The sequence below is a fragment of the Rhinopithecus roxellana genome, chromosome 3, assembly GCF_007565055.1.
Source record: "Rhinopithecus roxellana isolate Shanxi Qingling chromosome 3, ASM756505v1, whole genome shotgun sequence".
Lineage (NCBI taxonomy): Eukaryota > Metazoa > Chordata > Mammalia > Primates > Cercopithecidae > Rhinopithecus > Rhinopithecus roxellana.
This window is the reverse complement of record NC_044551.1, coordinates 165,170,761-165,241,196: the sequence shown is the minus strand read 5'-3', so window position 1 is coordinate 165,241,196 and position 70,436 is coordinate 165,170,761. Positions and strand designations below refer to the sequence as shown.

Genomic DNA, 70,436 nt, shown 5'->3' with positions numbered 1-70,436 from the left:
AGTCTTTGTCCTGTGAACCATTGTCACACCAATTGTGAACCAACGTTCCTGTGAACCAGTGTATGAGCACTGGACCTATTCATTCCCCCGTTTCTCCTTCCCCTACGAAATGGACATTGAAGTCTCAACCATCTGCCCCCCCCTTTGAGTTCACAGTTTGTGTGGATCCCATGGGCACGTGTGCATGTAACAAATTTACTATGCTTTTCTCTTGTTAACCAGTTTTGTGTCAGCTGTGATCCTTTACATCGGCGAGGAAAGGGCTCACCCCCTTTCTGGCACTACACTGGTCTTCTACCTAAAATTACCAGGCATGCAACGAAACAGAACTAGAATTCACCTCTAGCAGAGAGAATAAGAAAGACTCAGATTGATGCAAATGGTGGAATTAGTGAAGAAAAGCTTTAAAACAGCTATTACAATTAGATTGCCTATGGTCAAGCGTGTAGAGGAAGCAGGAGTGTAAGATCATCGACGGAAGAGAACCGCAAAATACAGTGACTGAAAAAAAAATCGGTGAGGTCACACTATCCCGTTAAACCCAGGAATTCGAAAGCAATAGCACATCAAGCACTTCAGTATATTTCTCAGAGTGAAATGAGAAAGGTCACAGGTGAAGTCTCACCTATTTCCCCACATGAAGTATAAATGCTCATGTGTATACAGTTTACACACATCACTAGTAAGACTAGGATGACATTTCATGTCAAACAGGATTAAAATCAAAGCAACAGTCCCCAAACAGTTGACGTTCAAACACCAGAGCCACTCCCAAACCATCTGTACAAAATAAGGCAGTTTTTTTGTTTTTTTTTTTGTTGTTGTTGTTGTTGTTTTGTTTTTTGAGACGGAGTCTCGCTCTGTCGCCCAGGCTGGAGTGCAGTGGCCGGATCTCAGCTCACTGCAAGCTCCGCCTCCCGGGTTCACGCCATTCTCCTGCCTCAGCCTCCCGAGTAGCTGGGACTACAGGTGCCCACCACCTCGCCCGGCTAGTTTTTTGTATTTTTTAGTAGAGACGGGGTTTCACCGGGTTAGCCAGGATGGTCTCAATCTCCTGACCTCGTGATCTGCCCTCCTCGGCCTCCCAAAGTGCTGGGATTACAGGCTTGAGCCAGCACGCCTGGCCAATAAGGCAGTTTTTAATGCCACTATGCCACCTTGTTCAAGAAGCATTAGACAGCCAGGCGCGGTGGCTCATGCCTATAATCTCAGCATTTTGGGATGCCAAGGCAGGCAGATCATCTGAGATCAGGAGTTCAAGACCAGCCTGGCCAACATTGTGAAATCCCGTCTCTACTAAAAATACAAAAAAATTAACCGGGCGTGGTGGCGAGGCTACTCCACCCCAGGTCCCTCTGTGGTTGTGCAGTAATCACTGAGTGTGCAGAAAATTCACTCAAAGGGTGTTGAAAAAAAGTAAAACGTGTGCTTCCGTTGCGGGAAGTCAGGGACCCTGAACAGAGGGACCGGCTGAAGCCACGGCAGAAGAACATAAATTGTGAAGATTTCATGGACATTTATTTGTTCTCCAAATTAATATTTTTATAATTTCTTATGCCTGTATTTACTTTAATCTCTTAATCCCATCATCGTCATCTTCTTCATAAGCTAAGGAGGATGAATGTCACTTCAGGACCCTGTGATGATTGTGTCAACTGCACAGATTGTTTGTAGAGCATCTGTGTTTGAACAATATGAAATCTGGGCATCTTAAAAAAAGAACAGGATAACAGCAATGTTCAGGGAACAAGAGAGGTAACTTTGAACTGGCTGCCGGTGAGCTGGATAGAACAGAGCTATATTTCTCCTCTTTCAAAAGCAAACAGGAGAAATATCACTGAATTCTTTTTCTCAGCAAGGAACATCCCTGAGAAAGAGAATGTGCCCTGAAGGTAGGCTTATAGACGGCCCCTTTAAGGCGTGCCGCCTTTCACGGTTGAAGCCGAAGGGATGAAATAAGCCCTGGTCTCCTGTAGCACTCCCAGGCTTATTAGGTTGAGGAAAATTCCCGCCTAATAAATTTTGGTCAGGGCTGGGCGCAGTGGCTCAAGCCTGTAATCCCAGCACTTTGGGAGGCCAAGACGGGTGGATCACGAGGTCAGGAGATCGAGACCTTCCTGGTAACACGGTGAAACCCCGTCTCTACTAAAAAATGCAAAAAAACTAGCCGGGCGAGGTGGCGGGCGCCTGTAGTCCCAGCTACTCAGGAGGCTGAGGCAGGAGAATGCTGTGAACCCAGAAGGCGGAGCTTGCAGTGAGCCGAGATCCGGCCACTGAATTCCAGCCTGGGCGACAGAGCGAGACTCTGTCTCAAAAACAAAAATAAAAATAAAATAAAAAAATTTTGGTCAGACCAGTTGTCTGGTATCAAACCCTGTTTCCTGATAAGATGTTATCAATGACAATGCGTGCCTGGAACTTCATTAGCAATTTTAATTTCACCTCATCCTGTGGTCCTGTGATCTCGCCCTGCCTCCATTTGCTTTGTGATATTTTATTACCTTGTGAAGTATGTGATCTCTGTGACCCACACCCTATTCGTGCCCTCCCTCCCCTTTTGAAAATTGCTAATAAAAACTTGCTGGTTTTACGGCTCAGGGAACATCATGGATCCTGCCGACATGTGTTGTCTCCTCCGACACCCAGCTTTAAATTTCTCTCTCTTGAGCTCTTTCCCTGTATTTCTCAACCCCGCCGAGACATCTAGGAAATAGAAAACAACCCACGTTAAACATCAGTAGTGGGTCAATCCTTTACTTTCCTAGGGCCAGTGTATCAAAGTGTTGGTTTACAGATTTTATATCAGCTTTTCAATATCTGCACAAATTCCCTGGCATTTTTATTGGGACTGCCTTGCATTAATAGAGAAATTGGGGGAAATCAACATCTTAGCAATATCAACCTTCTGATCCATAAAAAGCTGTTGGCTTAAGTGTTACTTGATCTTCAGAGTTTTGTAGTTTCCAGCATATGGATTTTGCACATTATTTTGTTAAATTTATGCCTGTGTACTTTATGCCTGTGTACTTTATTTTGTCTTTTTTTTTTTTTTTTTTTTTTTTTTTTTTTTTTTTTGGCTATTGTAAATGGCATTCTTATAATTTAAAATTCTAGTTGTGGCCAGGTGCAGTGGCTCACGCCTATAATCCCAGCACTTTGGGAGGCCAAGGTGGGCAGATCACAAGGTCAGGAGATCAAGACCATCCTGGCTAACACGGTGAAACTCTGTCTCTACTGAAAATACAAAAAAATTAGCTGGAGGTGGTGGTGGGAGCCTGTAGTCCCAGCTACTCGGGAGGCTGAGGCAGGAGAATGGGGTGAACCTGGGAGGCAGAGCTTGCAGTGAGCCAAGATTGCGCCACTGCGCTCCAGCCTGGGCGACAGAGTGAGACTCCACCTCAAAAAAAAAAAAGAAAAAAAAAAATCCAGTTGTTATATAACAAAGGTCTGCAAATAATGACCCATGAGGCAAATCTGATTCCCCACCTGTTGCTTTTGTTTGGCTAAGAATCATTTTTCACATTATTGAACAGTTGAAAAATTCAAAAGACTAGCATTTTTGTGATCCAAGAAAACTGCATGAAATTCAGATATGAGTGGCCACAAATAAAGTGTTGCCAGGACACAGCCATGCTCCCTTATCATTTACGTGTTGTCTATGGGTGCTTCCCATTACAAGAGCAGAGTTACTTGCAACAGGGATCACGTGGTTTACAGAAATAAAATATTTACTATTTTGCTCTTCAGAAAAAAAGTTGCCAGCCGGGCGCAGTGGCTTACGCCTGTAATCCCAACATTTTGGGAAGCCAAGGCAGGCAGATCATGAGGTCAGGAGATTGAGACCATCCTGGCCAACATGGTGAAACCCCGTCTCTACTAAAAATACAAAATTTAGCTGGGAGTGGTGGTGCACACCTGTAACCCGAGATACTTGGGAGGCTGAGGCAGGAGAATCACTTGTACCTGCGAGATGGAGATTGCAGTGAGCTGAGATCACACCACTGCATTCCAGCCTAGGCAACAAGAGCAAAACTCCATCTCAAAAAAAAAAAAAAAAGAAAGAAAGAAAAAGAAAAAAAACTTGCCCATTCCTGGTAAAAAGGAATATCATTTATTTAGGTATATTGACTATGTATGGTTGCTACAGTTATTCGTTACAGTTCCAGGAATTTTTTTCTTGTCGTAAAGTCTTTGAGATTTTTCACATAGCTGTAACAGTACCGATTCCATGTTAAAGAAAAAAAATTGCTTGATTGAATGTAATTACTGCTTTGCTTAAGTTTATAGACTATTCACCACTCTTAAGGTTTGTATTCTTTCTTAGAATATGATCTGTCCAGATCAATGTTCTATGTACATTTTTTTTTTCTTTGAGACGGAGTCTCACTCTGTTGCCCAGGCTGGAGTGCAGTGGTGCAATCTCAGCTCACTGCAACCTCCACCTCCTGGACTCAAGCGATTCTCCTGCCTCAGCCTCCTGAGTACCTGGGACCACAAGAGTGCACCACCACGCCTGGCTAATTTTTTTTGTATTTTAGTAGAGATGAGATTTCACCATGTTGGCCAGGTTGGTCTCAAACTCCTGATCTCAGACGATCTACCACCTCGGCCTCCCAAAGTGCTGGGATTACAGGCATGACCCGTTGCACCTGGCCCCATGTACATTTGAAAATAATGTGTGTCCTGCTATTTTTGGGTGGAGAGTTCTAAAAATACCAGGCAAGTTGGTTGCCAAGCTCTGTTCAGGTTGCCTTTATTTTTATTGAATTCTGGCTAGTCTCTCATTTAGTTAGTAAGAGAAGAATGTTGAAATGCCAGCTATAATTGTGAATTTGTCTATTTTTCTTTTCAGTTCTTTCAAGTTTTGCCTCAAGCATTTTGAAGCTCTGTGTACGAAGGTGTGTACACATTCAGGATTATTAAGTCTTCTGGGAGAATTGATCACCTTTTCACTTGTAATGGCTCTCTTTATCCCTGATTATTGTCCTTGTTCTGAAGTCTAATTTGTTGGAAGTAAGTATAGTGACATTAACTTTTTTGGGGTTGCTGTGCATATGTACAGGGGAGTAAACAATAATTTTCCCTTTACCCTTCTAGTTCCTAGCTAGGATCCCTGTAAACAAAAGACAAATTAACAAGAAAAAGACAAACAGAAGTGTACTAACATGTATACCTCTTACATACATGGGATATCCAGGGAATGAGTAATTCTCATGAGGTGGTCTAGGACCCCAGCTTATTTATATAGATGCTTCTTTTTCTTTTTTTGAAATAAAGTCTCTCTGTTGCCTGGTTCAAGTGGTTCTCCTGCCTCAGCCTCCCAAGTAGATGGGATTACAGGCATAAGCCACCACACCTGGCTAATTTTTATATTTTTAGTAGAGAGGGCATTTCATCGTGTTGTCCAAGCTGGTCTCAAAATCCTGGCCTCAAGCGATCTGCCCGCCTCAGCCTCCCAAAGTGCTGGGATTATAGGCGTGAGCCACCATGCCTGGTATACAGATTTTTGTTTTTGTTTTTTTTTTTTTTTTTAGATAGGACCTTCCTCTGTTGCCCAGGCTGGTCTTGAACTCCTGGCCTCAATTTATCCTCCTGCCGTGTCCTCCCAAAGTGCTGGGATTACAGGTATGAGCCACCGTGCTAGGCCTGGATTCTTCAACTAAAACAAAGAAAAAAGGGTGTGAAGGAGGCAAGTTAGGGGGCACGAGTGGAAGATAGAGGCTGGTTAATCAAACATGTTATGCAAACTCCTCTGGTTCAGTCTCCAGGCTGGTAAGGGTCTAAAGTCATCTCCAGTGACCAACCTTTGTCCTTCTTGGTATAGCGGGGAGGGATCTCTTTGTAAATTTATGTCTTGCTTTCTGGCAGATGGCGGGAGGTGAGAGAGCTTTCCTTACACTTACACTCATTTCTTCTCAATTGCCTTCAGCTCACAATAATCCTTACGTCAAAGCAGCATATTTTGGGGGTGGCATGTTCTGCTACCCTTCACATGGTAACTGCAACCATGAATGTAATGGCTTTTCTGAGTTCTCTGGGTCCTTGTACTGGATCACTGAACATGCAGGTGGCCTTGGGGGGTCCCCAGTGACACCTGCCCCTTCCAGTCATTGACTGCCTACACAAGCTATATTCAGAGCTTTTATATTCTTCCCTAGAAACAAGAAAGACAGAAATGAGATGTCTGCATGGATGTCTGGCTGGCTGACAGACTCAAATACAAAACACACACCCTCCCCGCCATAGCTCCACCAAGAGCAGAGAAAATCAGCTTCCAGAAAGATTTAAATGCCGTGAATATAAAGGTGCTTCAGGAACCCAAAGGCATAAACTTCAGGGAACAAAACTTCCTCCTCTTCTTCTTCTTCTTCTTTTTTTTTTTTTTTTTTGAGACAGAGTCTTGCCCTGTTACCCAGGCTGGAGTGCCGTGGCGCAATCTCGGCTCACCGCAATCTCCGCCTCCTGGGTTCAAGCGATTCTCCTGCCTCAGCCTCCTGAGCAGCTGGGATTACAGGCACATGCCACCACGCCCAGCTACTTTTTTGTATCTTTAGTAGAGACGGGGTTTCACCATGTTGGCCAGGCTGGTCTCGAACTCCTGACCCTATATTTTATTCTAAGAGTTGCACAGTTTTAAAACACTTATATTTAGATAACTGATCTACTTTGAGTTACTTGTCATATACACTGTTAGGTAGAGTCCTAATTTCCTTCTCTGAACATGTTTGAAGATAGGGTTGACAGGATATGATGGATTGAATGTCTATGTGTGAGAGACGGAGTCAGGGATGTCTCCATGGTGTTTGAGCACTGGGAAGGATGTGACTGACTGATAGGGAAGATAACAAGATCAGTCTGAATCTTTGAGAAGAAGATCATTGCTATCAAGGAGACATTTAGCTATGAGTCTGGGGTCCTGTGTAAAAGACTGGGCTGCAGAGTAGGGAGCAGTAAGTGTACAATCAATAAATAAAGCCATGATACAGGGCGAAATCACTACAAAGCTGAGAGCGAGGAGGAGAAACCAAAGGAAAAATGAACAGTTTAAATATCAAGACTTTAAGAACTCTAGCATTAGGAAGTCACAATTAAGGGAAGAAAAAGTGATCAGTGAGGTAGGAGAGATGTAGGGAGACCCCCTGAAACTATTGCTACGGAATAAAAGATGAAATGCTCCTGATTATTGTAAATACAAAGTTGCATGCAGGATTGTGTAAAGACAATGTCAGGTTGGACTGCCAGAATGAGCCAACAGCACGTGATGTGCTTCCCCCTGCAGGGAGCCTATGAACGGACGTGCAGTCAGGGAGGTTTCACATCACCTAGATTCCTATCCCAGAAAAGCAGATGTTCATAGTTCTGGGAATGGAATGCGACCCTCGTGGAGAGCCTATACACGGATGCATGGGGGGCGCCTGTCCATATGGATAAGATAGGGCTATAAACGCCCTCATCTTGCCACGGCTCTTCTAGGCCTCTTTAGGGTTAAGGCATACTCCCTTCTGAGAATTTCTGGTCTAACCAGTTGTCTGGCTTCATATCCTGTTTCTATGAATTGTTTGTAACCAGCTTTTGCTGCAACTGTTCCTGCTGATTAATACATTGCTAATCATAGGTTTTGGGAAGACTGTTTCTGTTTTAAGGCTCTGTTAGAAATTACTGATGCACACACTACATTGTAAATTCTTATCTCTGTGTACTGTACTTCTGCATACAGATGTTATGTTAAAGAATTACTTCATCCCCATGTGACCATCTCACCTCATAATCAAATGACCCTAAATCCCTCACTAACCTACCCCCGCCCTCACTAAACTTAATAATAAATGCTGGCATATCCAGTGCAATGGCAGCATCACGGGTCCAGAAGGCGGTGACCCCCCCAGACCCAGCCTTCACTATCTTGTGTGTGTCTATTATTTCTTGTCCTGCCGATCCGCCTGGGAACAGAGAGCTCCGCTGTGTTGTGGGCTGCTGGCCAGCTCCCGCAATAGAGAGGAATCAGTAGGGTGTGATGCTTGGAAAGCAAGTGCAGGAGTGTTTCAAAGGGAGGGAGAGATCATCTGTGCCACATGCTATGGAAGGATCAACTCAGACGAGGACTGAGAATTCACCATGGATTTAGCAACATGGAAGCAACTGGTGTTTTAGATTAAAACTCTTGGGGACAAGGATCAGAAGCTTGATTTGAGTGTGTTCAACAGTCAGGTGGTGGAGGAACGCTGGATGCACACTGAGATTTTTGTAAAAGAAAAAAGACACTGGGTGGTAGTTGATGAGAAAAGTGGGTAAACTGAGGTTATTTCTTTAAAAAGATGGGAGTTAATGTTTGTATAATGAGGTGGAAGAATCCAGTGGGAAGGGAAAGAGTGATGGTACAGAAGACAGGAGACAGTGGCTGAGACAGTATCATAGAGTAAGCTAGAAAAACGAGGCCAATGAGGACTCAGAAACCTGCTTTTTTACACGTCCCACAGATGTTTTCACGCATCAGCATTTTGGAACCACCTGTAAACCAAAAACAAAATTCTAAGGCCCCCCAACCATCTTAAGACCCTCAGCCAGGGCTCTTAAAATGTAACCCAAGAGACTGGTTCAGGTCATCATGGGGAGTGGGAGTCAGACATACCTCATTACACCTCTCCAGCATTAACATCAACACACATTAAGTACGATAAGAAATATTTTGCAACCTATTCTCTCTGAAGGCTGCTACCTGAAAGCTTCATCTGCATGGTAGAACTTTGGTCTCCACAACCTCTCATCTTAACCCAGACATTTCTTTCTGTTTGATTCCAGGTCTTTAGACAAACTCAACCGATTGTCAACCTCGACCTCCTGGATTCAAGTGGTTCTCCTGCCTCAGCCTCCAGAGTAGGTGGGATTACAGGCTCCTGCCACCACCCTTGGCTAATTTTTTGTATTTTTTTAGGAGAGAAGGGGTTTCACTACGTTGGCCAGGCTGTTCTCAAACTCCTGACTTCGTGATCTGCTTGCCTCGGCCTCCCAAAGTGCTGGGATTACAGGCGTGAATCACCACGCCCAGCCTATTTCAGGAATTTAAATATTTATTTACTCCAACCATTTTCTTACATTTCTAATTATCTTATAAATACACCTACGGATTCCATATACTTATTTTTTATTGCATAGATAGGTGCAATTTATCTTCTGAAAACAAATACTACTAGCACCAGCAAAATGTGGAGGATGCAGAGACGTACTGCCTGGATCCTCCTTGGAGAGGACTTGCTGTCCAGTTGTGGGAGTTTGTTTAGGGCCTGGCTGGCTGCTTCAGGGTATGCCTGAGCCAAAGAGAGCACCCCCAGCATTCAGGGCCTTCCCTGGGGAGCCCCCTCAGGTGCCTGAGGCCTGGGTATAAAGATCTGGCCACCTCTTCTTGGCCCAGCCAACTCTGAGGGGGCAATGCTTGTTCTGGCATCTTGGCTGGCTGACTGAGGTTTGGCTGAGCCTGCATCCCATTTTGATGACTTCTGCCCAAGCCTGTTTCTGCTTGCTTTTTTCGTAGGTTTATACCTGCCAGGTCCCTTGTACACCTCGGGCCCTCCACTACGCACTCTGGATCACCTGGCCTGTGACACAGAGTGCACTTATTGTTTCAAATCCTCATTTTACTTAATTTACGAATATTTTGTAAAGCCATTTCAATGACAAAATAGTCGTTTTACTACTTGAATATGGATCTTATTAATGTGTTTAAACAGTTGCGTATTTTCTTAATTTTGCTATAGCAACAAATGTTTCTGTTTAATTCTTTAACTTACTGTTCCCCCCTTTTTTTTTTGAGACGGACTCTTGCTCTGTGGCCCAGGCTGGAGCGCAGTGGCACGATCTTGGCTCACTGCAAGCTCCGCCTCCCGGGTTCACGCCATTCTCCTGCCTCAGCCTCCCAAGTAGCTGGGACTACAGGCATCCACCACCACGCCTGGCTAATTTTTTTTTTTTTTGTATTTTTAGTAGAGACGGGGTTTCATCATGTTCGCCAGGATGGTCTCGATCTCCTGACCTCGTGATCCACCCGCCTCAGCCTCCCAAAGTGCTGGGATTGCAGGCTTCAGCCATCGCACCCGCCTATTTTTTATACTTTATACAGAATCAGAAGTCTTTCTCTGGGGTTGGCGGCAGCGGGGAGGGAGGGACGCGTCGTACGTGTGCGGGGGGTTTGGAAACTTTGTGGCTTGGCCATGGATCTCATGGCCCGAGAACCTCACCTCACGTTTCATGGGCAAGATTGGCCCTTGTGGAGTTTGAGTCCAATCCAGAAGAAACAAGGAAGCCTGGGTCTCCTCCAAGTGTTACAGCAAGCTGGCCTGGGGTCCCCCCAAAGGCAGCCAGAGACAAGCCCAGAATCACCCAGTCTGCAGCAGTGTGCAAAGGTTTGGGGTCCCCCCAAAAGGCAGCCAGAGCCAAGCTCAGGGTCCCCCTAGCATCAGCAAGATCTACACCTTATACTATAAGACTCTGCGTATGCTTTATACAGAGTCTTACAAACAAACTCCTACAAGTGGAATAACTAGATCAAAGTGGATGCATTTGGAAAAAGCCTTTTTTTTTTTTGAACACATGACACATTTTGCTTGTTTACTATGTTTTCTCTCCATCAGAATGAAAGCTCTTTGAGGGGAGGGACTTCTGTCTATTGTCTGTATTCCCTGGTGACTCGAATTGTACCTGTATGCAACAGACACTCAGTAATATTTTTGTTGTAGACTGGCTAGACATGAGTTAGATCTTTGGTAATTCTGAGGAGTCTGGTTTGGGCAAGAGGGTACTAGGGAGAAACTGCTCCCTGCAGTCTCCCCATTTTCATCTTTCAGTGTTGGAAAGTCGGGAGGAGCTGGATTCCGTTTGCTCAGTGACCGAGCCAGTGGGGCGCAGAGGTGCCCAGAGCAGCTCTGAAAAAGTGTAGGGGAAGCTGGACTCCTGAGTGCCTGTCTTTGGGCCTGGGTTGGACCTAGCACACTGAGACAGGACATACACATCTTGGGGAGTCACCCACTAGTCGCCAGCTCCCTGAAGAACTGAAGAATATACTGTTCTTGGTCTGAAGGCACTTGGAGAAGGAGAGGAAGAAGGGAGGGGGCTGAATCTCTTCTCACCCCCATCTCTGCCAGATCCCAGGCCCCCTCTGGGCCTCTGTCCCACACAGACCTGCCTAAAAGACGTCAAAGGCCCAGGAGCCCTGGCCAGGGTGGGGTCACCATTTTGCAGCCATATGTTTGGAGTGCTGGCTCCAGCAGAGGCATCTGGCCAGTGACTTGAGGTGCTGTGTCTGGCCATGGAGGGCCTCTGGGCCGTCCTGAGCTCAGACCTTGGCTGCTGGCTGCTGAGACGGCTGCTTCTGCAGCAGGGTCAGGGTGTCCTGCTTCTCTGTGGAGCGCAGCTGCTGTGTCTTTGCCAGCTTGAGCTTGGTGGGGTTTTGGATCACTTGGACAATCTCTGCCTTCCATTGTTCTCCAGGTGATGTTTCAGGTTCTCGGCCCGGCGCTGTTTCTTCTCCTGGCAGTGCTTTTCCTTCTCCTCCTCCAGGTTAGGGGCAGAATCCTTGGCAAGCTTCCTTTCCTGCTGTTCCTTCATCTTCCACTGCCAGGACGTGTGCAGGGGCCTGTACTGAACCATCTGGGATAACTTTTTCTTGGAGTGGTCCTTCCACACCCACCCCAATTTGGGCTTCCCCTTCTGGATTACAGGAAACTCCTCCCCCTCCTCCTTCAACTTCTTGGATACTGGAGCCTGGGCTGAAGAATCTTTTCCCTTCTTTGCCCCATGGCCGCCCGTTACCTCTCTCCAGCCAGAGGCAGCTTGCTTGGCTCGTGCTGACCCCGGCAGGGAGCCAGGTGCCTTGGGTGTCAGCTCCTGTACTGGCCGTGAGGGCTCTGAACGTGGCACGTGCTGACTGGGGTAAGGCCCTGGTGATTCTGGGCCCGGGTATAGCTGCTGATGCCACCCACACCCCCTGAGGCAGCTCCTCTGGACTCTGGGCCTGCTCCAAGGCTAGTTCTCCCTGGCCCTGGGAACACTGTGGTGCCTCCTCACTTGGCTTTGGCTGACATGTGGGGGTTCAGGACTAGACTCCGGCTCTTTGAGGTGACTCCAGGTGTAGATCTTGCTGATGCTGAGGGGACCCTGAGCTTGGCTCTGGCTGCCTTTTGGGGGGACCCCAAACCTTTGCACACTGCTGCAGACTGGGTGATCCTGGGCTTGTCTCTGGCTGCCTTTGGGGGGACCTGAGGCCAGCTTGCTGCACACTTGGAGGAGACCCAGGCTTCCTTGTTTCTTCTGGGTTGGACTCGAACTCCACAAGGGCCAATCTCGCCCATGAAACTGAGGTGATGCTCTCCGGCCATGAGATCCATGGCCAAGCCACAAAGTTTCCAAACCCCTGCACACATACACTGTCCCCCTCCCTCCCCCAACCCCAGAGAAAGACTTCTGATTCCTAGTTCCAAAAGGCTCTCAGGGACTGAGCCTGGTGGCTCACGCCTGTAACCCAGCACTTTGGGAACTCAAGGTACGTGGATTGCTTGAGGATAGGAGTTCGAGACCAACCTAAGCAACATAGGGAGACCCTGCCTTTGCAAAAAAACAAATCCCCACCCCTCGAAAAACAAAACAAAACAAGATAAGAAACCTCTCCCAGGGCCACTACCCACTATCCTTCCTCCTCTGGCAGTTTATGGCAGTGCCAGTTTCCATGTGCCCCTGCCAGCCCTAGTGTTACCTATTTTTAAAACGTTTCGCTGTCTGAGAGGAAAGACATTATTCCATTGCTCTCGTTTGCCCATTAGCCCTGCGCACCCCCAGCCACCTCTGTGATTTGCCTGCTTGGGGACTGAATGTCACCAGCCTTAAGGTTCTCCTGTCACTGAGGCCAGCACGCACTGACCACAAGGAGGCACTGCTCCCCTGCCAACAACCTCTGGTCGCACCTGCTCTAGGACACTCAGCTGCGTTTCTGAGCCAAGGCTGCAAAGTTCCACGCCGGCTTTACAATTAGTAAAGGGCATCAGTACCCTGAGGCGGGAACTCAGGTTTTTAAGGCGTTTTTGTCGCTTCCAGCTCGGTTTCACCTGTGGTCACTTGGAGCCGGGGCGGGGAATCTGCAGCTTGCAGAGGGGACCACTGCGCCTCCTGCCTGAGGCGGGCTGGGGGGTCACGGTCCTCGCAGCGTTTAAGGTGAGTCTGGGACAGGACCCTACCACCCCCTCCAGATCTGCGGCATCCTCCAGGACCCCAGCGCAGGACGCGCTCCAGGAGCCTCGGTACTTCAGGGCCTCCAGCGGGCGCAGTCGGGGTGCCCGCCCGGCTCCTTTATCAGAAAGGGCAGCTGCGGAGCCCCCGCGTCTGCGGGATGTGGAGCGGGGTGGGATGTGGAGCGGGGAGGCTCCTGGATCACGTCATCCCTTGCTCCTCTGTTTGGCTCTACTGTTTGCCACCAGGCCTCAGACTTGGCCTATGGAGACTTGAACAAACACTAACAGTTACCAGCGTTGGGGGCCACGCCCCTCAGATAACTTGGGCGCCCCTTAAATTGTCTGCCTGAGAAAACTTGATGCTGCCAAAAAGATGTACTGTTTGTTCTGGCTGGCACCTGAGACAAGGTCTCTATCTCCCCTCCCTCTGGGAGGATGACAGTTTCCACATGGGGAGCATCACTGGGGCCAACAGCGCTCACGCCAACCCTTTGCAATTTGTCACTTTCCTGACTCTACTGAGCGCCCCCCTAACCCCTTCCCTATTCCCTCATTCTCCCTTTGAAACTCAGAGTTACCTCTACAAATCCAAGTTCAGTCCAGCTCAGGCCGGACTCTTCCCTAGTGCAGCGGTGGGTACTGATGAAAATCTTCCCTTACCCCTGTAATTGGAGCCCGATTTTGTTTCTCTTTGACAGGGTCGCATAGTGAGTGGTAAAGTCAGGATCCAACCCACTTCTGCCTGAATAGCTCCCCTCGCCCTCTTCAGACCAACTTCCAGTTTCCCCTTGACCCCCTCTCTCTCCCTTCAACCTATAAATCTTAGTTGCCAACTAGAATGGCTGTACCAGGTACTTACAGCAACAACAACAACTTATTGGAAAGAAAATTAGTTTTTTGTTGTACTTCGTGCTTTTTCTGCCATGTTTTACCCAAGATTTGTTTGCCCATCCTCTGATCCTCTATTAGGATATTAAAACAAAATCATATGCCTTTTTTGAGCAGTTTTAAGTTTATAGAAAAATTGAGCTGAAAGTACAGTTTCTACATACCCCTCCCCTCAGTTTTCTCTTTACGAACATCTTTCGTTAGTGTGGTACATATTCGAATTCCTGAGCCAGTATCAGTACATTATCATTCACCAAAGTCCTCCTTTATGTTAGGGTTTACTCCTTGGGTTGTAGATTTTATGGATTTTGACAGATGCATGATGACGTGTATCCACCATTACAGAATCATACAGGATGTTTCACTGCCCTAAAAATTCCTTATGCTGCCTAGTTTTGCCTTTTCCAGGATGTCATGTTTGGAGTGATTCAAGTAATTCTCCTGGCTCAGCCTCCCGAGTAGCTAGGATTACAGGCACCCACCACCATGGTCAGCTAACTTTATATAAATATAAATAAATATACATATTTATATCATGTTTTTAGACAGAGTTTCACTTTTGTTGCCCAGTGGGAGTGCAAAGGCATGATCTCGGCTCACTGCAACCTCCACCTTCCAGGTTCAAGTAATTGATTCTCCTTCCCTGACCTCCTGAGTAGCTGGGATTACAGGTGCTTGCCACCACTCCTAGCTGATTTTTGTTTTTTTAGTAAAGATGGGGTTTCACACCATGTTTGCCAGTCTGGTCTTGAACTCCTGATCTCAGGTGATCCAACTGCCTTGGCCTCCCAATGTGCTGGGATTACAGGCATGAGCCACCACGCCCAGCCAACTTTTTGTATTTTTAGTAGAGACGGGGTTTCACCATATTGCCCAGGCTGGTGTCGAACTTCTGACCTCAGGAGACCTGCCCACCTCAGCCTCCCAAAGTGCTGGGATTACAGGTGTCAGCCACTTTGCCCAGTCCAGCAATTGACTCTGTTGCCCAGGCTGGAGTGCAGTGGCACAATCTCAGTTCACTGCAACCTCCGCCTCCCGGGTTCAAGCAATTCTCCTGCCTCATCCTCCTGAGTAGCTGGTGGCCTTGCGTCTCACTCGCCACTGTAAAATGCAATTTGGTCAGAAATATAAACTGCTCCTGACTGGTTCTATCTTTCCACATGTTCCATCTCTTTTCCTGGTCTTGTTTTTGTAGGTTTTTGTTTGTTTTACTATATATGGTCACTACCAATCTTTTCTTTTTGCAATTATAACAAACTTCTGTAGGTGGTAAAGTCTCCAGTAGGATGGGAGCTCAGTCTTGACTGAATAAGAAGAGGAAGGAAACATTATCCAGGTGTCGTGGTGCGTGCCTGTAATCCGTAATCTTAGCTACTTGGGGTGGTGCCGAGATTGCACCACCACATTCCAGCCTGGATGACAGAGTGAGACTCCATCTCAGAAAAAAATGTATTTATATACGTATGTGTATATATATACCTATATATGTATATATACATAAATCTTCATGATCTTGGATTTTGCAATGTGTTCTTAGATACCACATCCAAACCAAGAGTGACACAAGAAAAAATAAGTTGGACTTCATCAAAATTAAAAACTTTTTTGCATCGAAGGGCATTATCAAGAAAGTTAAAAGACAAGTACTATGGTCTGAAGGGTTGTGTTTCTCCAAAATTGTTGAAATCTTCACCCCCAATGTGATAGTATTCAGAGGTGGAGTTTTGGGAAGGTGATTAAGTCATGATGGCTCTACGCTTATGAATGAGATTAGTTCCCTTATAGAAGAGGACCCAGAGAGCTTCCTTGCCCCTTCTGCTATGCAAGGTTACAATGAGAACACAGCCATCTGTGACGGAGCAGGTCCTCACCAGACACTGAATCTTCAAGTGCTTTGATCTTGGACTTCCCAACCTCTAGAACTGTGAGAAATAAATTCCTGTTGCTTATAAAGTGCCCAATCTATGGATTTTATTATAGCAATCCAGACAGACTAAAACAACTGCCTACAGCATGAGGAAAAATATTTGTCAAGTCATCTATCTGATGATAATCTGGTATCCAGAATATACAAAGAATACGTATGACTCAAAAACTGAAAGGCAAACAACCAAATTTTAAAACGGGCAAATAATTCGTATAGATATTAATATGCAGCATCACTAGTCATTATGGAAATACAAATCAAACAACAACGAGGTTACTATTTCACACCTACTAGGATAGAATCAAAATGAATATAAAATAACAAGTGGTAAATATGCGGAGAAATTGAAATCCTTTTACATTGCTAGTGAGAATGCAAAATGGTTCGGATGCTTATTCTCTTCTTTCTTTTAAGGATGTGTTCTTTACCATTCTATTCAATGCCTTACATATCTGCATATTTTCTTGGGCTGCCTACATGATATACAAATATTTGGATACAGACAGAAATATAAATCACTCATCTAAAAGCTTTTCAACCTGACACATAAATTCAGTTTACTTGAAAATGGAATGTTAAAAGTGTTACTGAACAACTTTTACTATGGTTCACATTTGTTAATATTTGCTAATATCCTAAAAACAAAAACAAAACTCCTCAAAATACTTCGGTTTTATAATGTAAACATCTGATGTCTAAATTAATCAATAAAATTTTGTGTTTTAAATAATTGTATTCTATTTTATTTTGGTGCGGTGTAATTTCATAATAGATTAAATACTAGCTGATGCTCGTCAGAAGTAAACTAGTGAATTATCATCCCATTAAGATAAACTTTGTTTCTGCTAAGAAACATCTTAATTTAAATGTAGGAATTTACTAAATCAAGTACTAAGTTTCTATTTCTCTTACTAAATGGAGGATATATGTAAAATTCAACTACATTCAATTATTCAATTTATTCTTTACTATCATGAGAATATAGACAGCATATTTTACACAGAGCATACAAAGCTTTATCTTCATTGAATTACAAGTAAAATATATGTATATATAATTTAGATATTAAATAACAGAATTTATTTATTTACCTGTGGGTGATGGAATGTGATTCCAGCAATCATTCCATGTACAATAACTGGTTGAAAATGGGACATGGGCCAGGCACGGTGGGTCACGCCTGTAATCCCAGCACTTTGGGAGGCTGAGGAGGGTGGATCATGAGGTCAGGAGTTCGAGACCAGGCTGGCCAAGATGATGAAACCCTGTCTCTACTAAAAATACAAAAATTAGCTGGACATGGTGGTGGATGCCTGTAATCCCAGCTACTTGGGAGGCTGAGGCAGGAGAATTGCTTCAACCCAGGAGGCAGAGGTTGCAGTGAGCCGAGGGCTACTGCACTCTAGCCTGGGTGACAGAGCGACACTCCGTCTCAGAAAAAAGAAAAGAAAAATGGGACATGAAGTAAACTTATATGATTAAAAGAAACTACATCAAGTGAATTCACTATAATGTCTCCAAGCAAGGCAAGATCACCCTCTTGAGATAAGAAATGAGAGGCTACTTATTTTGACCAAGTTAGCTCCACAATTTGGGGAACCAAGGGCTACATGGATACTTGTTTTGTTCCCCCACCCATCCCCACCACTACCAAAAAAATACTTGAGAACCCATTATTTCCCAATTCAAGCTTCTACTTTCATATAAAAGAAAAGTTGATACTCCAAAATCAACTTAAATTTTAATTAACCAAATACAATCTTCCTAAAGAGAAACAATTCACAAGAGTTAAGCCAAGAGAAAGATAGGGAATATGAAACAACAAAGAACATCAATAAACCAAAATTAAATGTTTGGGAAGATAACAAAATTGGCAAATGTTTACTTAGGCTAAGCAAGAAAAAAAGAGAAGGGAATCAAATTACTAAAATCAGCAATAAAAGAGAACTCATCACTGCCGGTATCACAAAATAAAAATGATTAAAAGAGAATGCAATGAAAATCTTATGCCAAAAAAATTAAGATAGCCTAGATAGAATGGATGAAGTCCTAGAAAGACACAAACTAAAACAGAGTAAAGGAGAAATATAAAATATAAATAGATCTATAGAAGGTTAAAAGATCAGATTGTAATTTTAAAAACTTTTAATAAAAATCCCATATCAGGCAGCTTCCCAGGTGAAGTGTATCAAACACTCTGAGAAATTAATATCAATTGTTCACTAACTGTTGCAGAAAATAAAAGGGTAGAGAACACTTCCCAATTCATTTTATAAAGCCAGGATTACTCTGACACCAAAACAATATCACAAAACAACATAGACCAGTATCTTTCATTATTTTATAAAATGAAATATACTCAACAAAACACCGCCAAATGAAATTCAGCAACACATATAATAGATTATGCACTACATGCAAATGTGCTTTACCCCAGGAATGCACCACTGATTTAATATTTGAAAAATCAATGGGTACAAACACATTAATAGAATAAAAGACAAAACTTTATGAGCATCTCAACAGAAATAAAGCATTTGAGAAAATCCGTATTTTTGCAAACCTTCTCTCCCTCCTGCTCACCTCCGTTCCTCTCTCATCATCCTCTTTTCCATCCACCCGAAAACATTTCCCCACTGTCTTTCTGCAAAACCTTCTCTTCCCCTGTTTTTCCCCTCCATCTACCCCCCCAATTTTTTTTCCCACCATTTTTCCTCACCGTCTTTTTGCAACGTCTTCTGCTCGCCATCCTCTTTTCCCTTCAGCACCAACCACTTTCTGTACTCCTCCATCTATCCCCAAACTATTTTCCCCTTCCTACCGCTCCAGTCGCACTGAAGTCTCTGTGGCCACCAGCTGCAGCTAGGCAAGCGGTGGTGCCAAAAGCTACAAGCCTCGAGCGTGTGGTGGTGGTTAGCCCTGGTCCTGGTCCTCTAAATTGGGCATGGAGAAGCTTGCGGAGCAGCCACAGAAGAGCCTGCGATAACCTGACTCCCCTTCAGCACCATTTATATACTGAGGTTATGCACATGAGGTTCCTGGACTACATGTTCTGATTGGATATGAGAAAAACCGGAGGCCTACTCTGATTGGACTTTATTATCATGTTCTGATTGGATGAAAGCAAGTCTTAGGACAACCAATCAGAGTATGAAAATAAAGTCCAATCAGAGAAGGCCTAGAGGTTTTCAGTCATCCAATCAGAACATGTAGTCTAGAAACCATGGGCATAATCCCATGTGCATGCTGGGAAGGCCTCACTTGGATTTAGGCTCTTTTGTATCAGCCTGCCTAGGTAGTCTGTTTCCGGCTTTGAGGACCAGGAGAGGGAGGAGCTCAGGCACCTGCTGCATGCTGGAGGCTGGAGCTTTGCGGCACCGTGGCTTGTCTCACTGCAGTTGGTGGTGGCGAGGGAGAATGCAGCATGCGGGAGCATATGAGGGCAGCCAGAGAGGTAGGAGGGTCGCCAGAGGAGTAATAGGGTGGTAGAAGGATGGCTGGAGCAGTAGAAAGGTGGCCAGCAGGAAAGCTGCTCCTGACCAGCTAGAGGACGAGAAGTGGGGGCCACCTGTGTATGCCAGAGGCTGGAGTCACCAACCACTGAGGCACATCTGACTGTCGGTGGTGGTGGCAATGAAGACTGCAGCTCAGTTTAGAGTGGAAGAAAGATGGCAGGGTAGGGGTAGATGCGCTGTCTGCGGCTGCACTGCTCACCTTGTGGAGGCGGGTTTGGTGTGCTGTTGGGTCTGCACTGCCTGCTGCGGGAGGCTGGCGGTGCTGTCCGGCTTTGCATTGCTGGCAGTGGCGTGGGGGTTGGCTGTACTATTGGGGCCTACGCTGCCCAAGGTTGGGGGTGGTTGGAGGTAGGTTGTGTGCGCTATTGTGCACTGCTGGTGGCGCCGAGGGTGGGTTAGGGGAGCTATCAGCTGCTGCAATGCCCAAGGCAGAGGGTCGGTTGGGTGAGCTATCCGGGGCTGCAATGCCAGCCAACAGTCGGGGGCGGTTTAGGGGAGCAGTCGGGTGCTGCACTGCTGGGAGAGGAGGGGGAAGGTGGGGGGCGGTTGGTTGGGTGCACTATCCCGGGAGTTCAGTCCCCACAATGGGAGCAGGTTGGGGGCGCTATCCGTGGCTGTGCTGCCTGGGGGTGGGGGAAGCGGGGGCCAGGGGCAAGAGCGGGTTGGGGGCGCCATTGGGTGCTGCAGTGCCCGTGGCGGGGACGGGTTGTGGACACTATCAGGTGCTACACTGCAAGTGGTAGAGTGGTGGTTTGGTGGCGCTGCCAGGGTTACACTGCCCACGCCTGGCTCTGGGTGTGTTGTGGGTGCAGTCCGAGGGCTACATTGCTGGCACTAGGGGCCAGGTTGGGGCACTATTGGACGGGGGAGGGGGGCTGCACTGCTGCCACTGGCAGCAGGTTGTGGAGGTGGCCACTATAGCGGTGGCCTCCAAGGAAGGGGCCCTTCTACTCTTCCCAGTGTCAAGGCTCTGGAGGGTGAGCAGCTCCTGCTCATGTTGGAGCGCTGTAGGCATACAGAGTTTTTGTGGCAATTCTCTGAGCATTGCAGGGCCCTCACACCTACTGGTTCTCCGGCCCTTGCCCTCTTGCTCCATATTGCGGAGACCATCCAGAACCCCCGAGGATGGGGTAGTGGGCACGGCAGGGACTCAGGGCCCCCTGGTGGAGGAGTCAGGAATGGGAACTGGTACTTGGGTGGGGAGGACTGACTAGGTCTGAGTTTCTGCTGTTCCTGCTCCCCAAGGAGCGCCAGGCACTGTGATGTCTCCAGTCCCCACCCCAGGTCAGGAGGCCAGCTTGGGTCAGGAGGAGAAGGTTGGACTTCGGAGGGTGAGTGTGAGTATGTTCTCTGAAACCAGCCCCTGCTACCCAGTGGCCAGCATGACAAGGTGAGGCTCTAACGCTGCCGCTTTCTGCATCCTGTTTTAGGGTTTAGGTTTTACGGTTTTCTTGCTTTGCCCGTACGGGCGCTCCGAGCCAGGCTGGAGGAAGAGGTGAAGTAGTCATCTATGGTGAGCTGGAGGTTGGAGTTTGCAGATGGCACAGCTCTGTGGCTCGCCTCCTGTGGTTGTGGTAGTGATGTGGCAATGGAGACTGCAGCTCAACAGGAGTGGTAGGAGGGCGCCTGTGTTGGCCAGGTGGTAGGAGCCTTGTAGGGTGGGCGGGTGGATGGAAGATGACAGCAGCAGCAGCGCTGGTTATGTTGGTGTCGGTGCTAATGATGGCAGCAGCAGCAAGTCTGGGGCCCGGGAAGGGGGAGTAGGAGCACTTTGGGGCCTAGCCCGGCGTGGCATGGGTAAGAAGCTACCAGTTCTGTACCACAGCCCTCGGTGATAGGTGGAGGAGTAGCCAGAGCAAGGAGGAGTCCTCCCTTTTCTCCAGTCTCTGGAGGGTGCCCTCCTCCTGCTGGTGCCTGAGCCAGGTGTGAGTGGCAGCGTTGCCTCATTCTTAACAAAATTTAGGGGGTGACTATTTGTGTATGTTTTTGCTGGTTTTTTGTTCTGATAGTCTTGGATTTTTTAAATTTCATGAATCGGGGAGGGGAAAAAAGGTAGCATAACAGGCCTTCTAATTCTTGCACCAGTTCTTTTTCCTTTTTTGCAGTCTAATCTTATCATCATCATCGTGTTCCTCTTCATTTTTTTATGCTGCTGCTTTTATTTCTTGTTTTTATGCTTGTTTCTCATCCTCCTCTTCTTGTTTCCTTTATCCTAAGCAATGAATGGCCTTAACAAACCAAGACTGAGTTAAAAACTACTTGTCACTGTGTTGTATTTTTAAAATAATCAGTCCCTTACTTTGGAGCCGGTAGAGAGAGAGATTGAGAGGGTGCAAGTCACCTCCGGAAGGCTGGGATTTGTTTTTACTGGGAAGAAAATAATGTTCTTTGTTATCACAAGCCTGTGTGACACCAGCAGCTCCTCCTTGCCCCACTCTCACAAACCAGCACCCAGACTGGTGAGTCCAAACACAGATGCACACACACATATACACACATACTACCTTCATGTGCACACATGTTCTCTCCTGTGCACACATAGATTCTAACATGCTTATATACTCAAGCTACACATTCACATGTGTACACACATAAGTACATTAACACATACACACTTGAGTGTGCATGCACACACATGTGTGTGCATGCACATCCATACAGGCATACATACACTCACATACACACATTAACATTTCCTGTTTAACATTTTCTGTTTGCCCCTGGTGAAACTGAGGGCCAGATATTGCCCAACCATTGTGATGTCGTCAGTAGGCAAACTGGGGGGAGTTTGGTCACAGCCATGGTGCCAAGTTTTGAACTTAGCCTCTGAGGTGATCCTGGATCCATGGACCTTCCCAATGTCCCTCTGCTGCCTCCACATACCCCATCCTCAACACCAGCCCACCGCGGAGGGTCGGGGGCTGTGTGCAAGTGGACATTATTGTAGATGCCTCTGTAATGAGGACATGCAGGAGGAATAAAGAATTTCTGTGTTAAACACTCAGCCTTCCTCTGCCCTTTAGCAAAAATTCCAAGGAGAAGAGAGTGATGACAGGAGACAGAAATATGAGTGAGAAACAGAAAGAATGGACAAGATGATAAGAAGGCTGAACAAAGGAAAGAGCAAGCTAAGATGAGAAAAAGCGGCCGGGCGCGGTGGCTCAAGCCTGTAATCCCAGCACTTTGGGAGGCCGAGATGGGTGGATCACAAGGTCAGGAGATCGAGACCATCCTGGCTAACACGCTGAAACCCCGTCTCTACTAAAAAATACAACAACAACAACAAAAAAAAACTAGCCGGGCGAGGTGGCGGGCGCCCATAGTCCCAGCTACTCGGGAGGCTGAGGCAGGAGAATGGCGTGAACCCGGGAGGCGGAGCTTGCAGTGAGCTGAGATCCGGCCACTGCACTCCAGCCTGGGCGACAGAGCGAGACTCCGTCTCAAAAAAAAAAGATGAGAAAAAGCACTGCAGAAAGAAAACATTCTGAAGGAGAGAGAAAGAGGGGCAGATGGGGGAACAAGGAGCCGGTGGAGAGAGATTGAGAAGGTGTGAGTCACTGCTGGAAGGCTGGGATTTGTTTTTGCTGGGAAGAAAAAATGTTCTTTGTTATCACAAGCCTTGTATGACACCAGCAGCTCCTCCTCACCCCACTGTCACAAACCAGAACCCAAACTGGTGAATGCAAACACACATGCACACACACAAATGCACAGTGTACACTTATGTGCACACACAGATACATGCTAACATACTCAAGATACACATTCACATGCATACATACACATGTAATCACATGCACACTCGTGTGTGCACACACACATGGACATGCACACCCATACAGGTGCACACCCATACAGGCGCACACACACTCACACACATTAGCATTTCCTGTTTAACGTTTTCTGTTTGTGCCTGGTGAAATTGAGTGCCAGGAAATACTGGCCAACCCTTGTGATGTCATCAGTAGGCATACTGGGGGGAGTTGGGTTACGGTCATGGTGTCAAGTTTTGAAGAGGTTTATCCTCGTGTAGGTTTCTTAGCATGAACTAGGTCTTCCCTGAGAGTGGCATCTGGCCCCAGCTCCATGCAGTCCTCACCAAGTCCCATTGCCTGTGCATCCTGTGCTTCATCTTCCAAGGCTGGCTTCAGCAGCGGCCTGTGAAGTTGGCTGCAGAACCATCAAAGTGTGGAAATAGAGATCAGAACTTTACATAACTGTATTTTATCTCACTTTTTAAAATTACCCATTTTTTGTATCTGTTTAATAATGTTTATATTGGTGGAGTTGAGCATTTAAATGATCATTAAATAAAAATGCAATATGGCTGCATGCTCAGAAAGATTGTGCTTTTAGCTATGTTACCAGGGAAGCTTGATGGTCACTTTTCTCTGTGTCTTTTTTTGGACAATCTTTTGGACCCTTCTCCAGTCAAGTGTGATTGTTTAACAGTTCTTATCTCTCTTCCTTCTAACCCCATGCTTAAAAATCTTCAGTAGCTTCCTGTGTTTTTAATACAGTTATGAATATGAGTGTCTTGTCTTTTTTTCTTTTTTTTTTTTTTTCCTTTTTTTTAGACAGAGTCTCACTCTGTCGCCCAGGCTGGAGTGCAGTGGTACAGTCTTGGCTCACTGCAAGCTCTGCCTCCCAGGTTCATGCCATTCTCCTGCTTCAGTCTGCCGTAGCTGGACTACAGGCGCCCGCCACCACGCCCAGCTAATTTTTTGTATTTTCGATAGAGACGGAGTTTCACTGTCTTAGCCAGGATGGTCTCAATCTCCTGACCTCGTGATCCACCCACCTGGGCCTCCCAAAGTGCTGGGATTACAGGTGTGAGCCACCACGTCCGGCTGAGTGTCTTTTCTTAAAATACATAAGATTTGTCTTGCATCTTTTCAGCTTACCTCTTTCTACATCATGACTAGCACACTGGCCTTTGAATTTTGGGGATGAGGCTTCATCCTGCAATCTGTTTTCCCCTTGCTTGGTAAAGCTTCTTCTTTGTCCTCATTGCCCATCTGTTCAACCTCGATTCATTCTCTGGTACTCTTATTAAGTAATACATTCTCTGGTAGTTCTTTCCTGATCCCGTAGGCTTGCTAACTAGTCCCATAGCATCTTGCATTTTTGGTGACTGCAAGAGAGCAGGGAACGTGTCTGGGTTCTCCAGATCCAGTGGTGTGCTGGTAAATGCTTAACAACTGTCTGAAAAACACAGAACTTGGCTTATAGTATTTGCACATTTCTGTGTTGTAAGTAGGAATATCACGGCCAGATTCAAGCTACCAAGCTGATGTCGCTGAATGATGAGTTGGGATGAGATGCGTGCTGGCACACCATCATAGGATAATTCTACCATACAGATTGAGTAGATGCACCATGAACATAGACAATAAAATATACTGAAAGAATTAGAATATGAGGAATCTTAAATATTATAGTTTCAATATAATTTAGTTGGAAGTTCATAGAATGCATTTTAATAATAATGACTTTAAGAATAAACTCTCAGAAATTCCTGAAAATGTAATAACCTGTTCTCATGCAATGGTTTGAGCCAGGACTAGAGATCCCTTGTGTCAAGCACAGACAGGTCACATTTTTTTCATTGATGGCAGACATTGGAATAAGCCAATGTGTATGTGTGCTGCCATTTCTTGGAATTTACTGTGCCCTTGAATTATCAACTTACTCTCATAGAACTGGGATGTTTTGCATTATACTAGCTTTTATATGAGAATGTGTATACCAAAGAGAAATATACACAAGTGCGACTACTCAAGGCCACTCCAGTAGTGCAACTGATTTACTAAGGCATTAACATTGATCTAATGAAGTTTAATGACAAGTGATTGGCTCAGATAAATGATAAGACATTAATCTTGCTTTGTTGGGTAGGCAAAGTGGAAGGAACAATGGTGAATGTTTTATTGTTCGGAATCCCCATTTTGCTTTTCATCTCATTTACCAATCATTAAGAGGTGAATTATCAGAAACACACTTCACTAGTATTTGCCTGCAGCTAGTTAATTGGTAGTTTTGACTGAATTGCTTAGTTCAACCCAAGTTCCTAAAGGGAGTAAACATTTGACTGAAAAGATTTTTTTAGAAGAAAATACAGACTATTTCACAAGATTATAATGACACATTGTGTGGAAATGTAGATTAGGGGTACTCAACACATTTCTGTTAATCCAAGTAAATATTCCTAACATGGATATAAGAGTAAATGCCAGCAAGGTTAACAAAAGTTTATGCAAAATTTAGACATTTTAATAGCCATGTCATAGGGGATTTCAAATATTATTTTCTAAAGATTAACTGTTAACATTTAGGTCCTATAAAGAAAAAGTTTTCAAATGCCCTAGAATATAGTATTTTTTTTTTTTGTTATCATTGTTTCTAGATGAAATAGACATTCTAAACTTTATTTCTAAAAATCGAAAGCTATTAGAGCCAGAAAGGTTTTTCAGAGTGAAAGGTTTTTCAGCCCTCTTTGTTATGGATGAGGAAACTGGAGCCACATGTGAATATGTACAGCCCTGCTCTGTTTGAATGTGAGTATTGGAATGTGTGGTTTACCATTTGAATGACGACCTGAGCAGGTAAGAGCTTGTCGTTGTTCCAGATGGTGCTCAGGCCTACACTGGACTCTATGCCGCCCCGTCATCCTGGATGACTCTCTCCTTTGTTATGTTTGCAGAGAAAGCTAAGGAGGCATATTAGAAATCCATAGTAATGTAGATAAATTTTGTAAAATCAAATACGATGGGTCACCATTCCTACTTCATTCAGAGCAAAAGAAGGGATTTTTTTTTCTATTTTTTCGCATCTTGCTTGCCATTGTGAAAGTGGCATTCAGCTTTGAATCGTTTGCAGTGACGTGATTTTCAATATTGTTGTCTGTGACATTTTGACAGTTAAAATGCCTACTGGAAATGCTGCAATGCTTTTTCTTCTTTTCATTCCCGCTGTCCTAGATAGGACTGTCCTGTCAGTGGGCCTCTCTGTGTGTTTGTGTTGGCTAGGAAGCCACAAACGGGTTGCATTCTTTTTGCTTGGTTGTCAGACTGGCAGAGTTATTGATAAAAGTTTTCATCTTTAGAGTTGTAAATGTGCTACTTAAATATTAGAGCTATTTTATCAGTATTGAAGTGTTTCATTTGCCTAATAAAAAAGCAGCCAAGCATTTGTTTGATTTTCCTTAAAGATTCTGTAAAGAATTCCATAAAGATTTTTATCTTCAAGCCACAAACTTCTGCCTGCAAAAACATGAACCCAATGAGAAGAAATGAGCAGAAAATTAATGTAAAAGTTAAACTGAAGCAAGTGATACTGCATTGTCAAATCTATTTGTCTGAGGACAATCAGCTGTGATTGAGGATCAGACAAGAGAAGTCACCCCCTGAGCTATACTTGATTTGAGTCACCACAAGGGGTGACTGCGCTAGGCCAGGAGAGTAGAGAGTAGGTTAGTGTCTCACTTCCCCCTGGGTCTTGAGCACCCTGTAAACTTTTGAGCTGCTGTGCCTTTTGCAACAATAATAGTCAACCTTGTCCTCAGGCTGCAGTCTAGAAATGTGTAGAATCCCTGCATTGGTTGAGGCATCTTTGGATCCAGAGACTTGGCTGGGATCTTGGGGCCCTGTTGCTTGCTAGAGTCTGAGTAGCATCTGGGTAGGAACCCGAGAGGACTCCCTGGCCTCTGCTGGACAGTCTGTGATAAGAGATGGAGGATGGAGAAGGCTGAGCCTTGTGTCCTTCAAAGATCCTGAGAGCCAGAGCCACAGGTAGGTCAGCTCAGTGGGAAGGAGAAGGGATTCTGGAAGCCAGTCCTTCATGGGATGGTCTCCAATAACAGAAATATTCATGTAAGCCACTAAATGAACTGTGAGAAAACCCTCTTTGAAAACTCCTAAAAGGGTTCATGTCTTTTTTTTTTTTTTAAATCAGAGAAAGGGTCTTGCTGTGTGGCAGAAGCTAGTTTCAAAATCTTGTTCTCAAGCAGTCCTCTGGCCCTCAGCCTCCCAGGGTTGGGATTATAGGCATGAGCCACCATGTGTGACACCTAAGAACTTAGATTTGTGGAAATTCCTCTCAACTCTGTCTGCAGAAATCAAGTTGTAATTTTGGCCGTGGTTTGAGATTTTAAATCTGTTTCTGAGTATTTGCCGGGTTTTGCATCGAAATTTAGAAGACTCAGGTCATGGAATATTAACAGAGTGCACTTTAAACAGATCCCCAGGAGTAACTACTTTTTAATTTTTATTTTTATTTCAATAGTTTTTGGGTACAGGTGGTTTTCGGTTTCACGGATGTGTTCTGAGATTCTAGTGGGTCCATCACCTGAGCAGTGTACACTGTATCTAATATTCAGTTTTTTATCGCTTATCCCCCTCCCATCCTTTCCTCTCCAAGTCCTCAACGTCAATTATATCATTCTTAGGACTGTTTATCCGTGTAGCTTAGCTCTCACTTTTAAGTAAGATACTTGGTTTTTCATTCCCAAATTACTTCACGCAGAATAATGGCCTCCAGCTCCCTCCAAGTCACTGTGAAAGGTATTATTTTGTTTTTGTGGCTGAGTGGTATTCCATGGTGTATGTATACCACATTTTCTTTGTCTACTTGTTGGTCGACGGGCACTTAAGTTGGTTCCACATCTTTGCAATTGCGAATTGTGCAAACATGCATGTGCATGGGCCTTGTTCACATGATACTTCTGTTCCTTTGTGTAGATACCCAGTAGTGGGGTTGCTGGATTGAATGATAGTTCTACTTACATTTCTTTAAGCAATCTCCACACTGTTTTCCATAGTGGTTATACTCATTTACATTCCCCACTAGAAGAGTAAAAGTGTTCCCTTTTCACCACATTCTTGCTAACATCTACTGTTTTTTGATTTTTTCATTACGGCCATTCTTGCAAGAGTAAGGTGGTATCTCACTGTGGTTTTGGTTTGTCTTTGATGATTAGTGATGCTGAGCATTTTTTCATGTGTGTCTGCTTGTGTATCTTCTTTTGAGAAGTGTCCATTTATATCTTTTGTCCACTTTTTAATAGGGTTATTTATGTTTTGCGCATTGATTTGAGTTCCTTATAGTTGGTAGATATTAGACCTTTGTCAGATGCATAGTTTGAGAATGTTTTCTCTCATTTCATAGGTTGTATGTTTACTCTGTTAATAGTGCCTTTTGCTATGAAGAAGCTCTTTTCATTTAATTAGGTCCCACTTGGCAACTTTTGTTGGTGTTGCAGTTGCTTTTGAGGACCTAGTCACAGGTTCTTTCCCGAGGCTGATGTCCTGAATGGTATTTCCTAGGTTTTCTTCTAAAGTTCTTACGGTGTGAGGCTGACCCTGAAATCTCTGATCCAGTGATGAGACCCATGATCTTCAAGAGACTCATCTCACAGCAACAATGTCCACGGGAGACTCACCTCACAGCAGCAGCGTCCACGGGGTCAAAGGAAAGGGAGACTCATCTCACAGCAGCAATGTCCACGGGAGACTCATCTCACAGCAGCAGCATCCACGGGCTCAAAGGAAAGGGAGACTCATCTCATAGCAACAACGTCCACGGGCTCAAAGGAAAGGGAGACTCATCTCACAGCAGCAGCATCCATGGGCTCAAAGGAAAGGGATGGAGGAGTATCTACCATGCAAGAGTCACGGTTCTTTTTTTTTTTTTTCGGGGGGTGGGGATGGGCTCTGTCACTGAGGCTGGAGTGCAGTGCTGTGATTATGGCTCGCTGCACTCAACCTCCCAAGTGATCCTCCCACCTCAGCCTCCTGAGTAGCTGGGACTACAGGCATGCACCACCACACCTGGCTAATTTTTGTATTTTGTGGTAGAGATGGGGTTTTGCCATGTTGCCCAGGCTGATCTCCAACTCCTGTGCTCAAACAATCCACTTGCTTCAGCCTTCCAAAGTGCTGGGATTACAAGCCTGAGCCACCACGTCCAGCCCAGGTATTGCTATTCTTAGATTTAAAAACCTTTAAAGCAATAAAAAGTAGGACAATAAAGGCCATTACATAATGATAAAGGGTACAATCCAACAAGACCTAACTATCTTAAATATATATTCACCCGATGTTGGAACAACTGATTCGTAACACAAGTTCTTCTTGGCCTACAACGTGTCTTAGACAACCACACAGTGATAGTAGGAGACCTCAATTCCCCACTGACAGCAGTAGACAGATCATTAACACAGAAAATGAACAAGGAAACTGGACTTAAACTCAACATTTGACCAGTTAAACCTAATAGTTTTCTACAGAACACTCAACTCAACAACCACAGAATATACATTTTTCTCATCTGCACAGGTAAGACTCGCTAAGATCAATCACATGCTCAGTCATGAAGCAAGTCTCAATAAATTTAAAAAAAACCTGGAAGGGCCCAGTGGCTCACACCTGTAATCCCAACACTTTGGGAGGCCGAGGTGGGTGGATCATGAGGTCAGGAGTTTGAGAACCAGCCTGGCCAACATGGCGAAATTCCGTCTCTACTAAAAATACAAAAAATTAGCCAGGCATGCTGGCAGGTGCCTGTAATCCAGGCTACTTGGGAGGCTGAGGCAGGAGAATCACTTGAACCCAGGAGGTGGAGGTTGCAGTGAGCTGAGATTGTGCCATTGTACTACAGCCTGGGAGACAAGAGCAAGACTCCATCTCAAAAAAAAAAAAAGATGGCAGAAATTTAAAAAATCTTTTAAATTTATGAAAATAGGGACATAGCTTACCAAAGATTTCTGGGATCCAGCTAAAACAGTGTCAAGAAAGTGTAAGTCGCTGAACACATTCATCAAAAAGTCAGAAAGATCTCAAGTTAACAATTACTTTGCTACATAAAGGAACTAGAAAACCAATGAAACTCAAAGCTTGCAGAAGCAAATAAATTGGAGAAGAACTTAATGAAATTGAGAAGCAAAAATCTATACAAAAGATTAATAAAATTAAGAGTAGCTTCTGTGAAATAGTTAAGATTCATAGACAGCTAGATAAAGGAAAAAAAAGAGAGGATTCAAATAAATATAATTGGAAATGACAAAGATGGCATTACAGCTGATCCCACAGAAATACAAAGAACCCTCAGAGAATACTAATAAACAATGCTATGCACTTGTGCACAAGTTAGAAAATCTAGAGGAAATGGATACATTCTGGAAACACACAGTCTCCCACAATTGAATCAGGAAAAGCTTGAAACCTTGAACAGAACAATATTGAGCTCAGAGTGAATCAGTAATATCAAACCTACTCAAAAAGAGGCCCTGCACCAGATGGATTCACAGCCAAATTCTACCGGATGCATAAAGACAAATTGGCAACAATCCTGTTGAAACTATTTTTTTTTTTTTTTTTTTTTGAGACGAAGTCTTGCTCTGTTGCCCAGGTTGGAATGCAGTGGCGTGATCTCAGTTCACTGCAAGTTCTGCCTCCTAGGTTCACGCCATTCTCCTGCCTCAGCCTCTGGAGTAGCTGGGACTACAGGCACCCGCCATCACGCTGGGTTAATTTTTTTTTTTTTTTTTTTTTTTTTTTTGTATTTTTAGTAGAAACAGAGTTTCACCGTGTTAGCCAGGATGGTCTCAATCTCCTGACTTCGTGATCTGCCTGCCTTGGCCTCCCAAAGTGCTGGGATTACAGGTGTGAGCCACCGCACCCGGCCCCTACTGAAACTATTTTAAAAAATCAAAAGAAGAGAGGGTCCTTCATAATTCATTCTCTGAAACCAGCATCAGCCTAATACTAAAATCTGACAGAGACATGACAATGAAAGAAAATCTCAGGCCAGTATTTGTGAGGAACAGAAGCAAAAATCTTCAACAGAATGCTAGCAAGCTGAATCCAGCAGCATGTGAAAATATTAATTCACCATGATCAAGTAGGCTTTATTCTGGGGATGCAAGGTTGGTTCAGCATTTGCAGTAACAAATGTGATTCACTACGTGAACAGATTAAAAGCCAAAACCATATGATCATCTATATAGATGCAGAAAAAACTTTTGATAAAGTGCAACATTCCCTCATGAAAAAAACCCTAACAGGCTGGGCACGGTGCCTCCCAACACACTGGGGAGTGAGGCGGGAGGATCGCTTGAGCCCACGAGTTCAAGGCCTGCCTGAGCAACATAGTGAGACCCATCTCTACCAAAAATATATAGATAGATAGGTATGTATATACACATATGTGTGTGTGTAGATATATGCCCTGTGTGTGTGGTGGTGCATGCCTGTATTTTCAGCTACTCAGGAGGCTGAGGCAGATAGATCACTCGAGCTTAGGAGCTTGTGGCTGCAGTGAGCTGTGATCACATCACTGTACTCCAGCCTGGGCAACAGAGTGAGACCCTCAAAAAATGAAATCAAATCAAATATAAAATAACTAAAATGTGAGGAGCACAGTAAATAATACAAAGAAGGTGGGAAATATCTCCAGCAGGGAGATGTGTGTTTTTTCCTATGTGTCCATGTGTTCTTCTTCTTTAGCTCCCACTTACGAGTGAGACTGTGGTATTCGGTTTTCTGTTCTGCATTAGTTTGCTAAGGATAATGGTCTCCAGCTCCATCCGTGTCCCTGCAACAGACATGATCTTGTTCTTTTTCATTAGTCTGCAATATCTGCATATTCCCACCTACTACCTGACCGCTTCAGCTAATCCTGTGTCACAAGCTAAGGTTCTGTGACTTGCAGCCTCCACTTCAGGGACTATATTTTATTTTGTAGCTGTTGTATTCTGAGCCTTGATTTTAGTGGTCCAAGATTATAGCATCAGCTTCCAAAGAGAATGGAGGAAGAGAAAGTCAAGAAGAAAAAAACATGATCAATATGCCTCTTAAAGAAGGCTCTTAGAAGCTGCTAAATGATGTTTTGCTTGCAAATCATCAGCTGGAAGGTAGAGACAGGGCCATCTCTAACTAACAGAGGGGCTGAGAAATGCAGTCTCCATCCTAGGGAGCCATATGCCTAGTCCAAAAATGGGGTTCTATCACTTTGGAAGTGAGAGTGGTAACTAGGGCAGACCAGCAGTGTCTGCCATAGAAAGGTATCATTATAATTCCCATTTTGAAGATAAGAACACTGAGGCTTAAAGACGCTGAGTGCTTCTTGAGAGTAAGTGGTAAAGCTGATTCCAACCCATGTGATCTGTCTAGTCTAGTACCCATTAGTTCTTCCCAATCCTCTCCCTCCTCCCACCCTCCACCCTCTCTTCACCCCCAGGGTGTGTTTTTCTCCTCTGTGTGTTCATGTGTTCTCATCATTTCGCTCTCATTTATAAGTGGGAATATCCCATATTTGTTTCTTCCTGTGTTAGTTGGCTGAGGATGAGGGTCTCCAGCTCCATCCATGTCCCTGTAAAGGACATGATCCCATTGTTTTTTACGGCTGCATAGTATTCCATAGTGTATATTACCACATAGTCTTTATCCAGACTTCAATGTAAAACCCAAAACTATAAAAACCCTTGACAACAGCATAGGCAATACCATTCAGGACATAGGCATGGGCTAAGATTTCATGACAAAGACACCAAAAGCAATTGCAACAGAAGCCAAATTTGACAAATGGGATCTAATTAAACTAAAGAGCTTCTGCACAGCAAAAGAAACTATTAGCAAAGAGGCAACCTATAGAATAGGAGAATATTTTTGCAAACGGTGCATCCCACAAAGGTCTAATACCCATCATCTGTAAGGAACTGAACAAATTTATAAGAAAAAAAGGCTAGATGAATTGGTAGTTGAAGTTTCAACTTTGTGAGAAATCTTCTCCTCCACCATCCCCTTGCTATGTCCCCAAATTGTCAGCACTGGAGTTCCAAGAAGACTGGAAGCATTGGCGGTTGCAGAAAAGCAGGAGGCAGCTGTGGCAGCCCAGGCTGAGCAGGTGCAGCAGTTCCAGAGCCTCGAGGCCATGGCCTGGCCTGATGCATCCTGGGAGGTGGAATCAGCCTGCCATGTGCAGTGTGAGCAGCGGACGGGGCCCAACCTTCTGCCCGCACGTGGTGCGCATGTGTGTTCCCCTCCCCCCCCCCCCCCCCCCCCCCGCCCTCCCCATGGAGGCAGCGGAGCGAGTGTGGCCTGGCATGGCATGCACAGTGAGGAGAAGAAGAGAGCTCTGGTTCCCTCAGGACCCCACTGGGTGCCACTGGCAGCTTCCAGATGACTTGGGCCCCTGTCCTGGGGAAGAAACGGCTCGCGTCCCGGTGCTGACTGCTGAGGAGGGAGCTTCCTTCCGTGCGGGTTTCTCCACAGCGCGACTGCTCCAGCATTTTTCCTTCAAGGTCAGGATAGAAGGTTTCATTTTCTTCTGTGTTCTGTTTCTTCTTGTCAGGTTCTCAGGCGTTTTGCGCTTTCTCTGGTAGTATTTTCGTCTTTATTTTTCGTGGTTTTCATTTCCCCAACAAGGGCTTTTGAGGGTGGCAACGTAGCAGGCTGTGATATTTTTAGGGGTTCAGGATTTTTTTTCAGGGAAACACCCCCATGTACATAGAGAGGGAAGCTGCAGCTGCTGGAATAAGGGGAAACCCAGCCCAGGTTGGGGTCGGGGCCAGGCCCAGGCCCAGGTTTGGCTGCAGGTGTCCAAGCCTCAGGAGGAGGAAAAGAGATCCTAGCTGTCTCCAGGCTTCCATGTGCGTTCCAGCTGTCAGGACATGGGCTGCTTTTCTCCATCCCCCGGCAACAAGTGTCCCCTCCTGTACATCCTGTCGTGGCCACCCAACGGGGTAGGGAGCTTCACTGCAGTTTAATGTTGTCTTTGTAGAAATATATTTCAGGGTCGCTGCCGAAGTTTCAGTGGATCATTTGTTCTTTTTTCTCGTTGTTGCTACTGAGTACTGTGTATATGTTCTATATTTTCCGTAACAAGCCCCCAGCAGATATGTGAGTCCCCCAAATCCTCTTTCAACCTTTCTCATTGAGTTTGCCATTTCCTTTGCGGTGCAGCAGCTTTTCAGTCTGCTGTAGCCTTGAGTGTCTATTTTTGCTTTTGTTGCTTGTGATTTTATTGCCCAAGTAAAAAAAAAAAATCATTCACATGTAGTTTCCATTCTCAATGAAATTTTACCCCTGTGTGTTCCTTTTTTCATTTTCTTTTCTTTGTTATTTGAGACGGGGTTTTCACTCTTGTTGCCCAGGCTGGAGTACAATGGCGCAATCGCAGCTCACCACAATCTCCGCTTCCCAGGTTCAAGCAATTCTCCTGATTCAGCCTCCCTAGTAGCTGGAATTACAGGCAGGTGCCACCATGCTGGGCTAATTTTGTATTTTTAGTAGAGACGGGGGTTTCTCCATGTTGGTCAGGCTGGTCTCAAACATTTTGTGTCTCTGCGGTTTATTGATATGTGTATATTTTGAGTAATGATCAAACCAGGATACTTAGCATATCTGTTTCCGAAGATCAGGTATTATTTCTCTCTTGGGAGAACAAATTGTTCCCTTCTAGCTGTTTTGAAAAATACAACACCAGAATGCATTTCTGTCATCTAACTGCAACTATGTTTCCAAAATGAATCTTCCACAGCAAACCACTCCTGTGCTTCTACTTCTTGAAGGTAAAGTTTTTTGGATTCCATATAAGTGAGATGATGCTGTGGTTGTCTTTCTATGCCTGGCTTATTTTACTTAGCATAGTATTTTCCAGGTTCATCCATGTTGTTCCAAATGGAAAGGACGTGATTTGCGCATGACTGAGGAGAGCTGTGTTGTGTGGACATACCACAGTTTCCATATCCCTTCGTTGGGATGGTCAGGTAGATTGATTCCCTGTCTTGGGTATCATGAATCGTGCTTCATTAAACACAGGAAGGCAGGTAACTCCTTAAAGGACAGGTTTCCTTTGCTGTAAATGTACACCAAGTGTGGGAATGACCGGATGAACTGGTAATGGTAATTTTAATTTTTTGAGGAAGCTCTGACTTTTTTTCACAGTATATACACTAATTTTCAATGCCAACAATAGCGTATAAGAGTTTCCCTTTGCATGAATCTACATAGGCCCCTGCCTTCCAAAACTTCTATTGCTCCTTTGAGTACTGCTCATTCTCAGTGGAGTTTGACAGTATCTTAGTGTGTGTTTGGCATGAGAGTGATGTGGTGCCACTCTTCTTTTAGCTGAGAGTCAGTTTCATGTTTTCTTTGTGGAAGTGGCTACTGCAGGTCCTTTGCACATTTGTAGCTTGTGTATTTGTTTTTATCCTTTCCCCCCACTTAGTACCTTTAGTTTCTTTCTTTTTTTTTTTTTTTTTTTTGAGACAGAGTCTCGCTCAGTTGCCCAGGCTGGAGTGCAGTGGCACGATCTCGGCTCACTGCAAGCTCCGCCTCCCGGGTTCACGCCATTCTCCTGCCTCAGCCTCCTGAGTAGCTGGGACTACAGGCGCCTGCCACCACGCCCGGCTAATTTTTTTTTTGTATTTTTAGTAGAGACGGGGTTTCACATGTTGGCCAGGATGGTCTCGATCTCCTGACCTTGTGATCCGCCCGTCTCGGCCTCCCAAAGTGCTGGGATTACAGGCGTGAGCCACCGCGCCCAGCCAGTACCTTTAGTTTCCTAAATAGGTTAGATGACAACCCCTTTCAAATTTATGATTTTCCATAATTTTCCCCCAATCATCTTTTTCTCCAATATAGGATGCCTTCTCTTGGGGTTCATTGTTTTCCCTCCCATGTAGAGAGGTCTAAAGTCTCAAACGCTGATATTTGCTTTTGTTAGCAGTGATTTCTGCGTCCCGCTCAGGGGGAGGAAAGGAGGATGGTGAAGCCATTGTATTGTCTGTGGGTACACAGATTTGTGTTTTCCCACAAATAAACGCTAATCCTGTGTTTTCCCCTTGGGAGTTTTTTTGGTTTCAGGATTGAACTTGGGTGTTCAATGGGTTTTGCGTTGATTTTTATGTATTTTGCAACATAAGGGAACTGTTTCAGTCTTTTGCACATGAACACCCGGTTTTTTCAACAGTTACGGCTTGGTGAGCTTTTGCAGACTATGTTTTCACTGTGTGAAAGTTTAGGTTGATTATTTGGCTCCCCAATTTTGTCCATTCAGTGTCTTTCTTTGTTTATGCCAGTAATGAATTGTTTGGATCACTACAGATTTCCTCTTTTCCTTTTTTAAGAATTTATTTTCCACTTTTAACCTTGATTTCTGAAGTGACCTCTACTTGTATTGTGAGTAAAGGGTGCAGTTTGCAGGTCGGGCACGTGAGTGTATAACAGGGAGCTGAAGTGCTGAAGCTTGGGTTCCCGATGAACCCTGTCACCCCGGCAGTGAGCGCAGTAGCAGTCGAGTGGTTCTTCCACCAAGTCTCCCTGTCTTCCTCCTTTTTCCGCCTGGTTGGCCCAGTGTCTTGTTTTTTTTTGTTTTGTTTTTTTGGTTTTTTTCATCTTTATGTTTGGGCGTGTTCAGTGTTTAGCTTCCACCTGTAAGTGAGAACATGATGTATTTGGTGTTCTGTCATTGTTTTAGCTTGCTTAGCATAATGGCCTCCAGGTCCATCCTTGTTGCTGCTGAGGGCATGAATTTTTTTTTTTAATCCGCGTAGAGTTTTGCAGTGTCTGTGTACCAAACTTAAAAAAAAATCCACTGTTGATTTGCACATAGGTCCATCTCACCGTTTTGTTCTTGTGAATAGCACTCTGAGAACACAGGAGTGCGTGTGTTTTTTTGATGGAAGCGTTTGTTTTCCTTTGAGTAGATACCCATGGTGGGATTGCTGGGTCAGAGGGTAGTTCCTTTGTAAGTACCCTTGAGTAATCTCCAAACCCACATTGTGAGAGCTAGTTTACATTCACACTGAGAGTGTAGCAGCCTTCCCTGTCCTCTGCTACCTCACCAGCATGTTATGTTTTGACTTTGGACGAAGGGCCATGCTGAGTGGCGTCAGACGGCATCTCCCTGTGCTTGCAAGTTCTGTTTCTCTGATGATTGGTGCTGTTGAGCATTTTTTCATGCCTGTTGGTCGCTTGTCTGTCCTGCCTTGACAAGTGTGCATATATGATTTTTGCCCATTTTTTAAATTGGATTATTTGCTTTTCTGCTTTTTGATTTAAGGTCTTGGTAGATTCTGGCTATAAGACCTTGGTCAGAAATAGTTTGGGAACATTTTCTCGATCCTGTAGCCTGTGTATTCACCGTGATGGTGATTTATTTTGCTTTGTGGCAGATGTTTCGTTTCTTAGGCCCGACTAGTTCATTTTGGTTTTTCTTGCCATTGCTTTTGGGGAGTAAGCCATATAAATGGTTTACCAAATTTGGCCTGTCATGAGAAAGGTATTTCCAAGGTTTTCTTGTAGGACTTTCATAGTTTGAGGTCTTCTACTGAAATCTTGCATTCACCTTGAGTTAGGTTTTCCATGTGGTGAGAGGTGGGGCTCCAGTGTTAACTCTTCTGCTAGCCACGCATCCTGGCACCATTCACTGCATAGCGAGTCCTTTGTCCATTGCTTATTTTTGTGGAGTTGGTTGAAAGCCAGATAATTGCTGTTGTGCAGGGTTACTTCTGGGTTCTCTGCTCTGTCTAGGTGGAAGTGGGTCTTGTAGCTTTGGGATGAAATTTGAAAGTGGGGAATGTGCTGCATCTGACATAGTTTGGATTTCTCAGGCTGGCTTTGGAACTTCAGGGCATTTCATGGTTGCATGAGAATTTTCGCATTGTGTCTTTACATTTCTTTAAATACGAACTTGCCCCATAGTAAAGGTGCACAACTAGAGAGTAGAGTGGGACGTTTTGGTCCCTGTATGCATTGTGTCATGACAGAATCAGGATACTTAGCCTTTCTTTTGCCTCATAGAGTTGTTTCTTTGGGGGAGGACATTCAGAATCCTCCTTGTTAGCTGTCCTGAAAATTACCCTCTGATAATATCCCTGGTCACCCTGCTGTGGAATAGAACTGCGGGTTTTATTCTTCTCATAAAGTGTGGAACTTTGTACCCATTTCCCCGCCCAGGCCCCACCTTCCCCTCAAACCCTGGTAAGCACTAGGGTGCTTTCTAGGTCTATGAGATCAAGATTTTTAGATGCCTCATGAGTGAAGTGATGCAGTGTTTGTCTTTCTCAGTGTAGCTCATTTCATTTACTATCATTTCCTCCAGGTTCAACCATGTGGCTCCCGATGCGTGATTTCAGTATCTGGGTCTGGCTGAAGAGTGTTCCGTTGTGAATGGACACTATGGTCTCTGTATTCCATCATCGTTAGATGGATAGGTAGGTTGATTTCTCATCTTTGCTATTGTGAATAGTGCCACAGTCAGATTCAGGCCCAGAACCTGGGCATGGCCATGGAAGCGTGGAACGAGGAAGGTGATGGCTCCGCCAACTGTTTCTTTCTGTGATTAGGCGTGAGTTGGGAGCTTGGGAGCGCTCGGATGTGTAACTTTGCTTGGTGATGGTTCTCCAAAACAGCCCTCGGAGGGGAGGCCCCTGTCACTTGTAGCATGATGTCCTTTCCCCACAGCTTGGTTTAACACCCACCGGGCTCCTAGTCCCCAGCCCCTGAGAGGTCAGGGTCGAGCTGGAGAACAGACGGAGAGCTGTGTGCTCAGGAATGGCGGGCAAGGGTGGTTGTTGCCCTGAATCTGAACCCTGGTGCTGGATTCACAGGCAGTGGCCAGCTCTGAGCATCTGAGATCCTGGTCGTGAAAGGGATAGTCTCCCGCTGTGCTGGGCCTGGCAGCTGGAAATCCAGCTGTGCTAGGAGGGGTGAGCAGGGCTCAGTGTAGCTGCTCTGCAGAGCAATGCGGGAGTAGTCAGTGACGCTGAAGATGCATACGTGCCCTGTGATCTAGGAATTCCACTCCCAGAAGACTGACTTGTGATCCATGCAAGAATGTTTGTAACCCCATGGTTTATAATGGAAAACAAAATTGGGAACAATAGAAATGTCCATCTTTGTGCAGAAGTTCTGTGATCACACGTGACGAATGACGAAGCAGTAAACAGGAATGAACCAGAGCGACGTGTAGTAGCCCAAACGAGCCATCCAGACGTCATGCTGAGTGAGCTCAGGAAGATGCGGGACACGTAGAAGGGCAGCGTGTGTGTGTTCAGACGCATGCAGAGTGACGATACATGCTATTCAGGGACGCATGTGGATGGAGCAAAAATGTTAACACACAGAGAAATAACCAATTGCCATGTTCAAGACAGCGATTTTGGGGAGCACATATAGGGAGGCAACTTCATCCGGGAGAAACACATTATTAGGCTGCCATGACAAGTGTGTTGGCATGGACCATCTCTGTACCTTTGTATATGTCTGGAATATTGCATAATAAGTAATAGCTTAAGAGAGATAGCCAGGGTGTGTGGCTGTGGTGTGTGTTGGGCTTATTTTTAATTCTCCCATATTAGAAAAGGCGGTTTGGGGAGACAGCAGCGAGCTGCTATGTACTAAGCCGATCCCTTGCTAGCTCACACACTTCTGGAACAATGAGAACGGCAACAAGTACAGGAAGGAGTATTTCTCCACATTCCCAGGTTGGTTGGAGACATGCAGACAGAGCTGCCCAGCCTCTGCCTTGGCTGGGCCTTCTGTGTCTCATTGTGTATCCTCATCCTTCCCTTCCCATCTTGCCCCTCCCCTCTTCCTTCCCCCACCAGGGCTTGGAGAAGCTGCATGTAGCTCATTCTGCCAGTGGGACAATAATGAATTTTTGATGGATATCTTGTTGTCTTCAGCTTGAAGCTATCATGTGTAACTGTAATCTGGGTGTAGCTGAATCTCAGCCATCTTTGCCCAGAGCCTCTTGGCCAGGGCCCCTGTTGTTGGTAGCTGGCATGAGCCTCTGGTTTGCATGTGGCAGGGTGGAGGGTGCAGGGCCCACTCGCTGAAACAGGGAAATGCCTGCCTGTTCAAGAGGAGTGGCATGTGGAAGTGGTGTCTGGCTGAGGTCTCTTCCTTTGTGTGTCTCACCATCATTCAGTCCTCATGGAGATGCTAGAGGAAGAGCACTTTTGCTGTGGAAGGATTTACAACCGGACATGTCACTCTCACATAGACTGACACCCCTGAGTGTCCTGTTTTGAGCGCTGCCTTGCCCCAAAGCAGGTGTGATACTGTACCTTGTTTTAATATTGATAGACTCTCCCTTAATTGAAAAAGCCAGATGGACTCCATTTGGCTCCTTCATTTACAAGACATCAAGGGTTCCTCACCCACCCCCTTTCCTCAAGGACTTAACTCGTGCCAGCTGACTCTCAGAATATCAAAGAGTGCAATTAACTGATAAGGTGCTGAGGCAAGCTATGTCTGCAGTTCCCAGGAATTCGCCCAGGTGATAGTACCCTAAAGCCCCCCACGATGTTTGTGTCCAGCAGAAAACACCCAGAGCCCCCACACCTGTCACCTTGTGATGAATTTAAAGCCCCTGCACCTGGAACTGTTTGTTTTCCTGTAACCGTTTGTCTTTTTAACTTTTTTTTTTTTTGCCTGTTTTACTTATGTAAGATTGCTACAGCTAGGCTCCCCCTCCACTCTCTAAACCAAAGTATAAAAGAAAATCTAGCCCCTTTGGGGTCAAGAAAATTTTGAGCACCAGCTGTCTCTGGGTTGCCGGCTAATAAAGGACTCCTGAGTTCATCTCAAAGTGTGGCGTTTCTCTGTAACTCGCTTGGTTACAACACAGGGAAGTCTTTTTTAAAGCTCTGATTCCTGTCTCTATTTTTATTTCATAAGCAGTCTGGAGTTATTGCTGCCATATAATTCATCGTTTAGCCTTGTGTTTCTGAGTTATTTATACTCAGTACTTGCTCGCTGCAGTCTCTCAAAAGGTAATGTGGTTTAGCATAGACGTATGGAGAATCAGAAAGCAGCAAGTGCTAGGATTTGCCAGGAATCTTTCCTGCCCTGCGTATTTGTGTGCCACTGTAAAGCCATTGTGCCTGGAATAGCGCCTTCCTGCCGCTGTGTGGGGCATCCCCCCAGGGGTGGCTCAGCCTCCACTGCATACCTGCTGCACCTATGCCCGGAGCTGTGAGCAGCTGTGCAGATGTACGAATGCAGAAAAGCAAGAGTGGATGTAGAGAAACTCTTCAGATGACCCTGAAGAAGAGGGCAGGGGCTCCTGCCTTGGGAGGAGAGGCCAAAAGGATTAGAATCTCAGCTTGAGGATCCATCCAAGAAATGACAGCCCTTCATCTTCTGTAACATTGTTCTTTGAAAACTCGCTTTTCTGTCACTTTTTTTGTCACATGTGCAAGGGCTCATGTGATGTCTCTCAGGATTAATTTCAGAATGACCTCTTTTTGAAACTGATACTCCTTCTTGAAGAAAACATATACTTTGTGATGTGTTATATTTCCATTTTTGCCTTGGCTGCTAGGAAACTCAGAGCTGAAATCATCACTTTGTTTTTGTAGTCCTCTTACCTTTAGGGTAGGGTTTTGCTTCTCTTTGAGTAATCCTATCATGAAGTCAGTTTTATAGGTAGCTTCCTCTGATACTTCCTGGGTGTAGATGAGAGACATGAATAAATGTGGAAAGACAAAGGCAGATCAGATCATGAGACCTGAAGCTGTTTTCCTGGACAGGGTGAACATAGGCTGCACTTAGACCATTCCTCAGGCACCAGCGCTGAGAGATTCTTGGGCTGTATAGGAAATGGCGTGGTGGCAAAACCAAGCAACAAGAGCAAGTCTTCCTTTCCACAGCTGGGAGTGGGTTTACGAACATCGTTACCTTAAAAGATGATGCTAGGTGAAAACGGAAACAGGCCGTGTGCTGATGAGGCATTGCTCCTCACAAGAGGGCATTAGCTGCGGGGGTCTGCCCACAGACCCTGGCCCAAACAATGGATGAATAAACGTACACTGATGGCACAGATACTCTGCTTTTCCAGTCCAGCTGAGGGTCTGAGGCCACTCACAGACTCCAAGGAGAGTCCTGTAAAGAATGGCAGCCACAGCCCTCAGCAGCTTGCACTCCAGGCATTTATTTAGTACATAATTAACAACAGAAGCTCTGAGTCAACACACTTGTAGATAATGATTAAAAGTGAGGTTCCAAAAGCACACATCATTAGTGGGAAATAGCCCTAGTTGACCTCCCAAGAGAGCCATCCTGCCCTCGAATGTCTGAAGGTCAGTCTTAAGACCACAGGAGTAAACAAGTTAACTTCCCCACATCCCACTGTTTACTATTCTAATCTATTTAACTAAAGGTAATGGGACCAGGCCGCCTTTAGCCCCGTCTATTACTGAAGTCATGTGAAAACCCTCAGGCCTTCCGGAAGGGTTTTGTGGGTATCATAACTAATATTTTCCCCATCAGCCTGATCGAATCCCATCATGCTGGTATGGAAAGATTCAGGAAGATAGTAAGTGAAAATGAGAGTTCAAGAACAGAAGACATAGCATCCCTTTTGTGTAAACTGTATATTTTATTTATTTATTTATTTTCTTAGATACAGGGTCTCCATCTGTCCCCCAGGCTGGAGTGCAGTGATGTGATCTCAGCTCACTGCAGCCTTGATGTCCAGGGCTCAGAGGATCCTCCCGCCTCCTAAGTAGCTGGACTACAGGTGTGTGCTACCATGTCTGGTTAATTTTCATATTTTTTGTAGAGATGAGGTCTCTCTCTGTTGCCCAGGCTGATCTTAAACTCTTGAGCTCAAGCAATCCTCCCGCCTCAGCCTCCTCAAGTGCTGGGATTACTAGTGCGAACCACCGCACTGGGCCTTCTGTAAATTTTAAAAAGAAAGTACATATGTGTGATTGTGTGAATAAATGAATAACGAGTGTGAATAAGGGCTTACCTGAGTGGTGAGATTATGAGCCCATTTTGGTTTTCTTTATGGCTTTTTATTTTTATTTTTTGAGATGGAGTCTCGCTCTGTTGCCCAGGCTAGGGTGCAGTGGCACCATCTCGGCTTCTCCTGCCTCAGCCTCATGAGTAGCTGGGATTACAGGCACGCATCACCACACCAGTCTAATTTTTGTATTTTTAGTAGAGACCAGGTGTCACTATATTAGCCAGGCTGGTCTCGAACTCCTGACCTCATGATCCGCCCACCTTGGCCTCCCAAAGTGCTGGGGAAACAGGTGTGAGCCCTCGCACCTGGCTGCTTTTTATTATTTTTAAAAACCTAATATTTTAAAAGAAAGTAAAAGCAAGCTTAAGATTTAAGTCATTGCAGATGACACATTCCAGACAGGCCTGGTCTGTTATTGGCAGTCACCTGTTTCCACTGTGGTTCCACTTTTGCCTCAGCTCTCAGGAGGCTCAGGGCTGAAGTCAGTGCCTTGAAGAATGAGAATGGTCTAAATCTGTTCAGTCTGCTGTAGAAAGGAAGACATTGCTTCTGCGGCTTTGTTTTGCCATCAAGCAGCTTCCTTTGTGGTGCCCTGGAGCCAGCCACTACTTGTGGATTCCTCCTCTCAGCTCGGCTTTGCAAGGGATCAAAGTATGTCAGGGGGAAGTTTCCACAAAAGAAAATTTCTTCAGAGTGGATTTACATCTTCCTTTTTCTCTTCGTTTCCAGGGTCTCAGTAATTAGGGCACAGTATTTCAAATGGCCCAGAAAACCCAGAAATTTCCCATCTAATTCAAGGGAGATCTGACTCCAGGCAAACAAGACTCTGTTGCTGCTGGCAGCAAAGTTCCAGAATAAGGCAGGATTCCCAGGTGAGCGGCACAGACTTGCAGCTCTCATCTCCTGGGGCTGCCTTTCTAAACTCAGTTTGCTGAGTAGCCGTACAGATGTCCTCCTGCAGAAACCGGGCACATCAATTGCAAGCCTAAGAGTGGATTTTTTTTTTCCTGATTTGTGTATGTGAATCTTTTAAAAGTCCAATGAGAGGCCAGGTACGGTCGCTCACACCTGTAATTCCAGCACTTTGGGAGGCCAAGGCAGGAGGATCACCTGAGGTCAGGAGTTTTGAGACCAGCCTGACCAACATGGTGAAACCCAGTCTCTACTAAAAATACAAAAATTAGCTGGGTGTGGTGGCAGGCACCTGTAATCCCAGCTACTTCGGAGGCTGAGGCAGGCGAATTGCTCGAACCCAGGAGGTGGAGGTTTCAGTGAGCCAAGATCGTGCCACTGTACTCCAGAGTGAAACTCCATCTAAAAAAAAAAAAAGTCCAATGAGAAAGAATTGGTTTCATTCTCCAGCCTGGGGAGGTGGGAGGAAGACCTGAAGGCCTGCAATTCTCTTTTTTGCATCAGATTAAGTAGCTTAGGGCTCATTTCATTCTCTTCAGCTGCCACCCAGGGACCATGCACTCACTGCACACAGTCCCCTTGGCCTTCATCCCTATAGAAGGCTTGGCTGTGGCTTGTGGCAGTGTCTCTTTCACCATGTCACATGAAGGCGTGGATAGACTACGTAGCTGTTGAGTCGTGAACTGTTTGGGTTAGCGCTTGCCTTGGAGTGGAGAAGTACTGGAGAAGTGTCTCAAAATTTGGGAGAAAAGGGATGTTTTCTGAGGCTACCACCTGTCAGTGAAGACATGGAAGCTGGCTTCTTTACTGTTTTCCCTTCCTGGATCACAGGAAATCTTTGGGGCTTATTTCAGGAGGACAGCCTGATGCTGAGGCCAATGACTTCCTATGTTGCAAAGCGGCAGAGATGCGCTTTTGATGATGGCCAGCCAGTTCCCCAGTGTGGCTGACCAAGGGCTGAGGGTGAGTTAACTGCTCCTTTGGTGACTCTCAGATGCATGGCTTCTCTTCACTGTTTGGCACCTGGGTGGAGGATGTGGCAAAGGAACCTCGCTCCTTAGATGCTGCGTCCAAACCTAGGATTTGATCCCCCTCGTCGATCAGCTTCACGGCAACCATCCCAGCACGCAGGCCTTCTCTGAACAGCTGCACACGTGGTCACTCATTAGCCTGCTGATACCGTGTTGCCGTCACTCCTGGCTCTTTCCTCTTCCTCCACCCTCCTCATCCCCTGGGTTTGACCTGCTAATCAGTTCTCTGTCCGTGTGGTTAAGGCTTTGGTTCAAGCCTGCATGACTGGGACTGGTGCAGTAGCCTCCTTCCTGGCCATGAGCTGTTGTATTACATTCTAAGATCTGGCCCCAACCTCTGCACACTTTGTGCCCTCCGCTGCCCCTGACCACTCTTGCTTCCCAAGACGTGGCTCATTCTTTCCTGTGCTCCACTCGAGTTGTCTCCAGATGCTCCTGAATTCCCGGGTCCTTGCTGGTGCCCCAGGAGCTGCGTTTCTCCTCACCGGCTGTGTCAGAGCTGCCCGGGAAGCAGCCCCCACTAGAGGATTTTTCCTTGGGGCAGTCTGGAATAGTCTGGCTCCCTTCTGCCTCTAGCCCAATGCCAAACCTGCCTCTGGGCCCCATATGTCTGTGGACCTGCACCCAGCGTCTGTCCAGGCAGCCCGTCATGGCCCCTTCTCCTTGGGGTGACCAGGCGCCTCTGCCATCCTTGCAGGTATCTGGGCTCATGGTGACTGCAGAATCAACCCCAAGACCGGCGGCATCATCATGCTTGGCTGGAGGTAAGGGCTGTGGAGTCAGCTTCTCTGCCTTGGAGCCTCACCTTCTGGAGGCATGGGGGTCCGGGAGGAGACATTTTCTATGAGAGTCAGTGACCCCCTTCCTGGGCACCCCACTCTAATCCAGCACCAGGGTGTCCATACCACCCACACCTCTACTGATGTCTGGGACCCCCCATCCCCCACCGGCTGGTGCGCCATGTGTCCCCGCCCCTGTGCCTGTGCACATGACGCCCCTGACGCCCCCGTGCCCGTGCACATGCCACCCCTGACGCCCCCGTGCACATGCCACCCCTGACGCCCCCGTGCCCGTGCACATGCCGCCCCTGACGCCCCCGTGCCCGTGCACATGCCGCCCTTGACGCCCCCGTGCCCGTGCACATGCTGCCCCTGAGCCTGAAGATCCCCTCCGAGGAAGCATTGTCTGCTCAGTCTGTGACGTGGCCAACTGTCCCCCATCTTGGACCCTTCCTGTGTCATTCCTGGGGTGGGGCATCCCTGTGCCAGCTTCCTTCGCAAGGGCTGGGTCTGGGCGTGATCCGAGTTTCCCTGCCCTGTGATGGGGTTCTCAGGTAGGGGTGTCAGGGTGGGGGTTCCCACAGCAAAGGCACAGCAGTGTCCACACCCGGCACGGGACGCGTGTGCAGGTGGGAAGGGAGTGAGGTGACAGCTGTTCTTGCACGGAGGGGCCTCCGTCGATGTCGAGCTTTGACCAGAGGGAGAAAGAGCCGGGTAGAGGGGCAAGGAGCTGGGGAGGGGAGCATCCATGACTGGTCCTGGGGGATGCCATGTGGAAGGGGGGTGACCACCCTCCTCTGCAACCCCTGGGAGTTTCCTCACTTCAGAGCTGCGGTGTAGCCCTGACCTCTTCTCTCCTTCCAATGACGGCACGCTTAACCCCAACAGGGTGTGGTTCGGCAGCCTGGAAATCTACAACGTTGGTATACTCTTCTTCTCCCTGAGGGTTCTTGAGCATCCAGGAAGGAGGAGGGTCCTGGTGTGAGCCCCAGGGGCCATTTCCAAAGGCCCTACCTTTGGCATGACTCTGGCCCCTTGGTCTCTGGTGTGACAGTGGACATTTGAGAGCCTGACCTCCTTTTCAGATCATACCTTGCACACACTGCCGTCCTCATAAAACCTCGAATGGGGTCTTTAAGGTCCCTTGGCCCATCCCCTTCCCCATTGTACATCATCCTCCTGGTGAGCTCTGTTGGGCTAGTTACTTGCTTTTACTCTTTTTTCGTTTTGTTTTTTTGAGACAGTCTCCCTTTGTCACCCAGGCTGGTCTGCAGTGGCATGATCTTGGCTCACTGCAACCTCTGCCTCCCAGGTTGAAGCAATTCTCATGCCTCAGCCTCCTCAGTAGCTTGAATTACAGACATGCACCACCATGCCCAACTAATTTTTGTATTTTTAGTAGAGATGGGGTTTCGCCATGTTGACCAGGCTGGTCTCAAACTCCTGACCGCAAGTGATCCGCCCGCCTTGGCCTCCCAAAGTGCTGGGATTACAGGCATGAGCCACTGTGCCCGGCCAACTTGCGTCTGCTCTTTATGGGTTAAGAAACCAGAAGCACAGAGTGGGTGCAGGATTGCTGAAGGCCACACGACACCATGCAGGACACCAAGCACAGACAGTGTAGGCCTGTGAGTCTCACAACTGCATGGTGGAGTCCTCTGTGGGCCTTCAAACTGCCCGGCCCAGGGACCCAGCCGGGCTGCAGAGTCGGTCAGATGGCCTCACACGCTGTTGCTTAGGTCAGAGTTCTAAACTTGTGTCAAGGTCATTTGTGTAGCCAGGGTGGAGAAACCCTGATGGTCTGATTCCAGCCTTTGTTCCTCCCTCCAGGGGAGTACCCACCACAGGCTCCTGCCTTTTTTTTTTTTTTTTTTTTAATTTTTACTTTTGGTTTTTGAGACAGGGTCTTATTCTCTCACCCAGGCTGGAGTGCAGTGGTGCGATCTCGACTCACTGCAACCTCCGCCTCCTTGTCTCAAGCGATCCTCTCACTTCAGACTCCCGAGTAGCTGGGTCTACAGGTGTGCACCGCTATGCCCAGCTAATTTTTGTGGTTTTTTTAGAGATGAGGTTTTGACATGTTGGCCAGGCTTGTCTCGAACTCCTGAGCTCAAGTAATCAACCCACTTTGGCCTCTCAAAGTGCTGGGATTATAGGTGTGAGCCACTGTATCCAGCCACCTGCTTCCTTTTTTTTTAAGACAGGGTCTCACTCTGTTGCCCAGGCTGGGGAGCAGTGGCAGAATCAGCTCACTGCAGCCTCGACCTCCTAGGCTCAAGCAATCCTCGTGCCTCAGCTTCCTGAGTAGCTGTGTCTACAGGCATGTGCTACCATGCCTGGCTTAGTTATTACTTTTTTGTAGAGACAAAGTCTTCCTATGTTGTTCAGGCTGGTCTCAATCTCCTGGACTTAAATGATCCTCCCACCTCAGCCTCCTAGAGTGCTAGGATTACAGGCATGAGCCACCATACCTGGCCCTCTTTTTTTATCTTGAATTAATCTCTTATTAAGTGAGTAAGGCCCACACCTGGCCCCCTGGTAAAACATTGCCTGTCCTGCCAAAGCTGAAACTCTCTCTGCCTCCCCAGTGATGGGCTTTCTTCCACTTGTGAAACAGCTCCCTCAGCAAATGTCCCTCCAAGGCTCTCCTCCTTGGTGGGCTGGGAGAACACAGGCACCCCTGGTAGGCCTGGGGGACGCAGCCTGCCCCTCCTGCCCTGCCAGGTTGCTGTGAGGCCCGACCCCACACTGAGGGGCCCCCTGTGTGAATGTGTGCCCTCTCCTGTCTCCACCGTGGACTCCTTCAAGGAGGTGGAGGACAGCCTGTGTGTCCCCCAGTATAACAAGTACGGGGAGGAGAGGGTGATCCTCTTCCTGAAGATGGCCTCCGGGCACGCCTTCCAGCCTGACTTGGTGAAGAGGATTCATGACACCATCCACATGGGCTTATCTGTGCGCCATGTGCCCAGCCTTATTCTGGAAACCAAGGGCATCCCGGTATGACCATCTTCTGCCAGCGGGGAGACTGCTGCCATCATCCCATGAGCCCACAAGGGGCGCTCACATCTGAGCAGCTTGCTGGTGCTTTATATATCATTTGTCCACATTGCCTCGCAATGCCATCCTTTCCCTGCCATCTTTTTTCCTGTCCTTCCTGAGACTGCATTTAAAGCAGCTTCTGCTAAATACCCATGTTTGGAGGGTTAGCAGGCCCAGCCCTGCAGGCCCAACTGGCTTCCCCCTGCTAACCCCTGGTTTTAGTGTGTTCTCAAAATTTTTAATGAGAACATTAATTTTAACTTTTTAAAAATTTTTATTTATTTTTTTGAGACTGAGTCTTGCTCTGTCACCCAGGCTGGAGTGTGATGGCTCAATCTCGGCTCACTGCAACCTCCGCCTCCCAGGTTCCAGCAATTCTCCTGACTCAGCCTCCTGAGTAGCTGGGACCACAGATGTATGCCACCATACTCAGCTAATTTTTGTATTCTTAGTGGAGACAGGGTTTTGCCATGTTGGCCAGGTTGATTTCGAACTCCTGACCTCAAGAGATCCACCCACCTCGGCCTCCCAAAGTGCTGGGATTACAGGTTGAGCCACAGCACCCAGCCAATTTTTTTTTTTTTTTTTGAGATGGAGTCTTGCTCTGTCGTTCAGGCTGGAGTGCAGTGGTGTGATCTTGGCTCACTGCAACTTCCCCAGATTCAAGCAATTCTCCTGCCTCAGCCTCCTGAGTAGCTGGGATTACAGGTACCTGCCACTGTGCCCAGCTAATTTTTGTATTTCTAGTAGAGACAGTTTCACCATCTTGGCCAGACTGGTCTCGAACTCCTGACCTCGTGATCTGTCCACCTTGGCCTCCCAAAGTGCTGGATGACAGGCGTGAGCCACCGCACCCAGCCAATTTTAACTTTTTAAAGAGCTGCTGGGAGCTGTGGCTCTTGCCTTTTAATTTTAAGTTCTACCGATACAGACAAGACTTGACTCTTTAGAGGCAGGTCTTCAGAAGGCTGTGTTGTTGCCCCTAACCCCCAGCTCCCAGCCCCAGTACACTTTGCTTCGATTCTATGTCGGGGAGGAGGAGGTTCACCCAGATTGGGTCACAGCTTTAATTTGCATTGCTTACAAAATGGATGTCCCCACAAGCTGACAGAAGCTGTTTTGTGTGTGTGTGTGGGTGGGAATGTATACACGCAACAATTTAAACAGACAGTGGCGGGCTGTATTTAAAGCCTACAGACTGGCTATCCGTTAAGGAGAAGATGGGAGCAGACACTCACTGAGTTCCCAGGGGAAGCTGACTTTGACATTGCCTGGGGGCCGACTGAGTCTGTGAGGTATAACCAGAGACAGGATTTACCAGGAGAGGCTGTTTTCTGGAGAATGTTGAAATATGTGATACCATTGACTTTGAAACCTGTAGATCATTCTCTTTAAGAAAAGTTCTTTTGGCCGGGCGCGGTGGCTCAAGCCTGTAATCCCAGCGCTTTGGGAGGCCGAGACGGGCGGATCACGAGGTCAGAAGATCGAGACCATCCTGGCTAACATGGTGAAACCCCGTCTCTACTAAAAAATACAAAAAACTAGCCGGGTGAGGTGGCGGGCGCCTGTAGTCCCAGCTACTCGGGAGGCTGAGGCAGGAGAATGGCGTAAACCCGGGAGGCGGAGCTTGCAGTGAGCTGAGATCCGGCCACTGCACTCCAGCCCGGGCGACAGAGCGAGACTCCGTCTCAAAAAAAAAAAAAAAAAAAAAAAAAAGAAAAGTTCTTTCAACATCTTGAAAACAATCTGTCCAGTGGCGGGGCCAGAGGAGAGTGCTCACAGCACGGCCACTGCGTGCATCCCTGGAGGAGCGATTCCCACTGGGGACCCCTTTTCCTCCTCTTCCCGCCCCTGCCCACATCTGCCATTTTGATTCCTTTTCTATGGTGTCCACACATTTCCTTTGCATTCTGGTTCTGCGTGGGAAGAGCCCTGCAGCTTGGGAGCTTTCCATCCATCTCTCTCTTTTTTTTTTTGCTTAGTGACTCTTGGCAGCTCTCTGTGGGGACATTGGTGCTCTCCAAGAAAGTACTTCTTTAATCAGTGATGCTTTTTGTCTTTTCCTGATGAGGGTCTAAGGTTTTTCTTGGGTGAGTAAGTGCTGTCTCATCCGAAATATTTTAGGGGACTGGAATTTGAATTTGTCCCCTTGGCTTTATTTTATTGAAAAAGAACTTGGGTCTTTTGCTTCTAAAATGGTTCTTACCAAACCGTATCTGATCACAAGAGTAGTGGAGAGCAGTTCATTAGGAAGGGAGAAACTAGTCACGCTTCTTTCCATGGTTATCCTGGCTTTCGTGGGCTTGTAGCCAGGGCACCCAGCTGGGCTCTGGGCTCTTTTTCTCCCCAGGTAGGATCTTCTCCTGGGTCAATTCGGGAAGCCATTGGGAGGGTTCCTCCAGGTTTTGAATGCCCTTGAATTTTTGGACCCTCGGGCAGGCTTAGGAGAGAATTTGCCTCTTTTGTTGCTGAGCTAGGGATGGGCCCAGCCTCCACAGGGAGGTGACACAGCGTGGCCCCAGCCTGCGCATTCAGGAACTGGACCCACTTCAGGGTCAGAAGAGGACAATTGAGGTCCCATCTGCAAAGTCCTGGGGCCTTGCTGAGGCAGGAGAGCCTTTTGCAGGTCTGACCCTTCACACGGTGCTTGTGGAGAGTAGGCTACCCTCCCCGCACCACCCCAAGAATAGCCTGAGCCCAGGGCTGTCCAAGGGGTGGGAATGAGAGGCAGCGTGTCTCTGTCTCTGCGTGGAGAGACACTGCCGCTTCTGTTCCCTGGGAAGCCAGCACCGTTTTCAGCATTTGCGGTGGGGGTGGGGGGCTTGGCAGGTTTTCAGGAGAGATTTGGGCCCAGAGCCAGCCCCACTCCTCGTTTTGAGTAAGACTCATCCATCTGTGGCCTATGACACGAGGAGAGGAGCCCCTCACCCGCCTGCCACAGCTCAGGGTGATGATGCGGTGGGAACTAGGGAGGCTCTTGCTGGCGTGGTCCTTGCCGCCGGCCTTCACAGCGGCGCCTCTGAGGGTCTTCATGCACAGGGGCTCTGTCATTTAGCCCTGGCTCCCCCTCTGCCCCTGAGGCAAGACTTTGGGCAACTCACTTAGCATTAAAGCCTCAGTTTCCTCATCTCTCAGATGGGTTGACAACAGAGCCTGCCTGGTGGTGCCGCGGGCCACAGGGTGCCTGAATGCAGCCGTCGTGCCTGTTTCTGTGCTGTCTCCGCTCACCATCAGAGTAGGTCTGCGCACCGCGCAAAGCCCTTCCGCACACCTGATCTCAGCTGCTCTCTGCTCAAATATCAGAGAGGCTGTCCTTGCATTTCCTGTTTGAACCGTGTCCTGACCTGCATCTTTAGCTTTGACAGTGTTTGCCATGGACTGAGAGTGAGTTCTTGTGTGTGTCCACATCTTCTTATCTGGAGTGAAGGCTTCTTGAGGACAGGAACCTTGTGGGTTCATCTCCTCTCAGAGCTCAGCTGCTTGGCCAACAGCAGGTGCTTTGGGGGTCTGGTGAGTGAGTGGTGGGTCGGGAGCTGGTCCTCTGACCCTTGTGAGGTGGGACAAACTTGTGTTCCTCAAGCCCATCTCACAGATGAGGAAACCCAGAGAGACGAGGGGTCCTGCCCAAGGACATGGTGTTCATAGTCAGCCCTGCCTTCTGCTCTCCAGGAATAAAGACCTGGGGACCCCAGGAGGGTCATGGCCAAGTGGAAGTGGACTCCTGACATTTGAGGGCTTCCTGCTTGCAGCCCCCAGTGCAGCCATGGCTGTCCAAGTCCAGTGGGCCTTTGCTCAGGTCATGGCTGGAATGTCCGGCCCTTCCTGCCAGGAGGCTGCTGGGCTCTTGTCTATCTGGGGAGGCCCCATGCAGGGGCACGGGGGCGGCGGCTTCTGCCTTTCTCTTTCCCTTTCCTCTCCCTTTCCTCTCTCCCCAGAAGAAATGGTAGCAGGATTTCTTTCAAGGGGATGCCACTGTATTTTGCTGGTGGGTGGAAGGTGGCGTTATTAGCGCCCATGAGCTGCACGTGGACCCCTGCATGAAGCATAGTGGGGCACGGAGCAGGCAAGACGTTTGCATCTCACAGCGGGAGGGCCGGCGACACCACTTGAAGTGACAGGCAGGCCCTCGGAAGCTGGTGCTTAGATCCCTAATTAGATCACACGTCGACTGAATGTTTCAAGGGAGTGAGTTTCATTTACATCTCAGGTTTGAAAAAACAGCGCCAGTGATCCAGAGCTCAGGCAGAGGAGCCTCACTGGGCTCTGTTGCTCTTGAGGTTAAAGCCCACAACACACCCACGCCACCAAAGGCTCGTTTGGATTCAAGGTGAAACACGTGCCACAAATCTTAGAGGGAGCTCTGAATGTTTGGAAAGGGTGCAACTACGAGAAACAGCAATGCCCCGTCCGCTGCAGATGGTTGGCTCCGAGGAGGAGTTCATAGGAGCTTGGGGACGCTCTCACCTGCAGCCCTAGGAAGCTGGGCCACTCCTGAAGTGATGGGTAATGGCAGTAGTTAGTCTTTATCATGGAATAACGTGATAAAATATATAAAGTAAAATTAAAAATATAAATACAAGTAAAATTATAATAAAACATAGTAGCCAGGCGCTTCTGAAGCTGTGTGTGCACTGACCTATTCACCCCCTGACAGCCCTACAGCCTAGGCGCTGGCACCCCCACTTTCATTTGAGGAAAGGAACTCAGGTTCAGGTATTCACCCAGCATCCCCCAGATGTGGTGGCAGAAGCCAAATCTTCCCTGAAAACTTTCTTGCTCAGGGTGCCTGCTCAGATCTTAGGTCCGCATTTTTATCCCAGTCAGGCAGATTCTGGACCCTGAGAGACACTCTTTTTTTAATATTCCCGTCTGGAATATGCACTGCTGGGGTCCGTGGGGTGTCTCGGGGGCCCTCTTGAGGTCAGCTTGGATGTGACACGTGCGGTGGGGCCCGGTGGAGTGTGCAGCGTTAGAAGAGAACGTGCTCACGGTGACCTCTGGGCATCTTTGAGATAGCCTCACTTTCTCAGTAGCTGTGCCAGGGGCAGCGTGAGAGGGTTTTGGAGAGTGTTACAGTGGGGTTTCAGCACTAAGTCTTGAAATTGCCTTTCAGAAGAACAGGTTCTGTCTCCCAAACATAGGGGGCAGTTGTCAGTTCAGCATACTTTGGAGCATGTTTGCACACCTGGCAGGGAGAGGGGGTGTCTTGGAGCTGAGACTCATTCAGTCTTGGCTCTCCGGGTGGAAGCTGGGCATTTGGGGCCTGGATATACCCATGGCTGTGCGTTTCCCCCCCCTTCAGGTTTAAATGCAGTTTCTTGTTTTTTTCTACCCTCCCCTCGCAGTATACGCTCAATGGCAAGAAAGTGGAAGTTGCCGTCAAACAGATCATCGCTGGAAAAGCGGTGGAGCAACGAGGTGCTTTCTCGAACCCTGAGGCTCTGCATCTGTACTGGGACATCCCTGAGCTGCAGGGCTTCTGAGTCAGACTGGCTGGCACAGGTAGGATGGAAACCTTGAATGCCTGGCACAGGAGTCTCTGGCCTGCAGGCAAGCAGTGCTTAAGGACTGCTGGTGGGAACTGGCACCTGAAAGAAGGCATTTGAAGAGGGAGGTGGTGGGTGCTCATGCCTCACCCAGGCTGGGGTGGAGGGAGCTGCAGTTTTGGTAATGACTACCGGGTCCCCTCTGTGCCTGTTGCTAAGGATTTTGTCAGCCTGGGCTGTCTGGTGGCTAAAGGATATGGCTTCTACTGTGTGGTCTGCCGAGCTCTCCTTTTGCAACAGGGCCTGAGACCACTGGCTTCAGGGGCTGGAGTCACAGTTGTGTGGGCTTTGGGCTGGGTTCTGTTGAGCCATTGGGGCTTAGCCACTTGCTGCCAATGATAGCTAACATTGTTATATACATACCATATGCTGGGCGCTGTTCCAGGGCCACGAGCCTGACGATAACTCTAGGAGGTAGGTGTCATCATTATCCCTATTTTGAAGGTGGGGAATAAGGCCCAAGTTCAAGGAACTTGCCCAAGGGCACGTGGGCTAGGGCCAGCCCTTTTGGAAAGAGCTCCCAAGAAGGATAGAGGGACTTCCTCTTTTGATAACACTGATTTTTGCAGCCCTTTCATTGGGTACTTTCTGAATATCTAGATTGATAAAAAAATCATACCGCAGTGAAGAAGATCAATTACGTGTACATTTTGCAAGTCACTTTGACGTTGTCACAAGCTCTCACATGCTTGAGCCTCTAATTCGAGTTTGAGTGAGAATCATTTCGTGTGTCATGAAATTTTAAAAGATGACATTCAGTGAATGGTACTTCCCATTATTCCAGCTTGATTGAAATTGTGGGTTTCTGAAAAGATACTATTTATACTCTTTAGACAATGGAGCTTTCAAAAGGATTCTGACTCTTAAGTCTTATGTGATGTCTAGGGAAGTGGAAAGTTTCAAATTTTCATTATGAGTGTGTCTTTATGGCTTTCCTTCTTTTCATTCATTCATTCTTTAAATATCCTGATTTGACAGTGTTTCTCTCCCCCTTGATGGGAACTTCAGGTTCTTGCCAAAGTATGTATCGGATAATTGCTTTCATGTTCAGACACGGCAAGAGTGGGTCATAAATGATTGCAGCGCCGATGCGACAGTTCTGTTAGGCCTGGTTGACCTTGCAAATAGAATTCAGGGAGGGCAGTGCTTCTATCTGGCTGCTAGATTTATTGTTCCCAGTTTGCGGGAGGCATGGGTTGGGGTTTCTATGTCAGGCAGCCACCCCAGCTTACCCTGTGCTGCATCCCTCCTTCCCATCTTGGCGTCTTCCTCAGCTCTCCAAACAGAAGGCAGAGGCCCATGATTGATGGGCTCCGGCCTGCTGGGGCGTTATTAGCCACTCTGTCCAGGTGACAATGTCATTTTTAATGTTCCATCTTCAGACTTGAGGTTTATATTTAGGTTGTGACTTAGCCAGCCTTGACAGAGAGAGAACCACTGAAAGTTTAGGATGTGGTTCTTGACCCTGGCTGCTGGGGAGCTTGCAACGATACCAGTTTCCATGAGGGTACCTTCTGGGATGCAGAAAATGGTAGATGTCTTTATTCACATTGTGGTTCCTTGAGTTTATATGTGTGGACCAAAAACTTGGGCTTTGGTGAGGATGTGGAGAAACTGGAACCCTGGTGCCTTGCTGGTGGGAATGTAAATTGGGGCGGCTGCTGTGGAAACACACTGGTGGGTCCTCAAAAAGTTAAACATGTAATTACCCTGTGAGCCAGGAATTGCACTCCTAGGTATATACCCAAAAGAACTGAAAGCAAGGACACAAACAGATGCTTGTATGCTAGTGTTTGTAGCAGGGTTATTCACAGTCACCAAAAGGTAGAAACAACACAAGCATTCGCTGATGAATATGGATAAACAAAATCTGTTCCATCCCGACAATAGAATATTATTCAGCCATGAAAAGGAATGAAGTTCTGATACACACTACAGTGTGCATGAACCTTGAACACATTATCATGACAGACACCGGTCACAAAATGACAAACAATGTATGATTCCGCTTATCTGAAATAACCCAGAATAGTCCAATTCATAGGGACAGAAAGTAGACCAGAGCTTATTCAGGGAAGAGGGGGAGAAGAAATGGGGAGTGAATAGTTAATGGGTACGTAGTTTTAGTTTGGGATGACGAAAAGTTTCTAGAAATGGATGGTGGTGACTTTCGCATAACACTGTGAATGTACTTAATGCCACTGAACTGTACACTTAAAAACAGGTAAAGTGGCAAGTCTTATGTTATATATGTTTTACCATAATAAAGATATTTGAGATGTACAGTTAAGATTTTTGCTGTGGACTCTAAATGTATGTTTTATCTGAATTGTAAAATCCGATTTCTAGGCCCTTACTCCTAAGGATTCTGATTTTTTTTTTTTTTTTTTTTTTTTTTTAGACAGAGTCTCACTCTGTCACTTAGGTTGGAGTGCAGTGGCATGATACCGGCTCACTGCAACCTCTGCCTCCCAGGTTCAATTCTTGTGCCTCAGCCTCCCGAGTAGCTGGGATTACAGGTGTGCACCACCACGCCTGGCTCATTTTTGTATATTTGGAAGAGATGTAGTTTCATCATGTTGCCCAGGCTTGTCTCGAGCTCCTGACTTGAGGTGATGAGTTAAATAGTTTGGAGAAAAGTCTGGGCATCAGTATCTTTAAAAACTTTAAAAACTTACCATGAGGAATTGATAGTTGAGGAAAAGGGGCAGAAGTTAGGCATGAAAACCCCTCAAGAATAAGAATTGTGGAATCAAGGCTAGGCCATGTGCTCTATGAAGGCCAATGAGTTGTGAGTGGAAGGGACGTGTCATTTTCAGGTCACAGCACTTAATTGATGATGTAAGAGTCTCCAAAGCTCTCTTTTCCCTTTGGTAATGTTTGACATGGGGGCTGCCCTGTCCCCTGGTCCTGAGTGATACAGGTTCTGACATTGGGCCTGGAATGATGGATGGGATTGAAGTACAGGAATTGAATGATCCTGTAACGGTGTCAGGAAACCTTTTTTTTTTTTTTTTTTAGGCGGAGTCTCGCTCTGTCGCCCGGACTGGAGTGCAGTGGCCAGATCTCAGCTCACTGCAAGCTCCGCCTCCCAGGTTTATGCCATTCTCCTGCCTCAGCCTCCCGAGTAGCTGGGACTACAGGCGCTGCCACCTCGCCCGGCTAGTTTTTTGTATTTTTTAGTAGAGACGGGGTTTCACCGTGTTAGTCAGGATGGTCTCGATCTCCTGACCTCGTGATCCGCCCGTCTCGGCCTCCCAAAGTGCTGGGATTACAGGCCTGAGCCACCGCGCCTGGCCAACCTGTATTTTCTAAGAACCTCTGTGTATCCAGCTCCCAGACCAGGCCCCACAGAATATAGACAGTAATGGATGGCATTGTCTACCCTCAGTGAACTTCCTGCCCAACAGGAGGGAAGGAACAAGTATTTCTTATTCATCTACTACCTGCCAAGCCTTGAGTTAGCCACTCACATTCACTATCTCCTTCAAATTAGCATATCAGCTCTGGGAGGCCAGTGGATAATGATTTGGGGGGCTTTGTTCCTTTCAAACCAGAGGAACCACTCAGCTTTCTCTACTTCCTGGGTCGGCCTCACCTTACCTCACTTGAGTACAGTTTTTTTAAAAAAAGAATCTGAAATATTTTTTATATCAAGTGTTTTGAGGACCTAATTATGAACTTCATTATAATTGTTCATGAGTTATATTTTGTCAGTTACTTTAACAAGTTGCCAAATGGAACGCAAAGCTGGCCTTGCTGCTTTTTCTGGGGCTGCTGGTTTCTTGCCTTTGCTGCCGTCTGTGTCTCTGCTTTTTTTCCTTCTCCTTGAAGTTAATTATCTGGGCCTGAACCCATTGCTCCACTCCCTTTGTTGTGAAATGAGTTCCCAACCAATACTCTAGCGGGCTTCTCATCTGTGTCAGTCACAGGGACCTCGGGACAGTTAGTCTCTGCCAAACCTCCTAGAGGCCAGGGCTTGCTGACCACAGGCATGTCCTGTGGTCCTTTATGGCGAGTATGCTCACGTTGCGTCTGGAGGTTGGACGCTGTCTCTTGGCTTCTGCTATTGGGAGCTTGTATCAACAGTGGCCACACCCCGACCCATCATACCTGGCCTGCAAAGGAGAGAGCCATGGACCTTCTAAGGATGCTGGTGTTCCCCCGTGAATGTGTTTCTCAACACCCTAGTACATAAAGCATTTTCTGGGTTCTCTTGGGGGAATGTAGTTGGTGGGTAGGTGTGCAGGTTGCCATGATAAAAATCCTTTCAACATTTCATCTCCCTAGGCCCTCAGATTCCTTCCTCCATATCATGCCAGGGCAGCTCTGGCATCTCTGCTCACTCAGCTTAGACCACCATGGAGTCCTAGTTCCAGCCACCAACCAAATAAGCTTTGAGAGCCACTCCAGTTAAGTAAACTAACACATGAGATCCAAAATCTTAGTGTACCTCGGTCAGTGAGGTCAGTCTACTGCAGAGTCATGTTCTTCTGCCTGTCTTAGTCTGACACCCTCACACACTCCTTAGGTTTCTGCCAATATATACTGGCAAAATCTTGGAGTTCTCTTGGTGTAAAAGCTATCTCATTCTAGGCCATAGTGGGTACTGAAAATCTAAGATCCTAGTTATGAGTCTGGTGCCAACAGGGAGTAGTTGTGGCGGGTCTGAAGGAGAATGGGCATCTCCTCATGTGAGATTGTCGTACAGTTTTCAAGAAAAGGGCGGCTAATCTCCTTAGTCTCCTTAGACACAACAGAGCAAGCTCCTTCCTTTGGCAAAAGAGGCTCAGAGTGACTTGTGGATTCAGGATTCCCAGTTTCGTCTGAGTCCCACCAGATGTCCCCATTCTAAGCTTCAGCAAACTTTTTTTTTGTTTTGTTTTGTTTTGTTGATACAGAGCCTTGCTCTATCGCCCAGGTTGGAGTGCAGTGGCGCAATCTCGTCTCACCGCAACCTCTGCCTCCCAGGTTCAAGCAATTCTCATGCCTCAGCTTCCCAAGTAGCTGGGATTACAGGTGGCTGCCACCATACCTGGCTAATTTTTGTATTTTTAATAGAGACAGGGTTTCACCATGTTGCCCAGGCTGGTCTCGAACTCCTGACCTCAGGTGATCCACCCAGCTCAACCTCCCAATGTGCTGGGATTACAGGCGTGAGCCACCGCACCCAGTGAGTCTGGATTCTTTTTAAGTCTGATAAGAAACATTTATAATCTAGTTTCTCCGAAGCCTGCTACCTGTAGGCTTCATCTGCATAATAAAAACCCTCGTCTCCACACCCCCGAACCCAGACCCTCTGTTCTATTGATTTCAGGTCTTTAGGTAATGATTTAACTCTTTCAACCAACTGCCAATTGGGAAATACAAATTCATCTATGACCTGGAAACCCCTCAACAACCTGCTTTGAGATGTCCCACCTTTCTGGACTGAACCAATCAGTGTACGTTTTACATATATCGATCGGTGTCTTATGTCTCCCTAAAACGTGTAAAACAGAAAAAGCTGGGTGGGGAGGGAGGCAAGTGGTAAAAAAAAACAAAAACAAACAAACAAAAAACATGTAAAACCAAACTGTAGCCTGAACACCTTGGGCACAGGTTCTCAAGACTTCCTCGGGCTGTGTCACGGTTCATGGTCCTCACATTTGGCTAAGGACAAATCTCCAATATTTTACAGAATTTGACTTTTCGTCGACAATTTCCAGCACCAAACAGGAACCTGGTCTTTCCTGAGCAGCTTCCCTGTGTTGCTCTCACTCTACTCTAAGTGATCTCACACCTACCTGGTTCACCATAGTTCTGTTTTGTTTTGTTTTGTTTTTAGATGGAGTCTCGCTCTGTTGCCCAGGCTGGAGAGCAGTGGTGCAATTTCGGCTCGCTACAACCTCTGCCTCCCAGGTTCAAGCAATTCTTTTGCCTAAGTCTCCCAAGTAGGTGGGATTATGAGCACACCTCACCACACCTGGATAATTTTTGTATTTTTAATAGAGATGGGGTTTTACCATGTTGGCCAGGCTGGTCTCAAACTCCTCACCTCAGGTGTTCCACCCACCTCAGCCTCCCAAAGTGCTGGGATTACAGCCACTGTGCCCAGCCCAATTGTTGATGTTTTTGAGATAGGGTCTCACTCTGTTGCCCAGACTGGAGTGCAGTGGTGCAATCTCAACTCACAGCCTTGATCTCCGGGCTCAGGTGATCCTCCCACCTCAGCCTCCCAAGTAACTGGAATTATAGGCATACACCACCACAGCCGGCTAATTTTTGTATTTTTAGTAGAGACAGGTTTTGCCATGTTGTCCCGGCTGGTCTCAAACTCCTGAGCTCCAGTGACCCACCCGCCTCAGTGAGTCAATCCTTAGAATCCAAAGTTCTGGGATTACAGGTGTGAGTCACCATGCCCAGCCTGTCCACTGAAGTCTAGTCCATACCAGAAATGCGGATGGGATGTCAGTGGATCACACCTTGAGAAACTGCTGCAAACAGTGTGAAGTCATCAATTTACTTTTAAGGGCAAGGATTACCTCTTACTGACCTTTTCATATATCCTATTTGAGAGCTTGGAACACGATAGTCACCTAATACACGTGTGATGATCTGAGCTCAAGCCAAGATTATTGTTTCCAAGCTTAAGATTTTTAAGTAGAGAAATGTCAGAGGTGGTCAGGCCCAGTGGCTCATGCCTGTGATCCCAGCCCTTTGGGAGGCTGAGGCGGGTGGATCGCTTGAGATCAGGCATTTGAGACCAGCCTAGCCAACATAGTGAAATCTCATCTCTACTAAAATTACAAAAATTAGCCGGGCATGGTGACAGGCGCCTGTAATCCCAGCTACTCAGGAGGCTGAGGCAGGAGAATCCCTTGAACCCGGGAGGCGGAGGTTGTGGTGAGTGAGCCGAGATTGCGCCACTGCACTCCAGCCCGGGTGGCAGAGTGAGACTCCATCTCCAAAAAAAAAAAAAAGTATCCGAGGCATTCAAACCAGAGCGACTCCATCTTGAATAGGGGTTGGGTAGAATAAGGCTGAGGCCTATTGGGCTTCATTCCCAGGAGGTTCAGCATTTTTAGTCACAGGATGAGATAGGAGGTCAGAACAAGATACAGGAACAAAGACCTTGCTGATAAAACAGGATGTAGTGAAAGAAAGAAAAAACAACAACAACAAAAAAACAGCCAAAACCCACCAAAACCAGGATGGCAATGACAGTGACCGCTGGCTGTCCTCATTGCTCATTATGTACTAATTATAATACATTAGCATGCTAAAAGACACTCCCACCAGCACCACGATCATTGATAAATGCCATGGCAACATTCAGGAATTACCCTATACAGTCTAAAAAGGGGAGGAAATTTCAGTTCCAGACACTGCCTACCCGCTTCCCAGATAACTCATGAATAATCCACCCCTTGTTTAGCATATAATCAAGAAGTAACTATGAGTGTATTCAGTTGAGCAGCCGATGCCACTGCCCTGCCTGTGGAGTAGCTGGAGTACCCATTCTTTTATGACTTTACTGTCCTTTTTTTTTTTTTTTGAGATGGAGTTTTGCTCTGTCGCCCAAGCTGAAGTTCAGTGGCTCAATCTTGGCTCATTGCAACCTCTGCCTCCGGACGTCAAGCAATTCACATGCCTCAGCCTCCTGAGTACCTGGAATTACAAGCACGTGCTGCCACGCCCTGCCAATTTTTAAATCTTTAGTAGAGATGGGATTTCACCATCTTGTCCAGGCTTGTCGCAAACCCCTGACCTCAAGTGATCCACCTGCCTTGGCCTCCCAAGGTGCTGGGATTACGGACGTGAGCCACCACGCCCAGCCGATTACTTTCTTAATAAACTTGCTTTCACTTTACTTTATGGACTCACCCGAAATTATTTCTTGCACAAGGTCCAAGAACCCTCTCTTGGGGTCTGGGTCAGGACTCCTTTCTGGTAATGGAAGTAACATGATTGTTTTGGGTTTAGAAAGCACATGCTAGCCAGGATGTATAAAAATAGAAAATACTTATTATTTCCCTAAAACAGATTAAAATACAATGTGAATTTGCTGTGTTTTTCTATAGCCTTAGTTAGAAAACGGAGAAAAAAAGTAGAGACCAGAGTCAAGGGGACCAATTTTGCCTCCTTTGATTAAAGCAGAAGAACACGTCAGGATAATAATTCCAGGTTTAGGAATGGACTTCTAATTGGTTGAGATTGCCATAACTCTAATGATGTACCAAACTCTATTGTAAGGGTGTTTTTTTTTTCTTTTTCTGTTTTTTCTTTTTTGAGATGGAGTTTTGCTGTTGTCCCCCAAGGTGGAGTGCAATGGTGCAATCTTGGCTCACTGCAACTTCTACCTCCCAGGCTCAAGGGATTCTCCAGTTTCAACTTCCCGAGTAGCTGGGATTACAGGTGCCCACCACCACGCCCAGCTAATTTTTGCGTTTTTAGTAGAGACGGGGGTTTCACCATATTGGCCAGGCTGGTCTCGAACTCCTGACCTCAGGTGATCCACCCACGTCAGCCTCCCAAAGTACTGGGATTACAGGCATGAGCCACTGTACCCGACCTCTTTTTTTCCCCCCCTTTCTGGGAGCCACAATATTTTTTTATAATCTAATTTTGGAGGTGACACATGATCACTTCTGCTATATTCTGTAGTCACAGAGATCAACCCTGGTTTAGTGTGGGAGGGGAATGCACAGTAGTGTGACTAGCAGGAAGCGCAGGGGTCAGTGGAGGCCACCTTAAAGGCTGCCTACTACAACTCTCAGGCTTCTGTCTCCTAGGGCAGGTACTACCTGAACTAGGGTCATCTAGAGAAACAGGCCAATAGGATGTCTGAATGTCTCTAGAAAGAGGTGTATGATAAGGTATTGGCTCATATGATTATGGAGGCTGAGAAGTCCCACAAGCTGCCATTTGCAAGCCGGAGACCTAGAAAAACTTCGTGGTATAGTTCAATGGCCTGATAGCCAGAAAGCCTATGGTGCAGGTTCCAATCTGAATCTGAAAGTCTCAGAACCAGGAGTGCTGAGGGTAGGAGATCGATGTCCCAGCTCAGGCAATCCGGCAGAGATTGATAATTCACCTTCTTCTACTCAGGCCCTCAACAGAATGGATGATGCCCACCCACATTGGTGAGGGCCGTCTGCTTTACTCCATTCACCAATTCAAATGCTAACCCCTCCCAGAAACACCATTGCAGGCACACTCAGCAGTAGTGTTTAGCAATCCAACTGGGCATCCTGTGGCACAGGCAAATTGACACCCAAAATTAACCATCACACTCCCCCACTTTTGCTTGGTGGATTTTCGCTCTTCCCTTTCTGTCTGTGTGGTTCGATGAGGCTGATCCTGCCCCTGGAGCTCCCGCTGGGCTCCAGAGGAGGGCAGCTGATCCAGGCCTGGACTGTCAGCTTGCTCCATCCATTGGCTACCATGATTGCTTCACAGAAAAGCATGTGGCCAAGCTGATCAGATAAGAGCCAGTTATGGCATCTTTAAGAGAATGAGAGCCAGGAGTTGTGGCCGCTATCTTTGCTACTTTGTGAGAAGATCCTCACCCTGTGTGGTGGCCACTGGAAAGCAGACTGAAATAGCGTTAACCATTAAAGAGAAAGGTTAGCTCCCTCTGAGGGAGAGAAATGGAAACCAGCTCTACAGTAATCAGGATATGGAGAAACAGAAGGTCACAGAGGCAATCCCTGCAGCCCAATCTGTAGTATTTCCCAGGTCTTTCAAACACATTTAATTCTGCACAGGGAAAAAAAATGCCATCATTATTTAATCCAAAATACAATAACCACAATAGATTGTCCATGTGGGCACATAAGTCCCCTCCAGAGAATTTAATGTGCATGCTGCCTTTACCCACATATACAACCAAGGCAGTGTGAATGGGGCCAGTCCTTTCTCGTGGCCTGGGAAGAGAGAACGTGGATGTCCATGGTGGTTATAACAGCAAAAGGAAAGGGGGGGAAACAAAGAAAGCCCAAGGGCATAGCTGTGACTCCACTTAAGACTAATGCATATCTTCATGTTAGTCCTCAGCAATAATTCAAAGAAATACCTGATGCTGCTGAAAGACTGCTGTCATCCGTGGTAGATACTCATCAATTCTTATTAAGTATTGTACAGTTCAGGTCAAGATATAGTATGTCTGAGAAAAACTATGGCACCTCCTTTTAATCTTGCATAGAAAACAAAGTATGTAAAGCACATCATCAAAATATGTAAAATTTATAATTTAATCATAAGATTGCATGGCTGTATGATCTAATAGTTCTGCTATATTTTGCATATTAATGAACAATTGCTTTCTTAGAGCACACAGTAGAATCATTTACTTGATGCTGGAGAGTAAGTTAATTTTGGATTTCCTGTGTATGACTAATGGATTTAATAATCACTTTACTGTAGAATTAACTTACACTTCTCTATGCTTATAGCACTAATGATGATATTCATAAAAGTTATATTTTTTGAAAAATGTAACATTGGTACAAAAAGAGAAACCAGTGTACAACTTGGTTTTCGAGCTGGCAATTCTAAGTAGTTAGTTCAGAGCCATCAAGGCCCTCCTCTTGCCCTGTAATAAATCACACATACCCTCTCCACCTCCCACCCCTGCCACCAACCCTGCCTCCACTGACTTTATTAAGGAAATTTATTTTATTTAAGGGAAGACGAAATGCTTGCCAGATACATTTAGTGAAGCTCCTGATTTTTTTAACTTCAGGTGTGGGTTACAATGAGGATTCTTCAGTTACATCCACTTCATGAAGCTCTGGGAATCCCCATATGTGCTAAGATCATGTTGGGATGCCCCAGTCCCTCTGTTTGTCCTAGTTTCAGTCTGTTGAAGCCACCCACTTTTCTCCTTCAGCCAGAACAAACACTAGTGGAAGTCCTAGCAGTACTGTTCTTTATCTCAGGAAGAGAGTCCCTAGCACTGCCTTTCCTGTCTTTTACCCTTCCTTACCACCATCACCACCACTATCATCGTCACTACCAACGACTGCCATCACCACCACCATCATCACTATCACCACCATCATCACCAGTTACCACCATCACCACCACTGTTACCACCATCACCACCACCACCGTCACCACCACCACCACCGTTACCACCACCGCTATCATCACCACCGTCGTCACCACTGCCATCACCACCGCCGTCACCACCATCATTACCACCACCACCACACCATCACCACTACTATCACCACCAACACTACCATCACCACCACCATCACCACCAACACTACCATCACCACCATCAACACTACCACCATCGTCACCACTACCATCACCACTACCATCATCATGATCATCATTTGGGTTATTCTTTCCTCATGGAATTAAATGATGGAAGACCTAGATTTTATTTCCAGCTCTGTCAGTTTATAGCAAGGAGTGACCTTGGGTTATTAAACCTCTCCCAACCTGCTCCATGTCTCTACAATGGGAAAACCGATTACTTCCCTCTGACTCTGACTGTGCTTTGTCCACTGTCAAGTCCTAAATACAGGCAGTGAATTATTACAGTGCTGTCTCCTATCCCAGCAGACGTCACCCACCCCTTCCTAAAACACTCTGCCATTTTGGCCACGGAGATTTAAAATTCCTGGAAGAAAGGAAGGCTTGTGCTCTGGTATAAGCATTCTTGCACAGAGCTGTTCAAGTATATGTTTACTAAATATATGCTGATACATTGACTGAAAGAATGTAAATTCTTAATTCACTCCCTGAGGACCTGAGGAATTGTAATTTTCTTTAGGTAAGAGACCTGTAGCTCTCACTGGGAAGCCTTGAATCCTTGTCTTTCTGCCTCCCATCCCCCACCACTGGCTCCCAGCATCATGCTCTGCAGAGGACAAGGTCACAAATGGAGAGAACGGACTGCCAGGAAATGGGATCTGGCCCCCAGCAGGGACTCAGGACACCTAAGGGCACCATGGACTTCCCCTCTGCTGGTTTCTTCAAGGTGTTGGATATTGGATATCTCTTTTCCTCTTAGCATTATGAAATACTAAATTGCTTTGACAAGAGAGAAATCCACATTTGTTTTACTATAACTTACTTAACATATTAAAGGGAAATGTTTAAGCTAAAATTTCAAGATTTCACTCAGACCTTCTTTGGGTAATCAAATGTCGCTGGTAAATGGGAGGCTGCACTGAATGTCCTGATCTCTGTTAATACCTAAACTTTTGTTGTTGTTTAATGAGCTTCATTTGTAACACATGCCCACCACAGCCCCCTCTCAGGCCACAGTCCAGTCACTTCCGTGGCAATTGGAATGATTTGTTCCTAGTCTGTTCATTCATTTAAAAAATACTCAGGATACTTCCTGAAAATCCTTATTCTCATTGAAAATATGTAACCCTGAAAAGCCCTTGCCCAACTTCATGGCCTTTTCTCTTCACCCATAGCCTTTAGCTTTTGGCCTAAAACAGTGCTTCCGGGACCACAATGTGTGTACACGTCACCTGGGGATCTGTGCAGGTCAGACTCAGGTGGGGCCCAGATTCGGCATTTCCAGCAAGCTCCCAAGAGGAGCCAAAACTTGGTCCCAGGCCACACTTTCAGTAGCAAGAACCTAAATTTTTTGTGGATCAGCCTCAAAATAATCCCTCTTTAATTTTATACCAAGAAAATCCACATTATACTTACATAATTTTGTAGTGCAACAGAAACAAATGTTTAAGCTGAGCAATTTCTGTTACCATGAAAATAATTCTGTTATTCTTTTTCTCTTGAAATACTGAAACCCATCATTTTTTATTTCTATCTCCACTTCGTCTCCATTTCAGCCTCATGTTCCCTTCTTCTGTTTCAACCTGCTTCGCAAGCAGAAGGCAAACTACATACATTGAGTGTTACACGAGCACAACCACACCTCAGATTTTCAGGGGTCATTTGCCTTTCAAATATTAAATAATACCTAAAATGTCTTGAGCTTATGTCACATTTTATACCTTACAAAGGGCTTGCATGCACTTACTTCATAAAAATAAGTTCATGTCTGGGAAGAGATGGAATAATGGAGTTTTTAAGAAAAGGCAGATGTACTTTGGAGTAAGATTCATAAATCCTGACTCTGCTAAGAAGTCAATCTTGGTCAAATTACTTAACCTCTTTGCATATGTTTTCTCATCTGTCAAATAGGGTATAATAGTGGCATCACGAGCTAGCTGTTTGGACGAAGGTTATAGTTGGAAGGTTTCAGAGAAAACTGACTGGCCAATACTTAAAACCTAGAGGGCCTTTGGTGTGCGTCCCCTCAATACTCACATCAGCCTATTTCTCTAATTTGACTTGCTGTGCAGGGATCTTTCTATGCACCCTGTCCTGGGGTACCTGTCCTTCTCCAGGATAGCACCTAGAGTCTACTACCATCACTTCCTTTCCGCTTTATCTGCAGACCTTTCCAATTCCTCTAAAACCTGCTGCTTTTGTGAAACGTACAGTGGTATTTGACACCTAGGTTTCAAGTGATCAAAAAAGAGATGATGACAAATCTAAGAAAAATGACACCAGCCCTTTGAAGGAAACCAAAATCAGTTCTCTTTCCTCGTCTTCTTCGAGCTTCCCTCTTTTTCCACTGTTATCTTACCTCATCTGTCATACTTAGACAGAAATCCGTATGTCTAGTTTCAACCACCGTTTCTCAGGCAACGGCCAGGCCACTTAGCAAGAGTCTAAAGCAAGCCAATATAATATTCTGCCCAGAGTAATATTTGGCCAAAGGTTACTGTGCCAGAGTAGGTTAATTATTCTAAGAGGACTTACTTTTACTATAATTATTGATCATTATGAACTAATAAAAAACAAAACGTGCTCTTTGTTAAATGCCTCTGTATCCCCTAGAAGCTTTTACATATGTATCTCATTTCATCCTCATTACAACTCAGTGAAAGGTTTTTCAATTTGAAGGAAAATTTAAGATCAAGTCGGTGAAAGTACCCAAGGTCACAAGTTAGTGATAGGCAAGCCAAGATTCAAACAAAGCCATAAGTGATTGTCTGTGTTTTGTTACTATTGCTTTTAATTTAAAAATTATGTTTAGCCAAGTAACATGTGCACTATCTGAAGGTAGTATCTCTGGGATAGGTTAGTTTCTCTATAGAAGGATCTGCTGGTTTCTCACTTGGAAGATACAGACCTGGCTGCCAGCATTCTGGGGGCCCCTAGGGAAATGGCCTGAGGTTTCCCTGTTCAGTCCACTGCTTCCCCTTAATCTCCTGGTCCAGCATCTTATCCCTGGCCACAACTGAGCAAATCTTACAAGAAATTAAACTCCTTGCCTTTTTTTCTTATTCTCTTGAACAAGCTACCTTCAAAAGGATCTTTTTTTTCTATATAGCAATTTTCAAAACATCCCGTTTTCAGGTCCAGGGGTTCATATTGCTTTCAAGTCTTGACATTCTGAAGTTCTGCAGTGCAATGTGCCTGGCCTCTTGTCATCTTCCCCCACGACGGATCTCTAGGTCTACCCTGTCTCTGCTGTACTAAATCAGTTACCACCTATTCATTTGCTTTCCAGCTTCCAGACATTGTGTTGAGTTTCCCCGTAGGCTGTGGAGCCCTCTCCCGTTCTCTCTGCCTTTATTTGTGTTTTTCAAATTATTTCGGTATCATTTTAGTGGAGTTTGAGGAGAAAACCGTAATACATGTGAGAACTCTTTGATCATGTGTTTAACAAGAAGTCCTATCCTTTATTATTGCTTAATAGTTCCTTTATTTTAAAAAATCTAAAAATTTTTATTTACTTTTTTTTCTTTCTGAGACAGTCTTGCTCTGTCGCCCAGGCTGGAGTGCAGTGGCACGGTGTCAGCTCACTACAACCTCCGCTTGCCAGGTTCAAGTGATTCTCCTGGCTCTGCCTCCCCAGTAGCTGGGATTACAAGCGGACACCACCATGCCGGGCTAATTTTTTTTGTATTTTTAGTAGAGACAGGGTTTCATGACGTTGGGGAGGCTGGTCTCAAACTCTTGATCTGAAGTGATCCACCGCCTCCACCACCCAAAGTGCTGGGTTTACAGGTGTGAGCCATGGTGCCCGGCCGCTTCGTAGTTATTTTAGAGTCATGGTGTGTTAAATAATGCCCTGAACCTCACAGAAGCCAATTAGGTTGGGCCATAGATACTTTCTAGCATTTCATAAAATGTATTGGACGTGTTAGTCTTATGACTAAGAAAGAAAAAAAGGAAGGAAGAAAGCAGGCAGAAAGAGAGAGGGAAGGAGGTAAAAAAAAAAAAAAATGAAAAGAAAAATAGCTCCCTAACACTTTTTAAATCATACATGATAATAAAGTTTATACTTTACATAATTTTTCTTTATTAATATTTCTTGACTTCACTATAAAACAATTTTATTCTCATACAATAACTCTGTCAGGGGTTGGCTTCCAGAACCAGTCAGGAGGCAAAATCTACAATTCCACTGTCAAGATTATGGTTTCTTTTACACCCAAAAGCTGTCTTCTAAAAAATTGCATCCCAGAAGAGCATTTGTGGATTTTTAAATATCCTATTTATCCTCTCTAAACTTGGAACCTGATGTCAACACTGGCTTGAAATCATCTGTGGCAGATTTATAACTTTTCTGGAGGGGAAAGGGAAAAACAGGATGAAAAAAATCAGGACATTTTTCTTTTTTCTTAAAACCAAAGATTCAAAGCTGGTGTGAATGAATGGCTTGGAATGAAGCCTCAGTGAGCGTGGTGGTGTTTGCAGCCCTGCTACTACCTTTACATGGTTTGCAGAGTCTCCCCACTTTGTGTCATGAGTGCTGGCTGAGGTTATTCTGGGCAGATGATAGCTGTGGAA

At 46.2% G+C, this 70,436-nt stretch overlaps 1 protein-coding gene and 1 pseudogene across 1 annotated transcript; one reads left to right on the top strand and one right to left on the bottom strand.

The window, feature by feature from the left end:
* Positions 1-11,326: 11,326 nt before the first annotated feature.
* LOC104676236 lies at positions 11,327-20,640 on the bottom strand (annotated as a pseudogene).
* A 574-nt stretch (positions 20,641-21,214) lies between these two features.
* Positions 21,215-54,548, top strand: LOC104676237 (acetoacetyl-CoA synthetase-like). The gene is given in 9 exon segments (XM_030926681.1): positions 21,215-21,341; positions 33,409-33,525; positions 33,626-33,843; positions 38,796-38,856; positions 39,907-40,032; positions 45,945-46,011; positions 46,867-46,947; positions 48,819-49,023; positions 54,411-54,548. Coding segments are annotated over 9 exon segments (1,140 nt in total).
* Positions 54,549-70,436: the final 15,888 nt, after the last annotated feature.